The sequence below is a fragment of the Protopterus annectens genome, chromosome 2.part1, assembly GCF_019279795.1.
Source record: "Protopterus annectens isolate FY-2018-M chromosome 2.part1, PAN1.0, whole genome shotgun sequence".
Taxonomy (NCBI): Eukaryota; Metazoa; Chordata; order Ceratodontiformes; family Protopteridae; genus Protopterus; species Protopterus annectens.
In genome coordinates this window covers 1,164,536,012-1,164,608,100 of record NC_056729.1, presented here as the reverse complement: position 1 = coordinate 1,164,608,100, position 72,089 = coordinate 1,164,536,012, and positions in this window count along the sequence as shown.

Sequence of the window (72,089 nt, the reverse complement as noted above, 5' to 3'; positions counted from 1 at the left end):
ATTTAATACTGGGATACTGTATCTACCCTGTTATTGATCATTGTTAAAACTCTGATACTTTATATACTCTGACATTTTATTTTCTAAATTCTCTTAACCTCTGTATCAGTATCTAGTAGATTCACAGTTATACTCTGTGTAACTTAGAATTATTTTTAATATTTTTGCAATACTGTTATTATAACTAGTTGCATTTTTTGTAATACTGTTATTATAACTAGTTGTATCTTTGGAGCTTTTCTCCCCAGGACTCCATTGAAAACGGGCTCCTCAAGGCCCAATGGACCACCCTGGTAAACAAACTGCAAATAAATAAATAGATAAATTTCGAGTGTGTGCACACATATGCTTCCAGTGTTTGTTGAGGTATGTATTCCCCATATTTGGTGTCTTAACATAGGATTCCATATTACACATTCATTGCTCATGTTAGGATCACATTACAGGTTGTAAAAGGTGTCAAATGTGGTATTGCGATTTGCTGTTGTTTAGATCAGGAACAGTTGCCATTATAACAGTGTTGTATACACTGTTGTAGCCACTGTATAAGGGTAATGTTTCAGACATGTCCCTACTGTAGGCCATTTGTCCCACCATTATGTTTATCTCTGTCCACACATCTTGCACTGACAGATTGTTAGGTATATTGCAGGACTCTTACATATCCTTCAGATATGCCACCATGGTGACCACTGTAATGCAGTGCAGTTAACAGCAACAATAACTGAACATGTACAGCATGCATTATGGGCAGGTGTGTTAAATGTGTGCATGGCAAATACCATGGCCATAACATGGCCTGAGTATTGGCAAACCTGAACAAAACAACTCCATACTCACCAGCTACAGGCTGCTGCCCCAGCTATATACCAGAGGGACCTACATAGTTGTGTGAGAGTTGTAATGTCAGTAGCCACACCTGTGGTATTGGTACAGGGTGGGAGCAGCATTTCAGTACATCTACAGTACAAACCTACAATACTAGAGATTATGCACATCTGTTCATTACTACACTGCAGCAACAGACTATGCTATCTGGTATATGCATGAAGATACTTTACAGATGAAGACAGATAAGCAACAGTGGTCTACTAATGTGCCCTGAGGCCTTACCTGCATGCTCCTCATCCATTGTGTGGGTGGCACCCACCTCCACAATGCTATCTTCAGGTTCTTGGCTTGGATGGTGGGTTGGTGCCCCAAGGTTGGCGAGGAGCTCCTCAGCATGTGTCATTGGGGGCAGGATGGCATGACCCCCACCTGTGGCTAGCTGGTCCTCCCTAACTGCAGCAGCACACTGACAGGCGTGAGCTGATGATATCAGTGCAACGATGTCGCACCTGCTCATAACTGCGGTTATGCAGGTTGACATAATTTACCCTGTGGACGAGCTTGTTCCACAGGGTGGTCATCTCCTGCAGAGCATAAGCCCTGCATCCAAATAGGGTTCCATGATCTAGTACAATGAAGTTTATGATGACATCATTTTCCTGGGGTGTATATGCATGGAGCCGTTCATGGGACATTGCACCTGGAAGACATAAACAGGAAAAAAGGTCAGAGGACCTAATACTGCAAGGATATAATAGTTGTTAATTGACATCCCCCCCACCATATCTGCAACAATAATCTAAACACACAAATCAATGGGTATGTTTACACCAATCCTACTGTTGGGGCATAGATCCTATTGTTCAACAAATATTGAAATGTATTTCTATTCATGTTCCATGTTGAAACACTATCATTGGTGGCCTGTTGCTATCAATGCAACCTGCATGCCATTGTAATGACCACTGTGGTTACATATATGCATGTGTTCTGTTTGCTATGCAACTGTTCCAAATCTGGTGTTTTGGGTTAATGGGAATATCTATGCATGCTGTTATAACTAATCCTGGATTGTGTTGACTACTAACCCACATATGTTCTAAAACTGCAACACAATAGCATGTTTGGGAAGGCCGTTCCCAGTGGACCCACCTCTCCCACCTCATCTGGCCATGGCACTGGGCCCCAGCATGTCTGGGACCCACCCTGGGACCTCCTCATCCTCTGGTCCTGCACTACCTTCAGGTGGAATTACCTCAGGGGATGGGGCTCACCCCCCCCTGGGAGCAGTCACAGACAGGATCCTGTCACCTGAAGTCAGGTCCAGGGTATCATGCGTAGGGAGCTCTGCAGAGAATTGGGAGATCTGCTATGCCAGCTTGAGGGCCTCATGATGCAATTAGAGGGTCAGCTTGCCCCTTCTGGTCAGCCCCCAGCACAGCCACCTTCAGGGCCTTGAAGGTGCAGTGGCCACTGCCCATGGGTGGGGACCTCAGTCCCACTGTTTCCATTTGGGGGGTCATGGGCTTCTGATTTCCAAACACCCATCTCCGTCCACGGTGTTTACCCCCCACGTGTCATATACCACCCCTGTATGCTGTCTTGTCTGTCTTCCGACCCAACCCACCTCCCCAAATATACCTATCCTTCCCCAACATCCCACTCTTACCTTAAAAAAGAAAAAGGCAATCTGTTCCCAAAAAGAATTTCACACCATACATAACTGTCCATTTTGCATCCGCTTACAACTTCTTAAAAGTGCCTTAATCACTCTGTATCCAACAGCCCTTGTTCTGCCCAGCAAAAAAAAAATATCAGCCCTTGCAAGTGTCTAACCCAGGACCCTGCACACCATAGCCACAGCAATTTACCACTAAACCATCTGAGCTGCAGATATGTGTGATGTTTTCTCAAACATATCATACAGCACAGTCATTCAACAGTAGGGAAAATGTATATATATATATATATATATATATATATATATGTGTGTGTGTGTGTGTGTGTGTGTGTGTGTGTGTGTGTGTGTGTGTGTGTATGTAGACATACATGTCTACATATATATATATATATATATATATAGAGAGAGAGAGAGAGAGAGAGTGAGAGAGAGTGCATTCAGACATCTGATCCACACTCTGAACCTCCTTCCTCCACAGCTGAACTGATCTGCATTGCTACAAAACAATGCATCACATGTGGACAAAGCCTAAAATGGGGGGGGGTATAGGGACAGATTGTACATATGCCTATTACAAACCTGTAAAGTTTGTGCATGATACATTTCACATTACCATGACTGTTTTGAAGGTGGTGAGGTCTGAAACTCGTGTCTGTCATGACTTCATTACTTCCACTTTCAGCTAATTGCCAGACTAATATATATGTTTGGAGGCACAGAACAGACACTATGATGGCTTAAATCTTGACATTCTTCGCAGATATGTACAGTTGACAGGTATGGCCCACTGATCACAGGGCCAGATGCTATGTCCGTAGCAGTTGTTCAACAGGACATCATTACAGCAAGTCTTGATGGCACATATAAATCTTTCAACATCATCTATCCCATTATTAGAGACCAAGTACTTCATTCAATTACATGCTGACATGTTTCACATACCTGTTTTATTATTGTGCTCTCTTCTGTGTACCAGTTGGATGTCTTTCTTGTTTGTTTTTTTTTTTTTTGTTTTTTTTAGTATTATTTTTGCTTTTGCATTTTTTTCTCTCTCCCTCCACCACAGTGATCGAGCTGGTTTGAATAGATTGCAGCATGGCTTTTGTAGGTGATGCTCATGATCAGGTGATGGCCTCTGCACCAGTTGGTGTTCCCCACTTGTTAATTGCATGCAGCCAGCTGTGTAGTTCTTGCAGTAGCCAGTCATAACAACCCACTACTATAAATAACTACATCGTGTGGGCATTGTCCCTTTACCTTTCCTGTATGGAAGACATCCTTCCTGTGTGTGGGGAGCAGTGTTACAGACAGCAGGTAGCAATACCTCTTACAACAGGACTTGTGGACACAGGCCAACTACATGCTTGTATAAGGTTCCAGACCTAGGGACAGTGTGTGAGTATTGCTGTTATGTGCATTGAATACTGCTAGTTTTACAGGGTTTGTGTGTACATGCTAGTTTTGCATGGAATGCAGTCTGCATATCTCTCAACTGTGGGCCTATCCACATGATGGCCAGAGGATTGGCTGTTATGTTTTATCTGTTCCCCACACAGGTCTTGTCCCTGAAATATCAGTGGCATTCTCTCCTTTGATTGCTATCAGTACATGGTAACATCCATTTGTGTTTCTGACTTCATATTCCTGAATCAGGGTATGTTGCAACCAATCCTGTAACACCAGCAACTTTCACTGTGTATAACAGCAAAACTTCAAATATGGTCCTGAGTTTCAGCCTCTGTCCTACACTTATATACCAGGCTTTGTCCAGATGTCATGCAGTAAGAGGTTGATAGGTAAGTTCGCTGATGACTGCAAACTGGAAGTGGTCATAGAATCTCCAAATGATGTCAACATCCAACAAGAGGGTCTTAGACAAACAAATGATTCATGCCAAAGTCATGGCCTCAAACTCAATGCAAAAAATGCATTATCATCCCTTTTGGAAAGAGTGATGTACCTGCAAATTACCACATCAATGGCAATACCCTAAGTACACACTCGGTGGTGAGAGATCTGGGCACTCAGGTTGACAGCAACCATTTCTTTGATCACTGCCTCAAGAAAGAGAGACGTTATCACCCCTCTGTACTCTTCACTCATTAGGCCAATAGTTGTGTACAACTCCCCTTCTGGTATGTACCGTTCAAAGCACCTGTGGTAACTGGAGGGACCGCAAAGGTTAATCACAAGGAAAATGCAAGGTCTTCAGCAGCTATCTTATGTGGATCAGCTGAAGTCACTGTCGGTTTACTACTTCATACAGACTACTCAGAGGTGATCTCTGCCTTGCATATAAGGTGATCTCTGACCCTGCTTTATTGTAAATGCTTCACATCTCCAAGTCAAATGGCACATGGGTTACTTGCTCTAAAGACCTAAACCTGTTGTGAGACATCAATAGAAGCTGATGTAGAGACAGATTTGTCTCCCAGAGGTCACCACACCTTTGGAATAGACTCCCATTTCATGTCAAACAGAGCACCTCATTGGTCCTCTTCAAACACAGTCAGAATGATTGGATGGGTAACCATAAATTCACCCTGGGGGTTCCACCTGTGGCCCTCTTGGACAGGGGCAATATGTGCCAATCATGGCAACAAGGGTAAAATTTTAGCTAGGCTTGTAAGGGCCCTTGGGGCATTAGCCTAGTAACTTCCTATGATCCAAATGGCCTATCATTATTTAGTGCTGACATTCCTGCTATCATTCCAGTGATGTTGTGGACTCCCACACAAATTGTGGGGTAGGGTCCATATATATGAGGGCTACAGCTGGAAAAAATGTGTGACCCTGTACAGTCCGGAGGTCAGTGTATGAAGAACACTGTTATATGCCCTTGTATGACATTTTATGGGCGAGGGGTATTAAATGTAGGTATATGGCTGTACATTTTCATGCGCTTCACCATGGGAACAGTGGTGGGCTAGAGCTTACTGTCTTACACACAGTTCTGTTTGTCAGTGTGATAATAATGTCTTAAGTTAAGCATTGTTATGTAACAGATACAGTTACATTGTGACAACTAATACTTTTCCCCCTAAGGGTTAAGTACAGAATGTAATTGGAGTTTGTAGAACTACATCTGTAATTAAGTGTTGATTGAGTCTTATCTTCAAGGAAAGTGTGTTTTTACTGTTGTACTACTTGAAGGCTTTAGCCTAGACAGCAAAGTATGTTATGTTTTGCAGATTACTGTATCATATGCTTTGTTTGAGAGTTGCATTAATCAGTTATGTATTTCAAACACCTAACTGCTATACAAGATGGCATAAACAACTGAAATAGTACACAAATAAATATTTCTATGTATGCAAACTTGTGTGTGGTGTCCTGTCCTTTGCATTGTGTGTGGGTATATGTTTCATGCAATAATTCTCATTTGTAGGAAAGAATCAGACACTGGCCATTTGAAAAGGTGGCAACTGTAGGAATCATGGCTGTTTGATGTGCTGTGCACCCTCTATGTATACTCTTTTTATATATATATCTATAACTATTTATATATTTATATGTGTATGTATGTATATCTGTATATATATATATATATATATATATATATATATATATATATGTGTGTGTGTGTGTGTGTGTGTGTGTATCATTGGAATGTTTTAGTGCTTCCACATTGTACATTCCCTATGGCAGACTGTTCTGCATGATATACTAGAGAAATCATCCCAACATTTTACAGCAGAGATGGCTTACTGGTAACCTGTTGTGGCTATGTTGTGCAGAGTCCCGGGTTCAAGACTTGCAAGTACTGGTTATTGTGTTACAAGGCAGATCTGTTCAGCTGTGAAGAAAAGGATAATGGCAATAATTACAAGAGATCCCTATTTTGAGCCCCTTCACCCCCATTAACATTGCCTTTGGTCAGATGTTTTGCAGTGAGAGGTTCAGAGTGTTGATCCAATATGCAAATGCAACACGCACACACACACACACACACACACACATATATATATATATATATATATATATATATATATATATATATATATATATATATATATATATATATGCATATATATATATGTATATATATAGACATGTATGTCTATATATATATATATATATATATATATATATGTGTGTGTGTGTGTATATATATATATATATATATATATATATATATATATATATATATATATATATAGACTTGCAAGGGCTGATTATTTTGACATATATAGACATGTATGTCTACATATACATATATATATATATATATATATATATATATATATATATATAGACTTACAAGGGCTGATTATTTTGTTGCTGGGCAGAACAAGGGCTGTTGGATTCAAAGTGATTAAGGCACTTTTAAGCAGTTGTAAGTGGATTTGCATGGCGGTAAGCATTGCTAACTTCCGGTTAAATAAGCTTACAGACAATTAGCCTGAAAGTGCTTAATCTGTGTAGGCACTGATTTGTGCCATGCAAACAGGCTTAAACCTGCTTACTACTGCTTAAAAGTGCTTACTCCCGCTTACCCTGTGCTAATTTCTTTAAAAGAAAAGAAAAAAGGGATGATAGGAAAGTGGTAAAAAAGGAGGCACACAGAGGGAAAGACAATAGGGAAAGTAGCTAAGGATGTGCAGGATGGGTGTAGGGAAGGTCCATAGCTGTCCATTTCTTCTACAGCAACAGCTCTGCATATATACTGAATTTGGAGGTATATTTGGACACTCAAACCCCTGAGAGAGGGGTGAGGACAACAATAATTTGTTGTGAAGCCAATTACACCACATTACATATGTCCAGTGGACACGTTTGCAAAATGGACAGCTATGTATGGGGCGAAATTTGTTTTTGGGAACAGATTGCCCTTTTTTTAAGGTGAGAGTGGGATGTTGGGGAAGGATAGTAGGTATATTTGGGGAGGTAGGTTGGGTAGGAAGACAGACAAGACAGCATACAGGGGCGGTATATGACACATGTGGGGGGTAAACACCTTGGATGAGGAGGGGTGTTTGGAAATCAGAAGCCCATGAGCCCCCAGTGGAAACACTGGAACTGAGGTCCCCACCCATGGACAGTCACCACTGCACCTTCACGGCCCCAAAGGTGGTTCTGCTGGGGGCTGAGCAGGAGGGGCAGGCTGATCCTCTAAATGCACCACGCAGCTCTCAAGCTGGTGTAGCAGATCTCCAAACTCCCTTCAGAGCTCGCTACGCAGCAATCCCCAGACCTGACTTCGGGTGACAGGATCCTGTCCGCACCCACTCCCAGGGGGGCGGACAAGCTCCATCCTCTGAGGTGGTTCCACCTGAAGGTGGTGCAGGACCAGCAGACGAGGAGGTCCCAGGGTGGGTCCCAGACATTCTGGGGCCCGGTGCCATGGCCGGATGAGGTGGGAGAGGTGGGTCCACTGGGACCGGCCTTCCCAAATGTACTATGGTGTTGCAGTTTTAAAACATATGTGGGTTAGTAATAGTCAACACAATCCAGGATTAGATATAACAGCATGCATAGATATTCCCATTAGCCCAAAACACCAGATTTGGAACAGTTGCACAGCAAACAGAACACATGCATATATGGAACCACAGTGGCCATTACAATGGCATGCAGGTTACATTGATAGCAACAGGCCACCAATGATAGTATTTCAACATGGAACATTAATAGAAACACATTTCAATATTTGTTGAACAATAGGACATATGTCCCAACAGTAGGTTTGGTGTGAACATGCCCATTGATTTGTGTGTTTAGATTATTGTTGCAGATATGGTGGGGGGGGAGATGTCAATTAACAACTTATATATCCTTGTAGTACTCACAACTTTAATGATCATTGCTCTAATCATTACTGTACATATATTATTACAGTACCCTATGGCCTTGGTTTGGACAGTGGTATGTTTGTACACAGTGTATACTACAACTGTCTTATAGCTAAATTCTACATCTCTTACCTGGTAGACCTGTGGATGGAATGTTTGATAACACTACCTGACTGTTTCTACATATATTCCCAGAGTTTGAGTTAATATTATGCACATACCTCTCAGTCTCTTAATGCACACACTCTGGACAAAGCTTGACAACACGGGGGTACAGAGACATATTTTGAATATTGCTCTCATAAACTTGGAGAGTTGCTAGAGTGACAGGATTTCTTTTAATATACATTTTCTGAAGGTTTTGAGGTCTGAATATCAAATGTATGTCATTATTTGGTGACTACAATTCTGAGATCATCCCACTGATTTGCCAGGGGGACACAGGAACAGGCAGAAAATATGAGCCAATTATCTGGACATTCTGAAAAAATGTGCATAGTTGAGAGGTATGATTATGCATACAGCTTACTACCACTCCCAGGATTCGAACCATGGCTGTGTCTGCTAAAAATACAACAGGTTAAGTTTCATCAGAGTGTGCTTTTTGGATATTGGTGTCTATTCCTTTGGCATTTTTTTTAAGTCTATCTTGGTTGTACAATCTGACCTTGTAATCACAACAGGCTTATAAAGACATTCCTAGACATATTTTTATGTAGCACAGTGTGATAAACAGTGGTTGACACAATAGTACTATTCTGATATCAGATGTTACTGAATGCTACATGTCAGGCCATACACTACCAGAGTAAACACTAACAGTCCAGGATTTAAATCTCTATTGGCAGGCAGTTACAGTTTTCTTATCGTACAGACCTGTGGGGGAATGTTTAACACTACCTGACTGTTTCTACACATATTCCCAGATTCCTAGTTAATATTATTATGCATACAGCTTACTACCACTCCCAGGATTCGAACAATGGCTGTGTCTGCTAAAAATACAATTTAAGTTTCATCAGAATGTGCTACTTGGATATTGCTGTCTATCTCTTCAGTGTTTTCTGTCTAAGTCTCTCTTGGTTGTACAATCTGATTTTGTACTTATAACAGTATTATACAGACATTCCTAGAGATTTTTTATGTAGCACCGTGTGGGTAACAGTGGTTAACACATTACTATTCAGAGAATGCAACAATAAATGCCATACATTACCAGAGTAAACACAACCAGTCCAGGATTTAGAGCTTTATTGCCACATAGTTACAGTTTTATTTAAATATGATCTATATGGCACTATTACTGTCATATTGTCTGGTTTATTCAGTACAACCCATACACAGTTTTTATACTGCCGAGTGACTTTCTACTACTTTATATTTATTTGGTATGACCATCCATCTGGAGCATTTCTCCCCGGGCCTCCGCTGAAAACAGGCTCTGTGGAACCTAGTCGGACATTCCCGGTCAACAAATGTTAAATAAATAAATAAATAATAAATTGTTACTCACCAGCCTCGTGACACAGCCTTTGCAACCTACTAACATGGGATTCCTGATTCACAGCCTGCTTAGCTGCAGCTGTAAGGGAAATAGAGACATATTTAGGCATACATATCCACCATATAAACAGGCAGGAGATTAGTAAACAGTTATTGTCATGAGTACTTACACACCTCTGTGACATCACCCCTCTGCCTTGCTTCTTGGACCCACTCATCCAAGAGCTCCTTCTTTCTCCGCTTCAAGTCGGCATAGTCGTGCCGGACCTGCTCACCAGTCCGAGGGATACCAGTGGCACTGGTGAGATCACAGGTGAGATGGTCCAGGCTTCTACTATATATTGGGAGCCCTGGTACTAGCGCTGCAGCAGTCTCGCATTGTGGTTTTGTACCAGGAATCCTACCATGACCTTGGACTCCTGTATGCCGCAGCACTGCGCACGGAAGCACATGCCCTCACCAACTCCTGTCATACTGCCTACAGTGGGAAGCTGCAACCAGTTAAGAGATGCATTCCTACCTGTGGGGTTTAAATATGGCCGATTTCCCACCCTTTGCCATGATTGGATGGTTTTGAATATGCTAAGCTAAGCTATGGGCAAATCTGCTTAGCTAAGGTTGGCAGTGCTTAAATGGGCAGGTTCAGCACTGCTTACCAATGGGCAAATTCACTTAGCTGGGCTACTGATTGCTTAGCAGTCATATTTACACAATGCTTACACCTGGTAAGCAGAGCTGTGCAATGCTTAGCATTGCTTATTTTTCATTTTATAGACTATGTGCTGTATGGCATTGATTCATCATTCATTACATATTATAAATTTGTTTACTGTCCCTGACATCCCTCAGTGTGCTTTCATTACATTTATTCATGTGTGACTATACTGTAATGGGCACTTGTGTTAATATGGGGGTTTTACAACTTTATTAAACTGACACCTCACATCTGGACATAATACAGTACTCTGGTTAACAAATATATGTTATTTAGTAGCTAATTATAAAAATAAATGTTTATGTACTGCTTTCACATGTAAAATGCAATTTGGTTATAGTGGGGATCAAACCAGGAATGGTTGCTTGCAAAGCATACGCTCTAACCACTGGAACCATGTCCATTTTAAAGCACAGCAGTGCGCCTTCATACATATGCATGGCATGCTGCCGTGCCGAACAGGAATGGTCCATGCCATGCAGGAATAAGTTATTCCTGCACGGCTGCTTGCTGAATCCCAGGGACTGTCTCACACAAATACCCTCCAGTCTTTTCCTGCCCCACCCCATCTTGGGCTCCCCATACCATGCACATTACTTTTTTCTTCCTTTTTCTCACATTTTGCCCTACTTTTCAGTTTTTCAAAAGGCCACAGCTTCCTAAATGTTTTGAAGTGCATTTTAAAGTTTTTTTCTTCTTTTTACACAACCTTTTCATCCAATGATAGCTTGAACAGAAATTATGATTAAAGAAAGAAATTGTGTTTCTGTTCAGCTTGAGTTTTCCTTGCATCCTTTCAACACACCTTTCATGACCAAGACAGAACAGTAATATCCATTTAGGAAATAACTCAGGTAAGCCAGGGCCAAAGAAGCAATAGGGTTATATATTTTCTAGGATACATTTTAGAGCATTTCCCTGGCTTTTAATCCAATGGTGACCTAAACAAAAAAAAAACATGAGTAAGAAAAACATTTCAGTCTTGTTTATTTTTTCCTTTCAAAGAAGACATGAGTTGTACCCAAGGCTTAATGTTCAATAGTGAAAAAATAGCTCATAATAAGCTAACAAGCCAGTTGTCTGTATACACAGGTCCTATCTGGGAACTGCCTGCCTCCCTAATCCCTAAAAAAAAGACTGACTATGCATCCTTCTGGTGTTGGACTGGGATGAAAGCAGAGGTTCAAACTGCTACAGTCATCTATTTCAAGTGACTGTTGATATACATATGCATAGTATGCCTCCTCACTTTTCAACCCAAACTGTTAAAGGCAGTTACTTGTATACATGCCTGAAATGTGATGGTGAGGAAAGTGAAAAATGATGATTAAGGTAATGTAGTCTACTTTGTTGTTCTTAGTGCCCCTCCATAAGCTATGGTAACCTTCTTCGTACACCTCTGAGGCATACCTCTCAGCTGTCCAGATTTTCACAGACTGTGTCCAGATTTTTGCACCATATATTTGGTCTGTTTCTCATGAAATTGTTGTTTTCTGGCAAATCAATGGCAAATCATTGAGGACTGATGTCAGAAAATAATGGCACACATTTAAGATTCAGACCTCACAGCCTTCAGAAAATTCATACTAATGCAAAACCTGCTATTCTATCATCTTTTTAAGTTTGTAAGAGTAATATTTAAAAAGTGTCCCTATTTTTTCGCCTTTGTCCATATTTCTTGCTCTAAGAGGTTGAGGGGTATGCTCTGAGATCTGTGAAAAAATAAAAGAAACAATGATCATACTGTCCTCAGCCCAAACACAAGCTATAATAACCTTGTGCACACTTCTAAGGTTTGACTGTGATGGACACATCCTCCCTCATCAATCATTACTTTATTGATAATATCCATAAACTGACCAACAGTGACCAGAACTCAAACACTACTATCCCTCTCCAAAGACCTTCTAATTGAACCCTGTTCTCTCTCTTAAACCAATCCAGCCTCATTCATTCTAAACCCCTTTTCACTATTTTTGCACATGGGATCAGGGTGTCACTTCTGTAGTGACAATCATCTTGAGCCAAGGTTTACACTACCAGGTGGCTAGCCATGCCACAACAGTTCATTCATACCACTCACTGGTGCACACACTGTCACCTACAGCCAATTTAGAGTGTTCAATCCACCTAATGCATGTCATTGGAATGTGGAAGGAAACCAGAGCACCCAGAGGAAACATGCAGACTCCACATAAAAGGCACCCCAGCTGAGAATCAAACCGGAGAACCTCTTGCTATGAGGTGACAACGCTAACTGCTGCACCACCACAGCCACCATCTTAAACCAATACCCACCACATATGTAAAATCTCTCCTCCAAAAACTAAAACCATGTTCTGTTTTTCTGATAATCTACTCACCCACTTTCTCAAACTTGCAGCTGATTCTATAGCCTACCTAGTTTCAATAGTTATCAATAGATCCAATTTGTGAAGCCACTGTACCAGATTTCTAGAAATCTTTCTATGTAATACCCTACACAAAGGAGGCAACTCCACTGTTCCATCTGACTTCAGACCCATATCTATACTCTCCCCTTTTCAAAAATCCTGGGAAAATGCATACACACTCACCTTCTCAAATTTCTTATCCAAGAAAACCTTCTGACACCTACTGTAGAACAGAGCGTGTGTGCTGTAACTTTAAGAATTATTATAAGGACTGAACATGCATATAAATAGCAAGCACATGCTAGCATCAGTGCCATTTTGAGAGTACAACCAGAGAGTGAGCATGTATTAGTGTAATTGCTAGTTTGTATATGTTTACCTAAGTCAGTTATTAAGCCTCAATCCTGACGTGTTTGTACATAATAAAGCTGCTTGAACAGAACCCATGACGTCTTATTACATCCTGACTAGGCAAGCAACATGGTGTCAGAACCGGGATTCAAGAGACTGCTTTCCAGAGCTACGAGGTGCAAAGTTAACAGTGAACATAAACTAAGAGAAATGAGCATGAAAAAGAGCCAGAAATGAACCAAAGGTAATGAAAACTTGCACAAAGGTTTCTTTTATAAAAAAGATAAAATGGAGCATTACAAGGGCACAAACCGCATTATTAAACAAGCGAGAAGTACAAAAGGTTTATTTATTAAACAAAATGTTTAAAATTAAGAGTTGATAAAATGAGCATCAGAAAAGTACATAAGGGGTTTGGAATTACCTCAGAATTACAAAATGGGCATGTTTAAGGCAAAACAAGCATATTTAAAGCAAAAAGAGTATGTTTAGAGTAAAACAAGCACAGGAAATGTATAATGGGCATGAAAAGAGATTAAACAAGCAAATCAAATATATTAAGGGCAAATGGGGCACATTAAGTATAAATAAAGCAAGGTGACTGCATGTTTTTTGGCAAAGTGCTGTGTTTTGGCATAACTACTACTTCGTATTGTGTTCAGGGCACAGCTAAATTTATTTGAAGTATCTCCAAGTGTGTAAAAGTGCTTACAGTGTGTTTGTATTACTGTACATGTATTCCAAAGAGTTTATTTATGTGCAAACTGCAGCTATTTTGTGAATTACAGTCAAAGTACAGCCATTTCGAAAAGTTTCTTGTGCTGGGTGTGTCTATTCGCAAAATTTCGCCATTACAGAGTGTTTCTTGCAGTGTTAAGAATTATCTAGCAAAGTACCACCATTCTGGAGAAGTTTCAGGTGCTGTGTACTGTTTATTTGCAAAGTGCAGTTCAAACATTTTCTTACTCTGAGTTTCTTCTGCCCAGTTCATTCACACAGTGCAATTATTTTGAAATGTTTCCTACACTGAAAAGAGGTGATTTCTTGCACTACAGTAATTTCAAGAGTATTACAGTGCCCAAGAGACTTATTTCACAAAATTCAGTTATTCAGAGGCTTGTTGTGCTATTGGGCATAGTTATGAATACTGGTGTAAATTTCTGGCATCTCTATGTGTATGTTCATGCATATTTGCAAAACTCTTCACTGGTACGTGTTAATATGACAGATGGATTTTGAAAGCCATTTGATCAGAATATTGCAGAGAATTGGAGAATATTTGAGCAAGGGTATGATATTTTTATACAAGCAGCTTATTCTGACAAAGATGCACGCACCAGGGCAATCATTTTGTTAAACCTAGCTGGGTCAGAGACCATTGAAAGAGAGCGTTCATTTGTATATGCACCAGCAGTATATGAGGGAGAAGGTGAAAACTGCCATATTGTTGTACAGGCTAAATCAAGGGAAGACCCTGAATGTCTGAAGTGCAAATTCAGAGAAATGTGTAACCCTCAAGGAAATATTACATCAGAGAGGCAATTTCTTTTACACAAGAGATCAGAAACCAGGGGAAACTTTTGCTGCTTATATTACTGACCTGAGGAACAAAGCTAAAATGTGTCAGTTTGGTGACTTAAAAGAAGAGTTAATGAAGGGCAGACTTGTATGTGGCATTAATAGTGCTGCTATGAGAAAGATTTTGCTTTGTGACAGTGATTTAATGCTAACCAAACCTAGTGACATTTGTCAAATCCATGAATTTACAAAAAGGCACACAAGCATGTTTGCAAGTGATAAGAGCATGGTTTCGGCATGCTCCAGAGCCAATGTAGACAGCATGCAACACGTGGCAAACAGAAGCAGGCCTAAGCACATGGCACCCTCAGCCCCTGCAGACTCTCTGGGGAAACCACCTAGTTTTCCAGCAAGGTCTAAGAAAGGAGCATGCTCAGTGCAGTACAAGCGTGAATCAGCAAAACCCAAATCTAGCTTTATAGTTAACTGTCACAACTGTGGTGCCAATCATGAGTGTAAAGGAGAGAAATGCTTGGCATGTGGTCAGCAATGCCACAAGTGTAAAAAATGGAACCACTTTCAAAAGTTTTGCAAATCAAGTATACCTCATATAGTTATAAAGAACGATCAGTCAAAAAAGTAAGCTGATCATACAGAGAACTGCAATTCTACTTTCTATGTAGATGGTGTATCAGTAATTGGTGAAAAAGTTGATGCAGTGAATTTGTTGGCAAAGAGTGAAATATTTTGTACTGTCTAGATCAATGGCAAATCCACCGAGCTCAAAGTAGACACTGGTTCAAAGTGTCATGTTATGTCAGCAGACACATTTGCTAAAGTGAGAGCTGGTGAACATCTCAACGTGGCTAGTAGTGCAAAACTTGTTGCTTATGGAGATGAAGAAATCCAAACTGAAGGCTCAGTAGTGCTTTCATGTTATTTGGCTAGCAACCATTACAGCTGGTTATTCTATGTAGTCCAAAGACCTGTACAGTCACTACTGGGTCTTAGAGACAGTTTAAGAATGAATCTGCTTTCTTTTACCAAAGAAGTTCATCATATAAGCACATATCCTAGTTCCAATTTTTCTGACGCCATTTTCTCAGAGTATGCTAATATTTTCACTGACAAGTTAGGCAAACTTCCAGTTGTGTACTCTATGAAGTTAGACCCAAAGGTCAGTCCAGTGGTCAGACCAGCAAAAAAAGTTCTGATAGCTATGCAGGATAAAGTTAAAGCTCAGTTGGAGAAAATGGTGCAGCAAGGTGTAATTTGTCCAGTTACAGAACCAACTGAAAGGGTGTCGTCCATGGTAGCAGCCACAAGAACGGCTCAGATGAAATCAGAATATGTATTGACCCAAGAGATTTGAACAAAGCAGTAAAGAGACTGCATCATCCAATGCGTACAGTTAAGTCACAGCCCTAATACCGAATGCTATTGTTTTTTCTGTCTTGGATGCAAAAAGTTCATTTTGGCAAGTGATGCTTGATCACAAATTCTCATTACTGACTACTTTCAGTACCCTGTTTGGCAGATACAGATTCCTAAGGATGCCATTTGGAATAAATTCTGCAAGCGAAATCTTTCAGTGTGCAATGGAGCAATTTTTTTCAGGTTATCCTTGTGCCATAATAATAGATGATTTGTTGGATGAAGACAATGGTGAAGCATAGCATGACAGAAACCTTAAGAGAGTTCTAGAAAGAGCATGTGAAGTGAACTTAAAACTCAATCCTCTAAAGTGCAAATTTAGACTACCAGAAGTTATATATATAGGTAATTTATTTACCAGCACTGGCTTGAGACCAGACCCCTCCACACAAGCAGGTATTCTTGAGATGCCAGCACCTGATAATGTTCAAGCTCTACAGCATTTTCTTGGCATTGTCAACTATTTAGGCAAGGAAATGGGCAGCAGCCACAAATGCAGAAGTAGTGGAGTAAATACAGTAAAAAAATAAACAGGCAAACCAACGTGTACTTCCACAAGAAGCAGTCACTTTAATACAATAAAATCACCAGAGACTCTGGTGATTTTATTGTATTAAAGTGACTGCTTCTTGTGCAAGTACATGTTGGTACAACTATTTAGGCAAGTTTATGCCATAGTTCACTGAATTGAAAGCACATTTGAGAGAGCTGACGTGCAATAATCATACATGGTCATGGTTGGAACAGCACCAGAGGGCATTTGAAGATCTTAAGTGAAAAATTACCACCCCACCTACATTAAGATACTATGATGTTAATAAACCAGGAACTCTTTCCTGTGATGCTTCAAAATTTGGTCTTGGTGCAGTTATTCTTCAAGAAGGCAGACCAGTAGCCTAGGCATCCAGAATCCTTACCCAAACTGAAATGCAGTATGATCAGATTGAGAAAGAAATTTTGGCAGTAGTATTTGCATGTTTAAAGTTTCATGATTGTGCGTCATTATTTATGGTCAAGCTATTCAGATTGAAAGTGACCACCAACCTCTAGTTACTATTCTAAAAAAGGCCTATGCATTCATCTCCAATGAGATTACAAAGAATGATGCTCAAATTGCAAAAGGACAGCATCAACATAGTCTATACAAAAGCAAACTTCTTTATCTGGCTGATACCTTATCCAGATCACCCAGAAATACAACAGAACAGCTTGAGGGAGAGAATTTTGACTTTGACGTAATGGAAGTGCATAATTTTTCTACCACGAGACTTGATGAGCTGAGAGATCATACAAAGACTGATCCAATTTTGCAAAAGCTCAACCACTACATTAATGTTGGATGGCCATCAAAGCAATCTAGTGTACCACCTGAAGTGCAAACTTATTTTCCTTACAGAGATGAGATGTTGACGGAAGATGGCATTATTTTCAAAGGCCCTAGAATTGTTGTTCTTGTTTCCTTACAACATGAATATATCTAGATTTTGCATTGTGGTCACCCAGATTCTGAATCTATCAAAAGAAGGGCAAGAGAAAAATAAGTTATGTACTCACCATAACATTCCATGTTTGTTGTCCATCTCACCCTTCATTCTTACACTTGGGTTCAGAGCCAAACCTCGGCTCCGACATGGCCATTCTCTACCTCAAAGTCTTCTGGTTGGCTTGTGGCAAAGAGGTATACCATCATGCATCACTGACATATCCCAGATCTTGTTTGCTGCAAGTAGAACTATAGAGAAAGAACAAACCATGCAGAAAGGTCTCAAACATAGAGAAAAAGTAATTGTAACAATTCCCCTAGGTCCTCAAAGGAGGGGGCAGAAGGGTGGGATAGTAAGAATGAAGGACAAGATGGACTACAAACATGGAACGTTATGGTGCGTACATAACTTCTTTATGTTCCGTAGTCCTATCTCGCCTTCAGTCTTACACTTGGGACAGCGTCCCTAGCACCTTTATCTTGGGTGGCTCATGGGAAAATACTTCTGAGTACTATGGAACCAAAGGAAGATCTGTTCCTGGAAGCCAAGTCCAATTTGTAGTGAGTTATGAATGTATGAGATGTAGCCCATGTTGCTGCTGCACAACTGTTATCCATGGTAATTTTTGATTGAAAAGCAACTGATGTAGAAACAGATCTGGTAGAGTGGGCTTTCACCTTAAAAGGGAGCTCTTTGCCACTGGACGTATAAATGAATGAAATGCAGCTTGAAATCCAGTGTGATAAAGTAGGTTTTGAGACTGGTAAACCCTTTCTTGAATCTGAAAAGGAAATAAACAATTGGTCTGACCTTCTGAAGCTCTTGATTCTATGAAGATAAAATCGCAGTTGTCTATGAACGTCAAGCTGGTGGAATTTGTACTCTGTTTTGTCAGAAAAAATTGGGAAAAAGACAGGCAATCAATGGATTGATTAATATAAGCCTGAGAAGAGACCTTAGGAACAAATGAAGGGTTGGTCCATAGAGAAACCCTGTCTCTGTGAAATACCAAATAAGGAGACCTAATAGAGAGGGTTTGTAGTTCTGAGACCCTCCTTGCAGATGTAATGGCCACTAAAAATATGGTTTTCCATGAGAGGAATTTGAGCTCACAAGTTGCTGACAGTTCAAAGGGAGGCAAAGTAAGTTTCTGGAGAACAAAATTCAGATCCCAGGGTGCCACAGGGTTCATAACGGGGGGGGGGCATCTCAATAATGTGGCCCATTTAAGAAAAGCTCTGCATAATGTGTGTGCCATAAGATTAGGATCATTAGCCAAATGGAAGGTAGAGATAGTTGCCATTTGAACCTTAATAGTGGCAACAGCTGAACCTTGATGGAACAGTTGTGTAAGAAACTCCAAAATCACAGAGATGGGGGTTGTATAAGGGTCAGGATTCCTATCATGAGCCCAGAAGGAAAATCTTTTCCACTTACTGGCATTAATCTTTCTAGTTGAAGGTTTGTGAGAAGATGTCAAAATGTGTACAACCTCAGGAGAAAAGTTGTGGAATCGGAGTAGCCACGCTGTCAAATTGAGGGTGTGGAGAGAGAGATGGAGCACCCCTGACATGTGTGTCAGTAGATCTGGCACTGGGTCCAGAGTCCAAGCTTCATCCATTAGGTGAGGTCTGAGAAAGGGGAACCAAATCTGACAAGACCAGTAAGGAGCAATGAGGGTCATCTTGCTTCACAAGGATTTTGCTTTCTGAATTACCTTTGATATCAGAGGGAAAGGTGGGAAGGGATATAGAAGTCCCGAGAGACAATCGTGAACGAGTTCATCTCTGGGTATCTCCCACTTCGGGGGGATCAGGGTGAAGTAGTTGCTGCATTTGGCATTCAGACGGGTGGCAAAGAGATCGCAGCAAGGCTGACCCCATCTGCAAAAAATCTGTTCTGCAATGTGTGGATTCAGAGACCACTAGTGAGGCTTAAGAATCTCCCTGCTGAGCCTGTCAGCTATCACGTTGTTTTTCCCCAGAATGTGCATTGCGACCAGAAAATGTTGGGAAGACACTGCCCACTCCCACACTCGAAGGGCCTCTCTGCATACGGGGTAAGATTTGGTCCCTCCTTGTTTGTTTATGTACCATACCACTGACATATTGTCTGAGTGGATCACAATCGTCCCTAGAGGAAGAAAGCTGTGAAGTGCTTGCAACACCAGAAGCACTGCTGTCATCTCCAAGCCGTTGATATGCAAGTGAGTCTTGTGTTCCTGCCAAGTGCATTGGACTGTTCTCCCTAGATAATGCCCCCCACCCTATTTGAGAGGCATCCGTGGTCACGGTGGCGACAGGGGGAGATGGAACAAATGGTCTGCCTGTGGACAGATGGCTGGACTGAGTCCACCAGCGAAGATCCTGTTTGCACGATTCTGTTATTAGGATGGGGTGAAAAAGAGGTAGTTGCTGCAGAGACCACTGGGTGAAAAGTAACCACTGCAGAACCCTCATGTGCAGTCTGGCTAATGTGACTAATGTTACCGTAGATGCCATTGTCCCTAGCAATTTGAGAACCGTCTTTGCTTTTGCTTTTCACTGTGGAAGACGACTCCAAGTTTGTTGCTTGAGATTCTGAACTCTCTCTATGGGGAGGTAAGCGCCAATGAAATGCACATGCTGAGAGGGCGGCAATGCAGATTTTTGCCAGTTTATTGTAAATCCTAGTCACAAGCAAGTCATAATAGTGGCGTCCCTGGCCTGTAATAGTAGATGCCTGGTGGTGGCAGTCAGGAGCCAGTCGTCCAGGTACGGAAATGCTTGGAATCCCAGACATCTCAAGTGAGACATTACCACTACCATGCATTTGGTGAACACCCTGGGGGCTGTGGTGAGACCAAAGGGCAGGGCACAAAACTGGTAATGACTGGCCTCCAGCCGGAAGCGTAAGTGACTCCTTGATGCTCTGTCCATTTTGATGTGATAGTACGCATCCTGGAGATCTATGGAGCACATCCAAATGTCTTTCCCTAACAACAGGAGTATCGACTGTAATGTGACCATTCGGAACTTGGACTTCTTTACAGATTCGTTCAACTTGCTGAGATCCAGTATGGGTCTCAGGTCCCCTGTTCATTTTGGCACCAAAAAGAATCTGGAGTAAGTCCCTAATCCTACTTGGTCTGTGGGGACGGGTTGGATGACTCTCTTTTTGAGCAACTTTCGGATTTCTACAGTTGCTGAATCCCTGTGAATGGGTGGAACATCCGGGATTCTTCTGGTTCGAGGAAGAGGGAAAGAGAAGGGAATACAGTATCCTCTGGTAATTATCCTTTGCACCCACTTGTCTTGTGTGATGTTGCACCAGGCTTCTGGGTACAAGGATATATGTCCCCCGACTGGCACCAGAGATGCACAGTCAGGCCTCCTTTCAGGAGCGCTGGTAGGGACAACCACAAAAGGAATCATGGTCTCCCTGATTTTTCGGACCACACCTGCCTCTAGGGTGATGTCTACCATTATTTCCTCCTCCTCTGCCCCTGGAGAAGGAATCACCCTGAGCGCCCTGGAAAACCCTCTGCAACTTCTTGAACCACATCTTTCTGCCCCTCTGCCCTTTGGGATAGGGCCTAGAAGGAATGGAAAAATGGACTCCCATAGCAGACAGGGTTTTCCCTTCCTGTTCACACCTGGTGAGTGTGTCCTTTACCTTGGGTCCAAACAACAAGGATCCATCATCAAAGGGGGCATTGGTAAATGTAGACTTAAAGGCCTCTGCAAAATTGCACAAGTGCATCCAGGTGTGTCTTCTAAGAGAAACTCCTGAACCCATTGCCCTACTCGCTCCATGCACTGCATAAGATATCAGCCTCATGGAGGAGTTGACAATAGAATTTAAGGTAGACATCTGTGCATTAAGCTTATCAGATTCCACCTCAGATATGCCACCTTGGACAGTATCTCCCAGCTCTTTCAGGAGATCTCTCTGGAGCCTAGTGAAATGAGACAGGTAGTTCAGCAATCTGAGTGTAAAAGCCGCTGAAGAAAAGACATGCTTCCTGTACCTGTCCATCGTTTGAGACTCCTTGTTCAGTGGATGGACAGTGGAGGAAGTTTCAGCAAGTTCCTTTTTGGTGGCTGCTGCCACCACCATGGCATCTACTGGCACTCCTTTGATGAGAAAACCTTTGTCCTGAGGTGCTGATAAGAATTTATTAGGTATTCTAGGAACTGGTTCCACAGTATCAGGAGATCCCCACACCTTTCGACTCACTAGATTCAAGATTTCATTGAAAGGTGGAGATACCCAAGAGGTGGAAGGTTGAGACCTGAAAGCCTTCAGGTACACTGACTCCTCATCAGAAGGGGAAGTGGTGGGCCAGCTGCCTCTCTGTTTCAGGACCTCAAGGATATCTGCGAATGAGATATCATCAGAGGACGACTTGGGGGACCCTTCTGACTCCTTGACTTCAGTTTCTGATGTAATGGACTCATCAGGGGAGTCAACATGCTTCCTCTTACAAGTTTTCTTCTGAGGAGGTGCCTCAGAAGGATATTCTGGGGGAGGTCTTGGAAGACTGGGGACCACTCATGGAAGGCTCCTGAGGCTGCGAGTCTCCACTGTGTTGGATGAGAGAAGGTGCTGAGACTGATGTTGGCACTTTAGGGGGAAGAGTGTCGGTGCCCCTAGTTGGAACTGAAGACTTGGACAGAACACTCATCAGCTTGAAGATCGACCCCCTAGGCTCTGAGGACATCCCCCGCTCTGAAGGAGTAGAGGCAGTTCTTAGCGCTGAGGAGATAGGCTCCGAGACAGACGTGTGGTCTGAACTCACCCGAGCCAAAGCACCAAGAGGTAAGCTCAGAACCGAGGATGTTCAGGTCCAAGCATCCCCCTCTGGCCCGACCGGAGAGTTTTGAACCCTAGACCCCATGGACGGTACCGTCGGAGTGGATACCGGAACCGAGAGACCAACCGAGGTAGCTGGAACCGATCTTTCCAGAGCAAGTGGCACTGACATCTCTGGCTCCGAAGTGCCGGAGTGGCTCGGAGGAGGAACAGTAATAGGGTGTACAGGCTCAGTAGGCTCCAGGGCTGACTGGGATGGAGCCGAAAGTAAATTAGCCAGCGCCGATGTCTTGAAGAGTCTGCGCACCACTGTCTCAATGTCCTTATCAGAAAGGCTCCTTGAGGACCTGGAGGATAAAGTGGGGGACCTACACCATTGAAAGATTGGTGATCTGAGTGTTGGAGAAACTGGACAAAGTTCAGCTGACCAGCTCCAAGACACAGATTCAGTTATCGGCTCCGTAAACTCTGGAACCAAAACTGATTGCTCCACATCAATAAACTCTGTTGGCACTGAAACCAGTGGAGGAAGTAGTCACTTTAGCAATTTTCTCTGGTGGCTCTGATGACACCGAGTGAGTGGGAGACTGCCTTTTTGTAGGTTTAACTTTGCCTGTTTTAGACGATGGAGGCTTAGAACTAGAGGAGGAAGAAGAAGCCAATTCTTCCTTAAAAGAATGCTTTAAGAGGCCTTTCAAAATGAGTTTGTTCTTTCTCTCTTGAAGGACTTGAGGACTAAAAGCATGGCAAAAGGAGCAAGATTCTTGAAGGTGAATAGCACCTAAGCAGTATATGCAAATAGTATGCCCATCTCTCAGGGACATTTTTTGGGCGCACTTGGAACATTTTTTAAAACCAGAAAGCTTGTGGTCCTTCGAATCTTTAGACACATCTGAAACCAAATCACAGATACCAATGCCAGAAAGAGAAAGGAAAAACAGGAACTATCTCTAAATTAAACGGTTAGCCCTGAGGAAACAACAAAAGTCAGACAGAGGAGTAGGTCCTCTAACTTAAACGGGCCTAGCCCTAGAAGAAGAAAAACAGACAACAGACAGAGGATTAGGTCCTCTAACTTAAACATGCCTAGCCCTGGAAAAGATGAACATGAGCGACAGACCGAGGACTACATCCTCTAACTTAAATGGGCCTAGCGCTTGGTGAAAATAGCTTAGAAAAGGAAAAAACATTTAGGCAAAGCCCAAATAGCAAGCAAAACCAACAGCGATGCAGGGATACACAACAACAGGCCTGTGTCAGAATGGCCAATCAAATAACAGCAGAAACAGAGCAACAATACCACACAAAGTCTTAAACAGACACCAGAGTAGAAACGAATAATACATAAACTGAATACAACTTTTTAAAAAGTTATAAATTGGATAACAAGAAGAAAAATATTTCACTTAGCCACAACCAAGAAGAAGCACATCTGAGCTCAACGAGCATCAAACGAGATCTGGGATATGTCAGTGATGCATGATGGGATACCTACTTGCCATGAGCCAACCAGAAAAATTTGAGCTAGAGAATTGCTGAGTCGGAGCCGAGGTTCGGCTCTGAACCCAAGTGTAAGAATGAAGGCGAGATAGGACTACAGAACATCTAGTATTTTGGCCTTCTCTAGTAAAAGACATTGATAAAGTCCTTTCTTCTTGTTCAGTACACAATAGCACTAAACCGCATTTGCAAAGATAACCACTTCAGCTAAGTCAAGTTCCTGAACTACCTTGGTCAACAGCAGCCACTGATATATTCAAGTGGATCTATTATTCAAACTGGTCTGAGATCAATTTACTACATAACCTAACGTCGACTGCTGTTATCACTAAGTTGAAACGCCATTTCTCAGTCCATGGTAGTCCACACAAAGTTGTTTCTAACAATGGTACTCAATTTGCTAGTCAGTTTTTTCAGAAATTTGCAAGAGAATGGGACTTCATACATGTTACTAGTAGTCCAGAATATCCACAGTGAAATGGACTAGCTGAACATGCAGTACAGAGTGTAAAGCAATTACTTGAAAGGTCAACGCGTGACAGTACTAATGTCTTTTTGAATTTACTCAATCTCAGAAACATACCCCATGATGCTATACTTGGCTCACTTGCTCAGAGACTTCTTTCCAGGCAAACCAAAACAACATTGCCTATTAGTTCCTGTTTGTTGAGGTCTAAAGCTAAGAACAATAGAACCATTAGAGCCCAATTATTCAGGGAGTGTTCTTTTCACAAGTCCAGCTGTGACAAATTGAGCAGATTTCTTCCATTGAAAGAAGGAGAGACAGTGAGGATACAAATGGCAAAAAGTTTCGATCAGATTGGTCAAGTAACAGGTATATGTACCAAGCCGTGATCCTACTTTGTAGAATCTGAGGGTGTGGAGTACAGGAGAAATCGCAAACATCTGCTTCCTGTACCAGAATCGATATCGCAGCATTGTTCCTGTGATAACGGCTCTAGCTCTCAGAGCAATCCAGACAATGTTCCTATTGCAGAACGTCTTAACTTCTACTTCCATTCGTGATGATGTTTCTGATGTTGCTAAATCTGAAATCTAAATTTTATGCCACACGTTTTGGTCATATTTCTAGACCTAGTTTGAAATACACAGTAACCTGGACTTGATTGTATATATGTGTATCTAGTTCTGTATAACTGCATGACAAAGAATTAGTTGTGTTGATTGCATGTCAACTGATATTGTCAATATTGTATAACCTTTTTCTCAAAGAGGGAGGATATAGAACAGAGCATGTGTGCTGTATCTTTAAAAAGCATTTCAAGGACTGAACATGCATATAAACAGCAAGCATGTGCTAGTTTCAGTGCCATTTTGAGAGTGCAGCCAGAGAGTGAGCATGTATGAGTGTAATAGCTAGTTTGTATGTACGTTTGCCTAAGTCAAAGTTATTAATCCTCAATCCTGATGTGTTTGTACATAATAAAGCTGCTTGAAGAGAACCCACAAAGTCTCATCTATTACATCCTGACTAGATGAGCGATGCCTACCCAACATGGTTTCCATCCGAACCATAGTACTACTTCAACCCTTTTATCTTTCACTCATACAATAGCTGAAGATTATTTTGTAGGGCCCCAGACTCTTTTAAAGTTGTCAACAATCATAGATGACCACTGGAGAGGAATGTGGCCTGAAGGTTTAGAAAATTGATGTCAGAAAGTACAGTGACCAACATTTGATCCCTGTGGTACCCCACTGGTAATTTTATTTTGCTTTCAGAAGTGGCATCTGCAACTCTTAACTAAATGGGTTCTGTCAGACAACCAGTTATTTATCTACTGCACAGCAGAAGGGTTTACTTTCAGAGTTTGAAGTCTGTCAGTAATGCCTACATGGGAAATAGTGTCAAAGGCCTTGGCCAGATCCAGATATGTTTTATGTGCTAGATAACTGCTATCTGCTGCTTAGCTGACCTTTGTAAAAGAAGTTAATGAGTTTAAAGTATCAGGACCTTCCTTTGACACAGCAAAATTGATAAGGATTCAGGGTTAACAGATTCTCAATGCCCAGATTAATGAGGTCTGAGATAATTACTTTCCATATGAGTCTAATGGGTCTACATTTCCCAGGGTCTGTGTTTGGACCACCCTTGTATAATGATAGTACAGTGGCTGTTTCCAAGGTGTCATGAATGTAACCAGTGGAGACCTTTTCATTAAAGGTGTTAAATAAGGGTTCATATAGGCCATATTTGGCACTGATAATCAGGCAAACAGGTATGTTATCTGGGCCCATGGATCAGGTAGTGGTAGCTGTTGAGAGGGCTGACAAAACTTGTTCCAGTTTACTTAAAGGGGTAGCTGTGACTATGGAGCCTGTGGAATAGCTGTAATTGTGGGTGGTGTAAAATTGGCACTACATTTTTCATCTAGGACAGTAGCTATTTCCTTTGGGTCAGAGTTGATAGTATTATTGTTGACTAGCTGTGAACATAGTTTGGTAATAGTTTTTATCTTCCTGATATAGTTAAAGAAAGATTAGTTTAAAAAAGATTTCTAATTATTTTAATTTAGTTGCTATTTTAAGCTCATTTTCAGCTTTCAGCTTCCTAATGGTTCCCTTAAGCTCCTCACAAGTTTGCTTAAGTGTGCTCTTAAGCAGAATGTGGCTTATACCCATTAAATAATTTCATTCTCTTGTTGTATAGTTTATTTATTTATAAAGGGTGTTCCATCATAGTTTTTTTTTTAATTTTCATATTTGGTGCAGACAAGGACTAACTTTTCAATACAATTATTTAAGTGGGAGTAGAAGTCAGAGGTATAGGGCAACGGCTTTAGCAATGGGATCCAGCAGAAGACAATTACAGTGGAATGCATTTAGCTCATAGTGTAACTGGCAAAGGTTTGCTTTTGAGAAATTCCTAAACACAGAAGCATCTGCATGGGAAGTGCCACCAGTTTTAAAAGAAAGGTTACTGATTTATGATCAGATTTAAAAAGAAAGATGATACATATGGAGATGTGCAAGAAGTGACTAAATGGTCAAGTACTTTTTACCAAATATCTGTGGTCTCATCACAGAAGGGAGTCTCTACAAAGGTCACCTATGTGTCCTCAACAAAATATGTTATCTGAGCCATGCTTACCAATGAACAGCTATACCAGATCCCACAGTCTGGTAACCCCATTTACAACATTACAAACACAACTAAGAGGGTTGCCTATACTGGAGTTTGTTGGGGATTGGATAAGTTTATCCAGAAATGCCTCAAATGTATGGTGCATTTCAAGCCAGTCCTTGGCATAGAGAGATAAAGCCCTAACTACACTGCAGGTGACCCAAATTTGTATAGTTGCTCAGGCACCTGCAGGACCAGGGGAGGATAGGAGTGAGTGGCTTCTGCTGGCTTACCCATCCTAGTTGTGAAGTCCACTCTGGCTTGTCTCAGGAATGACACTTGGTGGGAACACTACGTGTCTACCATCTAAAGCCCAAGCCTATCAAGCTCATGCTGCTGCTTGCAGTCTCACTGTGAACCGGGGGGGGGGGTCACTGTGTGTGTAGGCAGATGCCCCCTTGGAGGATCACTATTGTAGTGCTTGGAAGAACCACTCCATGAAAAAGGGATGCTCTGCAGCAGCAGCCACTTGACTGTTACCATAAGTGGACACGTTCATGGATGATTCTCAAGCAATAACATATGGGCTCTAAGGCTCCTGCCTGCCTGGGAAACCCCAGTTGCCTCTACCCCCGAACAAGTGAGAAGATTGGATGCAGGCAGAGGAGACATTGGGCTTAGTCCTGCCAGGGATGCAAAAAGAAGTGTATAATGTGCAGCCCAGCTTTGTGGTGTAGAGGGAAAAAGCCCTGTCTACAACCAGTATCACCCAGTTTCAGTTAGCAGCTCAGGCAATGGAACTTATAGACAGAGGAGAGTGGCAGTTAGTGGCTTATGCCTGGGAAGAGAGAGCTTGTAGTCCTGGTTGGTCACGTACTGCTGTGCAAGCAAAGTGCTTGAATGATTCCCGTGGCCGTATGACCAGGCGACATGGGCATGATGATCGTGTGTGTGTGTGTGTGTGTGTGTGTGTGTGTCCCACATTACCCACCAAGGTGTGAAGGTACGGCAGTACTAGGAAACGTCCTCATGTCTGCCTGTTTGACACCAAACCACTGATCGGTGTTATCTGGTGACTGGAACAAATGGTCAGTGGTGACAGCACAGTGATTAGCAAGTACAGACATACACATATATATAAGAGATAAAGCATATACAGTCCATAGTCTCGCATCTGTATATATGATGTGATGGATGCATAAATAGGTCTCTCAGTTCTATCTCTCAGAATTCCTTTTCTGGCAGATGGAGAACAGGACTCTGGTAAGTGAGAATTTATTTTAGGGCCGCTGTGAAGCCACACTGTCAAGCTTCAAAACCTTTGCCCAAATGGTCCATTCCCTACATGGCCAAAAATGCAATCATCATCTTCAGGTACAAGCGGGGAACACACTGGACATTTCCAGTGCAATTGTGAAGGGAAATGTTTAAAGAAGGGAAAATGCTTGTTGATTTTCTATTTTGGAAAACATTTTATGTCAAGATGGATTCTGATAGTCTTAGTCTGTTTTTTATGACCTAGTTCCTGCCAGCATGGATTGCACCACTATAGAAAGTCCCATTGTGGAACTCTGAACTTCTGCCCAATACAGAAAACCACATATAAAGGATCACCAGATTCTTAGCAAAAATAATCCAAAGGTGTTCAGTTTTAATTGGTCAGTGGATGTAGTTTAACAGATACAGTATATTCTGCTTAGAGTCAAAAATAATATAAAATAATGAAGTTTCTTGTGTTCTGAGAGACAAGACCTTAAGTTTTTTTAAAAACATCTTTATTGAACTATCACTTGTGACAGGAAAATGTACATTTATACAAAAGTAATCAAACTGTATTAACACATTAACAAACATTATACTTTACATATAGTGCTATATATCATATAAGCTATGCAACATTACATAAATTATTCAATTCCTGCCCTTTTTTTAAACAAGGAATACCTTTATTAAACCATCACTTATGACATAAGCAATCATACATTTCTATAAATGAAAACAAACCACATGGACAGAATCCTAGTTGCAAGCATTTTATATCACAGATCATATATATCACTTATAATCAACCCAATAATTTTCAGTCAAACATTATATAATTCCTTTAAGTCCTGCCTTCTTTTAAACCTAATTCCTCCCCTGTATGTATTATTTATTTTATTTTATTTATTTATTTATTTTGTTTGTTTGTTTACCGGGTAATGTCAGACTGGGCATGAGGCCCATTTTCAGCGGAGGCCTGGGGAGAAAAGCTCCATACATACAAATAGACAGTATTAAACAATCAAATTGAACATATATTAATCAACAATCTACAAAGTAAGTCATTAAAGAAATTAGTTATATAACAATAATTAGCAAATAATTAACAAATTTAACAAAAAATGGCACAGTTAGTGATAAAAACTGGCTGCTTGAGTTAATAGTGAGAACAGTGTGAAACGGTAATTGCAAGATAGAGAAATGCAGTCTACATAACAGTTAAAAACAAAGCAGTATATGTGTATACATTGCTAACTGAAACTTTGAGTGTAGACTCAAGATAGCCTTCAGCAATTAATAGTTGTAGCTGTGAGAATGAGCTAGTTTAGGGTAATGTAAGGGAGTAGTAGGTAGCATTAACCAGGAGTATGGCAGGAGCAGAGCCAGTGTTTTGCTAGATGTTCCTTAAGGAAGTTTTTAAACTCATGAATGCTGGGGGTTTTAGCCGTAGGTTGAGGAAGAGTGTTCCACAGTTTGGCAATTGTGTGTTGTGGGCTTGGGTAATCTTTAACAATAATTTATTTGAGGATCTTAGAGCGCTAGGATTGCTGTTGGATTGGACTAGATTGGTGAGTGCCGGGCAATTGTTAGGTTTGCAAATTATATTGTGGACTATGGACAGTTGATTGAATGTTAAAAGGTTTGGTAGTTCTAACCATTTAAGTTGTATTTATTTTTAGTATTGTTTCCACAATTCACATTTTTCATGTGTAGTATGCTCCTACCCTTTTCTAAAGATCTCAATTCCAGCTGTTTTATCTCTGTTACTATATTCAATACTTCTAATGGAGTTGGTTTAGAATTTGATTTCCATTTTCTAGTAATTGCTTTTTTTTTGGCAGCCAACATAATTAGACACAGCAAGGCTTTACCATGTCTAGGCAATTCCGATTCTGTATAATAGCTCAGAAAAATCATCTACCTCATCATACCAATCCGCCCACCCAGTATCTCTGACAGTGCATCCTGCAGGGAATCTTTAAAGTTTGCCAACTGACCATACTCCCAGAAAATATGTTCCCAAGTACCTCTTTCTTCACTGTCACACCTTCAACATTTGCTGTCTACCTGAGGAAAAATTCTCTGGAGTCTACTTGAGGTATAAAAATATCTATGTAAACATTTCCAAGCAAAAATCCTAAATCATTTAGATTTTGTTGCATATTTGGGAGAAATACATATATATCCTCCCACTGTTTTTTGGTGAATTGCAAATCCAGTCTTGCTTCCCAATCCTTTTTAACCTCCTCTGATTGATTCTTATAGTTATCATACAATATGTTATATGCTCTACTAATTATTCCTTTTTTAATGGCAGCTTCTGTTCTAGATTTTACTAAAAACTCGTAACAGTGCTGATCTTTCATTTAGGACCCCCTGTTTCTTTCTCTTTGCCTATACTCTGATATCGATCCTTGATAGGGAAGGTACTCTCTAACCTGCAGTCCAGATAAATTCTTGGCATCTTCCCATTCTATCATCTTTCCCTCTCTAGTTATTTGCTCCCAGTACCTTGGTTCCTTTGCCAGTTTTCTCCAATACATTCCAGCTCCCACTTGCTTATTGTCTAAATCCCTAATTATAGTCATCCCTATCAGCAGAATCTCCTTTTTCCATTCCCATGTTGGCTTAGTTCTTAGAATACTTTCTGCTACTTTATAGATATAATATTCTGTATAATTACTGTTATTCTCCTTAAAGGCCTACATCCAAAATCCCAATATCTCCTTGTTTCTTGAGCTTCCTCCCATTTCAACATTGTCCCTTTCCACTTTGAATTATAGTTTTCTGCTTGTGCTATGTATAGGAGCCTTTACTGTGTAGCTCTGAAATGCCCCTTCAAATCGGGTAATCATAAACTACCCTGTCCTATGGGAAAAATCAGCTTATCCTACATGACTCTTGCCATCTTCCCCTCCCAGATAAAGTCTTTCAGCTCTTTATTAATTGCTATCCACAACTTCTCCTCTGGTTGATAAAAATATGCCTGATCTGTGTATAAGACTAAAGGGACTAAAAACATTTTGATTGCTTGTATCTTAACTATCCATATCCATATAACAAAGCTTCCATTTTCTCAGTTTTTGTATTATCTTTTGTTTAGTCTCTTGCTGCATATCCTTGGTTGCCACACCAGAATCATTTTTAATCTATACTCCTAAATACTTCATTTTATCATGTTCCCATAAGTATGGATATTGCTGAACCAATTCATTGGTTCGTGGGTACATAATTTACTGCTATTGCCTTTGTCTAATCTTCATTAATTTTGTATTCTGAAAAGATTTGAAACTCTCTCAAAATGTTCCACAATACTGTAATGTCGCTCTCTGGTTTTGTCAGGTATAAAATAATATATGCAAATAAAGTCAGCTTTTCATGACTACCATACGAAATATATTATTGAATTTCTGAGTCCTTTATTTTCTTTGCCAGTGGTTCTAAATATAATGCAGATAAAGGATAAAGAGGACAACCCTGATTGGTTTCTCTGCTCAAGCAGAAATTATCAGAGAGGACCTCACCCACTTTAATTTTTGCCTCCAATCCCTCATTAATCCTTCTAATCAACCTCATAATTTTTTCAGGAAATGCAAATGCTTCTATTGCCCTGCTCATAATGTCCAAACATACTCTGTACCCCTCTTTTTTTACATGTTTTTATACCTTTTAGTATTTATTGTATATGTATATTTACCCTCCACTATGATACAGCTAGCTCCTTAATGGGCTAAATAGTAGTGAATTCTTATTTGATGTTTTATTAATTGCTATTGAGTTCTGATTGGCTCACATGTATTTTTAAACTGATGAGTGGAATGAAGAATTTGTCTGATGAAGCAGTTTTTTACTGTGAAAGTGCTCACCATTTGTATTTCCCGGAATAAAACTTGGCTTGATTTTATTAGCTGTGGTCTGGTCGATCTTTGTTTTTTACTGGATTTCCTATATTTTGATTGACCAGTTTGCACACACCATGTTTCTGTTTTGGATTATTATACTCTGTCAAATGCTTTCTCTGCATCAAGACCCACCAACAACAATGGTATCTTTTTACATTTTGCTTCCCTCTGAATCATCAGTGTTCTGTTAATGTGAAATATTTGCCTCCCCTCCACATAACCACACTGATCCATATCTATCAATTTTTGCATTACTTTTGTCATTCTTTTAGCCATTATAGACATAAACACTTTATAATCATGGTTTAGTATTGAAATGAGCCTGTATTAAGCTGGGGTCTGATAGAGCTTTACCCTCTTTAGGTATTACAGCTACCAGGATGTTGGTACCTCTCCTCTTAAAATACTGTTAAACAAAACCTTCCAGAACTCTTATCAGTTTTTTTCTCTCCTAGCTTCCAAACTTTCACAGGAATACCATCTATTCCTGGAGACTTTCCTGTAGATTGGTTATACATCACAATTTTTATCTCATCTCCTCCTATCCTAACTGTTAATAATTCAGCCTCATCTACCATCTAACATAGGCATATTAATTCTTCAATAAACTTTCCATTTGTAGCTCTTCTTAATGTCCATAGTTCTCTGCTTTATACAGACTCATAGAATTTCTGAAATATTTCTAATACCTTTACAGGATCTCTTGTTACCTTCCTTGTTATAGCCTCCCTAAGTTTGGTGGTAGCCCTTTCTACTTTCTGTTGCCTAAGTTGTTGTGCTAAAATATTTTGTGCTCTAGTGTTATCAAAAAACAGTTGTGTAACAGAAATCTTTCTAAGCTCGTGCATATTATCCAGGTAACCCTTATTTTCTGCCAAGCATTTTGCAGTGGATCCTCCTCTTTTTCTGTGAAATTCCCCCTGTTCTACAATATTTTAACATTTGTCAGTCTCTCTAAATAATTCTTGTTACTTCTTAACCATAACTCTCTATTATTTCCATCCTATTTTTAAACTCCAACTTAATTTTATTCTACTCCCTAACTATATTTTCACAAGAAATTTCTATCCTCTCTAACAGCTCCTAAATAATCTCCAATACCCATTCCTTAAATTCCTCTCTTTTCAACAGATAGGTGGGAAAGCGCCAATGTTTCATTTTTATTTCATTACCCGGTGCTTTTATTTTAGATATTATTGGCATGATCTGAGATAGTCATTAGGTGAGTATCAAGACCTTCAATTAAATGCACATGTTCCTGTGAATGTAAATTCTGTCTAGCCTAGCCCAGTTTTTATATCTTGGGGAATAATATATAAATTCACTCTGAACTCCTATTACTGAATTCATAACTTCCATGCCTAATATTTTCATAAACGTACCCTCCTTTGTTATATTTTCCCTTCTTGGCCCTCCCCCGACACATCTTCACTGCTGCAAATTAAATTCCAGTCCCCACTTATAAGTAATATTCCTTGCTGAAAACTGCGTATTCTATGCGAGAGATCTGTTTTTTAGATGTTAAAGTACAGAGATCTGCTTTGGATGTTTTTAAAACAGGTCTTTGTAGAAAGGAAGTCAGAAAGAATACTTTGCTGCATAGACAGGGTATGCACCCTCGTCACATCCCCAGGAATGTCCTTACTGGGCAGTTCCTGAGGATGATGAGGCTTCACAATGATGACAAAGGGTTAGTCGATGCTTTTAGCAAGCTTAAGGTTGACTTCTTGAAGAGAGGCTATAAATAGAAAGAAATTGATGAGTGCATGTCAGTCTGTCCTTAAAGAGAGAGAGAGAGACACAAGATGTTGACCGTTTTTTTCTGAAGCCCTGATTCCTGTACAGACCCATGTCTCAATATGCAGCCATCTTGGAAGTCTGGGAGGGTGGACATATTTCATTAAATTTCAGCTTGGGCTGCTGCTGCTGCTGTGTGAAGTTCTTGGGGCTTGCTTGCTTGTGCTGCTACTGCTTCTGTTTTCACTCTGACTGCACGGAATCTGTTGTACCAGGAAGCCACAGCAGAAAGACTGTTTTTTTTTTAAACACTCCTTCCACAGAAGTAGTCACTGGGAGGTAAGTGAAACTGTGCAGACTGTCCTCATTTTTGCCTCATATTTTGTTTATTACTTCATAGTTTTCTCCTGGCTCACATACATCTCAATGGTCCAGATTTTTGCAGAAGGTCCAGATAATTGCTTGATATTTTTGGTCTGTTTCTCAAAACATCTGCATTTTTCTGGCAAATCAGAGGAGTGAATTCTGTAAATAACTATTTGAATTTCAGACTTCATAAACCTCAGAAAAATGTATTGTATTGCAAAGCCTTTTATTCTAGCAAATTTTAAATGTAAGATCAATATTTAGCATTTGCCCCCTATTCCTTGACATTGTGCTAAGACCCAGGTATGCTGGCAGGTAATTGGAGGGTTGGAGAGTTTTAAACATTATATCCTTCAGAAATTATATTCTATGTTATTCTAGCAACTTTTGATTTGGGGTCTGTTTGCATATTTCTTGTGCTAAGAAGTTTGCCCATATTTTTGCCTCACAAAATAATCTGTTTCTATAGAATTTTTGGTGGCAAATCACTGACATACATGTGCTTATAAGAGCAATATTTTAAATTTGTCAGTTATTTTAAGTTTTGTTCCAGTTTCATGCTAAAAGGTTAAGGTATGGTTGAGAAGTTTAACTCTTTAATTTGTGTTAGACATATCTTTGAGGAAATGCATTACATAGAAAAAACTGTTATTCTAGCTACTTTCTAAGATCATATGTAGTAATTCTGTCTCACTTCTGGTGAGTGCTCTCCACATATCTTCTGCTAAGGGATTGAGAGGTACCGAGATGCTGTCTAGAACAAAATGTACAGATTATTGCCTCATATTTTTTGCTGTTTCTCATAATACTGTGAGGATTTCTAGCAAATTATCAAAGGGGTTGAAGTCACTAAATAATGACTATTTGTGTGTAAAACCATATCATTAGGGAAATGCACAACAGTGCAAATGCTGTTATTCTAGCTACTAAGATTATAAGTAGTACTGTTGTCCCCCTTCTGATTAGTGCTGTCCAGATGTCTTGTGCTAAGAGGTTGAGCGGTATCGTGATGGTGTCTAGAACAGAATATACAGATTTTTGCCTCATATTTTTTGTTTTGTTTCTAATATACTGTATGGATATCTAACAAGTCATCCTGGATCAGTCACTAAATAATGACAGATATTTCTGTGTTAGACTTCATTTCTTTAAGGAAATGCACACTAGAGCAAAAACTGTTATTCTAGCTACTTTCTAAGATTATAAATAGTAATTCTATCCCATTTGTGATAAGTTCTGTGTAGATTTCTTATGCTAAGAGGTTGAGAGATGTGATGCTATCTAGAACAGAATGTACAGACTTTTGCCTACTATGTTTTATTCTTTATCTCATATACTGTGTGGTTTTCTAGCAAATCATTGAGGGCTGAAGTCATTAAATGAAAGATTTGTGTTTTACAGTACGTATCCTTAAGAAAATGCATCATAAAGCAAACTATTCTACCAACTTTCCAAGACTGCAAAAGCAATATTTAAAATGTGTCTCCTGATTTATTTTTCAGCCTTTGTCCTGCATTTTATTTTTTGCCTTTGCTGTAATTTAATCAAATCAAACCATCATTCGAGTACTTACATGTCTAGTTTGTCTCTATATAAGTTGTTACCGTAGCAGAGGGTATTATGATTGCTGAGCTACCATGTATTTCATCTTTATCATCTGTCAGATGACAGTATGCCTCTAAATGTCTGACCTTCACTGTCATGCTCTGTGTCTAGGCTTTATTCTCAGCTGGATACCTTTGCATCAGGTTCATGTGTGTAACAGTTGAGGGTCTCGACTTGGCACAGTAGTTACTGTTGCTGCTTCAGTATCTGATCTACAGATTTTAATCTCAGCTGAATGCCTTCTATGTTGGAGCTGTATATCCTCTTGCTTGTGCCAGGTTCATGTGTGTAACAGCTGCAGAATGTCACTCTGGCACAGGAGTTACTGTTACTGCCTTACATTGCTTGACCTCCACTGTTAATTTTCCAGGTGGAGTCTGTATGTTCTCTTACACCCACATGCTGTGTTTCTTCTTTATGGATAGCTATATATCAAGGAGTGCTACTAGTCTGGAGAGTTTCGTGTTACAGAACATTAGCAAGTATCTCTGACTAGTGACTATGGCACAGGCCCCTGAGGCACTGTTGTTGATGGTCACCTAATCATATTGTCTGGATTGGTATTAATAGCTATTTTGGGTTATTGTAGTGATGTTGAGGAAGGATCCTGCAAGAATCATGTTCAGGAAAAGGTCAAAGGATCCGCAAGAGGCTGGAAGCAGCAGAATGTCTCCTAAGAAGTTAAAAGCATTCTGCACTTGCAATAAGTCATAAGAGCAAAATTACTTATGTGTGTGATCTGTTCCAAATGCAGATGCTATGGCCAAGTGCACATCCTGTAGAACAACTTTCACAATTAGGTGGGATGGAGAACAGGCACTTTAAAGTCAGAAAAATATTAGTAAAGCCTTCAGCTCCAGAAGCAGAACTTTGTAATTACAGTTTGTTCAGCCATATAGTGCAACCAGTGAAGCTTCCAAAGTGACTGTAGCTGAAGTGACAGCAGTTTAGTGAAACACAATCACCTGTATGTATCCATGGACTGTGGGGGTAAGTCAGCAAAGAGAATTTTTCCTGACAAAATTCAGCTGTGGGGGTGCAAAATCTGAAAACCTTGTAATGAATGTACCTGCATCTCATTCAGAGGAACTCCTTCTGCAGGAACTTGGCACTTCCTATTTCTCAATGGGATCAGATGCATCCAATAAAGGCAAGAGAAAAATGTTCACCATGGTTATTAAGTACTTCAACAAAACGCGATATTTATTGAAACGCTCAGTAAACACGTTTTTCGTCTAACACAAATGTTCAGACTTCATCAGAAATATTACGAACCTAACAGTCAGTTAAAATTCAAAACCTCTATATATAAATTCCCCGCCAACTCATCTACTGATGTTATTCATTCTTAAAGCCATAGTTCCTTAAAAAAGCTTTAACCATACATGTTTAAATAAATGGCATGAACCTTACTTTAAGTAAGTTGATACATAACCGCAACTACGTTTCTATGATTCAGGACAATAATAATCAAGCCAACTATAATGTGAACTATGTACATCATAATATAAAACTAAATACATTATAAAAAATACATTAAATAAATATATTGACATATTGTATGAACATCTACTAATCAACACCATATTGCTAAAGTATTAAAAAAGTATTAACAAAATGTATATGAACCCTATACAATGCAACAGATTTGCTATGCATAATCAACTGAATATACGCATTCGCTAAAATGAAAAATACTAACTGAATGCATTAAATCAATTTTTAAAAATTAAACGTATTACATGTTTTAAAAAACTCAACTAAATGTAAATTCACAGGCCAGCAAAACAATAGCTTGTATACCTTCCAATACATGTTATTAAAGTTAATCATAAATGTAGCCCTTAAGGTAAGTCATCTGTCAAGGCTTTTCAGCTTCAATAAGCACATTAAAGAACACTTCTCATTTAAACCTGGGTTTGAATATGCATTGAGTTTAATTTGCCACAATAACTCCATTTTTTCTAATAACAAACCAGACCCCCTCTCACATCCTGCCTAATTTGGTCAATCACTTTGAATCGAAAAGTATGGTTAGGATAAGCCAAAATATGTCTTGCAAGGGCATTTTCTTCTTTATGCAAGTTGATACTTCTAAGGTGTTCATAAACCCTCTCTCTTAACCTACGCTCCGTCTTCCCTACGTAAAAGGATGAACACCCTTGACACACTGCTACATATACAACTCCTTTCGGGTTGCAATTAAATTTGCCTTTGATGTGTAACTTAACCCCAAAGCTCCTCCCTCCCCTCTTTTATTGCTATTGCATGTCGCATAACCTGTTCAAGTCCTTTCTCACCCATTATTTTCCATATGTCCATAATACTAAGTGCCTACCCTGCACACCAGTATTGTACGTGAGTAAACATCCCCTTACTAGCGGCAGCACAGTGGTGCAGTGGTTAGTGTTGTTGCCTTACAGCAAGATGTTCTCTAATTCAATTCTTGGCTGGGGTGTCTTCTGTGTGGAGTCTGCATGTCCTCCCTGCATTCACATGGGTTTCCTCTGGGTGCTGCAGTTTCCTCCCACATTCCAAAAGATTTGTCTGAAATGTTTCTCCCTGGGTCTCCACTAAAAATGGGCTCTATCCCAGTTGGACTTTCCCAGTAAACAAATGTTAAATAAATAAAAAGTAAAATAAAATACTACAAACTGTCTCTTGCTCATTTTCCTAGAACTCCCATCTGCTTGGTCCCTTACCACAGTCTGAGGAGGTCCTGAGTTAATCCTACTCCATTTTTATCAGATAAGAGATTTATTTTATTGCTCTTCTCTTCACTTAACTGTTTAGAGTGCTACTGCTTTATTTTTGATTTAATTATTGATTTTGCTGTTAAATCATTCTAAAAGGTCCTTAATGCCTTATTTTTGTTGTAGCATTAAATTCGCAAGCAATCCTTCTTGGTGTTTTTACATCAACAGGTTAGCAGTGCCCTGTACATACACAAATGCCCAGAAAGTAAATTTTATTTACAAAACTACCCTTACAACTGAAATCTGTAATTCAGTGTGCAAACAGAAGCTTAGAGCAGCTAGTTTGCACAATAAACAGCACTACTCTAAAATCTTAGCACAACCTAACCTAGTCTAGTGCTAAACCCCTGAGAACACCCAAAGAGGCCTATATATATCCCAGTCCACAACCTACAATAGCCCACCTAAATACAGATCTGAACAACATGGATATGCAATTTCCAAATATCTCTTTAGCCAGATTGCTAGATATGGGCATCCTGAGACAATGTAGCAATTGTCTCGTGTTCACAAATAACCATTTAATCCTTAAAGAAACACATTATGCAAGATGCATATACACAATTTCACTGGATGCAAAAATCTTGCATACAAACAAGATTAAGAACCCATACTACATCCACCACACACACAGACAAGCTTATGCCTAGGCACTCTTCCCAAACCTCAAAGACCTCCTAAGCCTATAAAAGGCAATGCCTATACTCAGCAATCTCTAAAGCACTCAGCAAAAGCAACACTAAACACAACACACATCCCTACATCCAGTGTAGTCCCAACAGCAAAGCACATAAGGCAAGTAAATGCATTACTAAGGACTCTTGTCATACAGGACTCCACTGTATAGGTTCATAGGTTCATACTAGGCTATCTGCCCTAGGGCATTTATAAGCCTAGCCAGAGTATGTTTGGCTTTTGCCACCCATTTTAAATTAATTTTGCTATGCCCTTTTTCGAGGTTAGTATACTGTGCCTCTGTCTAACAATGACACAGAAGTGATACCTGGGGTAAACCTACGATCTCCCATCCACTCATCAAGACTCCTCTTGAAGAGAGTCAATGAGGGACTCTGCCTAACCTGGACTGGGATTTTATTCCATAGTGAAGGGAGCCTCTGGGTTATGAATCTGTCCCTCCAGCATGTCCTATTTATTTCAGTGCTGAGGTTCAAGTCTCGAGCGTGTAGCTCGATGGGATTTGGATTTTCTGAGGTGCAGCATGTCCATTAATTCCGGGTTGGACATGGCCTTATACGTCAGGCACAGGTCACCTCTGAGCAGGCGGTATGCCACTGAGTAGAGCTGGAGTTTCTTTAACCGGGCAGCATATGGCATCTGTTTGAGCCCTTTGATCCTCTAGGTGAGGTACTTTTGGGGTCTTTCCAGTTGCTGCAGGTGTTTGGTAAGGTACATCCCAAAAGGGGCATTGTACTCGATTATGGGCCTGATAAGGGATGAGTAAAGAGGCACGATGACCTCCCCTAATCTAGATGTGAATCCCTTCATGATTAGGTGGGCTATATAAAATGTTTTTCTAACCACTTTGGCCACGTGGTTGTCAAATGAGAGATTGCTATCAACTTGGGTCCCCAGGTCCCTAATTACTTCTTCTGTACTTAATGGATTACCACCTATGTGGTAATTTGTGGGCACTTTGTTTTTGCCAAACAGGATGACTATACACTTTTTGGCGTTTAGCTTGAGGCCATGGCTCTGGCACCAATTGTCTGTTTCTATGAGGCCCTTTTGGAGGATGCTTGTGTCGGCTGGAGAGTCGATTATGGCGCCCAGTTTGCAGTCATCTGCGAACTTGGTCAGCCACAGTCCTTCCATGTTGGCTTGTACCTCCGAGAAATATATACCAAACAAGAGAGGTCCCAGGACTGAGCCTTGTGGGACGCCACTTGTAACTGGTTTGGAGTCTGACATGGCTCCAGCTATTCTAACCATGTGGGTTCTGTCCTTGAGCCAGTTTGCAACCCATCTAGTGACATAGGGGTTTATATTTAAGCTGGTGAGCTTATCTATAATGCCCGAGTGGGGTATTGTATCGAAGGCTTTTGCGAGGTCCAGATAGGCTGTGTGGGCCACCTTCCCTTTGTCAATGGCCTTGGTGACTGTTTCAAAGAAGTCAACCAGGTTTAAGAGGCAGGATCTGCCCTTAACAAAGCCGAACTGGGTAGGATCCAGTGTCTGTAGGTCCCCAATATCTTTATTTATGAGGTCCATGATGATCCTTTCCATAGCTTTGCAGACCAAGCTAGTCAGGCTTATGGGGCGATAGTTTCCAGGGTCAGTTGAGGCACCACCTTTGTGGAGAGGGACCACTGTTGCTGTACGCCACTCTTTGGGTACATATCCTGTAGTAAGGCTGAGATTGAACAGTAGTTTTATGTTTGGGTTTAGTGACACACAGATGCTCCACTCACCAGACTGTACAAGAGGATGATAACGATTAGTTGCTTATTGGAAACCAAGATCTGCCAAGTTATACATACACTCAAGTCACTTCAACACAGGTACAAATATGATTATTTCATAGTCCATGTGGGTGTTAATGAACTGAGATGTACTTCCCTAGAGTATTTGAAGAGATACACTATGTCTCTGAATATGTGTCTCAGTCAGGTATGTGTCTTGCATTTTTTTCCCAACAAATATTGGAGCTTTTCTCCCCGGGCCTCTACTGAAAATGGATATGTATCCAGCTAGACTAGCCCGGTCAACAAATATAAAATAAATAAATAAATAAAATATCTTTATTAAATTTTCACAAATTACATAGGTAATCTTACATTTATACAAATGAAAAACAACATGACACCACTTTAGTTGCAAACAGTATTCATCACAGACAGCATTGAAACAAATGTACCTGTAAACATTATACATCACTTATAATCTATATGGCTCATTCAAATCCTGCCTCAAACCTCATTCCTGCTCTGCATATAGTGTTCCCACAATTCCCATTTTTTCCTATGTAGTTTGCTCCCTCCCTTTACTAAAGATACCAATTCCAGTAGTTTTATCTCTGTTAACATATTCGCTAGTTCTAGTAAAGTTGGTCTAGACTTTGATTTCCATTTTCTAGTAAGTGCTTTTATGGCAGCCAGAACAATTAGACTCAGCAAGGCTTTACTATGTCTAGGCAATTCCAATTCTGTCTCATAACTCAAAAGAAAAATCATCTCCCAAGTCAGTCCAGTATTCTAACCTAGCATATCTGACGGTGGTTTGCAGGGAATCCCTAAAGTCTGCCAGCTCATTACACTCCCAGAAAAATATGTTTCCAGCCACCTCTTTCTTGCCCATCACACCTCCAACATTTGCTATCCACCTGAGGAAAAAAATTTTGGAGTCTACTTGGGGTATAAAAATACCTATGTAAACACTTCCAGGCAAAGATCCTAAATCTTCTAGACTTTGATGCATATTTGGGAGATATACATATATCCTCCCATTGTCTCTTTGTGAATTGCTTAGCCAATCTCTCTTCCCAATCCTTTCTAAGCTCCTCTGATTGAGTCTTATAATTATCATGCAGTATTTTATATGCTTTACTAATTATTCCTTTTTTAAAGGGTAGCTTCTGTTCTAGATTCTGTTAAAAACTCCACCAGTGCTGGTCTTTTATTCAGGAGCCCCCTACTTCTTTCTCTTTGCCTATACTCTGATATCAATCCTTGATACGGAAGGCAATCGCTAACCTGTAGTCCAAATAAATTATTGACCTCTTTCCATTCTATTACCTTTCTAGTTATTTGCTCCCAATACCTTGGTTTATTTGCCAGTTTTCTCCAATAAATTTCAACCCCTCTTGCCTATTATCTGTATCTCAGACCACAGTCATCCGTATTGACAAAATCTCTTTTCTCCATTCTTGTGCTGGTTTGGTTCTTAGAATACTCCCTGCTACTTTATGAATATAATCCTCTGCATGACTTTTGTTTTTCTCCTTAAGAGTCTGCATCCCAAATCCCAATCTCTCCTTATTTCTTGAGCTTCCTCTCTGTATCAGCATCATCCTTTCCACTTTGAATTATAGTTTTCTGCTTGTGCTATGTACAAGAACCTTAAAGTGTTGCTCTAAAATGCCCCTTCAAATTGGGTAATCCTAGTCTGCCTTGTTCTATTGGAAGAATCAACTTATCCCACTTGACCCTTGCTGTCTTACCTTCCCAGATAAAATCCTTCAACTCTGTTTCAATTGCTATCCACAGCTTCTCCTTTGGTTGATAAAAATATGCCTGACCAGTATATAAGACTAAAGGGACTAAAAACATTTTAATGGCTTGCATCTTGGTATCCATATCCATATCCATGTAACAAAGCTTCCAGTTTCTCAATGTTTGTATTATCTTCTGTTTAGTCTCTTCCCACATATCCTTAGCTGCCACAACAGAGTCACTTCTAATCCATACTCCTAAACACTTAATTTTATCATATCCCCATAAATATGGATATTGTTGGACCAATTAGTGTGTGGAAAAATTAAATTGCAGTTTTTCACTACTGCCTTTGTTTTAGCTTCATTAATTTTGTATCCCAAGCAGATCTGAAACTGTCTTAAAATGTTCCACAACACTATAATGTCTCTTTCTGTTTTGTTTTTTTCATGTCTAAAATAATATCATCTACAAATACTGACAGCTTTTCCTGACTACCATACCAATTATATCCTTGAATTTCTGAATCGCTTATTTTATTTGCTAGTGGTTCTAAATATAATGTAAACAACAAAGGGGAAAGCAGACAACCTGGTTCCTCTACTCAAGTAGAAATTATTGGTGAGGACCCCATCTATCTTAATTTGTTCCTTAGATCCCTCATGTATTCTTCTAATCAACCTTATAATTGTATTAGGGAAAACAAATGCTTCCATTGCCCTGCTTATGAAGTCCCAGTCTACTCTGTGAAATGCTTTCTCTGCATCAAGACCCACCAATAAAAGTGGTATTTTCTTACATTCTGCTTCCCTCTGGATCATCAGTGTTGTGTTAATGTTGTCAAATGTTTGCTTCCCCTCCACAAAACCACACTGATCCATATCTATCAATGTTGGTATTACTTTTGCCATTCTTTTAGCCATTATAGACGTAAACACTTTATAATCATGGTTTAGTATTAAAATGGGCCTGTATGAAGCTGGATCTGATGGATCTTTACCCTGTTTAGGTATTACCGTTACCACCACCTTCTTCCGGGATGCTGGTATTTCTCCTCCTCTTAAAATACTGTTAAATAAAACCTTCCAGATCTTTATCAGTTTTTTCCCTCCTAACTTCGACACTTCCACAGGAATACCATCTATTCCTGGGGACTTTCATGTAGATTGGTTATACATAACCATTTTTATCTCATCCCTTCCTATCCTGTTAGTAATTGAGCCTCATCTACCTCTAACCTGGGCATATTTAATTCTTTCATAAACATTTCCACTTGTACCTTTTCTTGATTTCCATATTTCTCTGCTTTATAAAACTTTCATACAATTTCTGAAATATTTCTAATACTTCTACAAGGTCTGTTGTTATCTTCCATGCTATAAGCTCCCTTTTGTGGAGCCATTTCCACTTTCTGTTGCCTGAGTTGTTGTGCTAAATATTTTTGTGCTCCAGAATTATTATCAAGAAACAGTTGCTTAACAACAATCTTTCTAAACGTGTATATTGTCTAAATTATCCCTTATTTTCTGTTTAGTAATCTGCAGTTGCTCCTTTTCTTGTTCTGAGAGATCCCCCTCATTTTGCAGTACTTTAATATTTGTCAATCCCTCTAAATAATTCTTGTTACTGTTTAACCATCCCATTTTCTTTTATTTCCACCCTAGTTTTAAACTCCACCTTAATTTTATCCCACTCCCTAGCCATGTTTTCAGAAGATAATTATATCTTCTCTAGTAGCTCCTGAATTAATTCCAAAACCCATTCCTTGATTTCCTCTCTTTTTAACCAATAGGTGGGAAAGTGCCAGTCTCTCATTTTTATTTCATTACCTTGCATTTTTATTTTAGTTATTATTGGCACATGATCTGAAATGGTTATTGAGTACATTTCAAGACCTTCAATTAAGTGCACATGTTCCTGTGAGATATAAAAAAAGTTATATACAATATGTAAATCCATTCCGAACTCATAGTACTGAATTCACATCTTCCATGCCAAACATTTTCATAAATTTCTTCAAAAATGTACCCTCATTTGTTATATTTCTCTTCTAGGCCCCCCAGACACATCTTCACTGTTGCAAACCAAATTCCAGTCTCTACCTATAAATAATATTCCTTGCTGAAAGCTGATTATTTCTCCCAGAAATTTGTTAAACTCCATTATAGCAGTTTTGGGGGGGGGGTGTAAATGCATGCCAGTGTAATCTCCTCCACCCTAGCCAGTAGCCCCTTGGTAGTATGTATCTTCCATTTTATCTTTTTTTTTTCATCTTGTATCAATACTGGAGCTCCTCTTGCAATTAATATAAGTATTCCTCTTTTTCTTTGCCCCAGATATTCAGTTGAATAACCATCCTGAAAACCTTTCTTTACCAAATTCACCCGTTCAATTCTTTACATGTGTGTCTCCTGTAGCATAGCTATTTGCACTCTACATTTTAAATATAATTCACTACTCTTTCTTTTTTATGTTTATCTATAAGACCATTCAGATTGAAAGACATTACAGAAAGCATAATTTTTCTTTATAGTTATTATTACCACCTTTTACGTATAACTGATTTTTTGTTAAATGTCTAGTTCCATCTTTTATGTTACATGTATATACTGTTTGACAGGTTTGTCTTTTATACAGTTGTTTCTTATCATATCCACTTGTGCCTATGCCACATCTTACATAACTTTTCATTTTTTTTAAAGCCCTCAAACAGAACAAACAAACCTCCAAAAAACCCTCCTAAAACCTATTAACTTAATAATAACACACAAAATTATGTACATTTTCAAATATTGAAGTTTTTGCTTCCTAATAAGAATAAAAGTTTTAAGTTGATAGCTACACAGACAGGGTAAATTTTACCAAAAAGAAAGGTTTGTCATGTTAAGATGCATGGTACAGCCTGTGCTACTAGTAAGGGCTATTTGATTTTGTATGTCTTTATAGCTTTCCCAGTTGAGGGTATGTGTCTTGCATTGAGCAGCACTCTACATTCACCAAGGATGATGCCACTGTACCACTATATAAACAAAACAAGATTGACTTCAATAATTGGCTTAGTTTCTGGTGTCTTTCTTCTTTCTAGGGGGATTTAATATTTTTCAGCATGGGGGAACATGATTAACAATCTACACTGCTTTGCAAATGATGGTCTGCACATGTCTAACCTAGGCTTCCAAATATTGGCTAAAACTTTATCCACACCAATATAGCATTTTTTTAGGCAATATAAAATTTACAAACCTACCCATCCATCCATCCATCCATCCATCCATCCATCCATCCATCCATCCATCCACAGCTCCTTTTTCCAATTTCTGCACATGGGGTCAGGTTGCCACTTCAAAAGAGACAATCATCTAGAGTCAAAGTTTACACAGATGTGTGGCTAGCCCTGCTGAGGTTGTTCTTCCACACCACGCACTCACACCTATACCTACTGCATGTCTTTGGAATGTGGGAGGAAACCGGAGCACCCAGAAGAAACCTATGTGAACACAAGGAGGACATGCAGACTCTGCAGAGAAGGCACCTCACCTGAGAATCAAATTGGGGAACCTCTCACTGTGAGGAAACAACTCTATCCACTGCATCACTGTGGCAAACCTACATAGCAAATAAAATGCAGAAAAACCTAAAAGTGTTACTGCTCAATGCTAGCAGCCTAAACAAGAAACTCCCCTCACTCTGGAGAATATAGACAGTTGTGCCTTTACAGAGACATGATTTTAAACTGCAGAAAGTAATTACGCAGTGCAAGACTTCAATTCCTTCCACACATTTAGACCATCAGCTGCACGGACAGGGACAAACAGTGAAAGAGTCTCAATCTGTATTAGCAACAAGCATAACTCTAGGTTGGTTAAACAGGATGATGCCATGGAATTTATCCATGTGCAAAAAAAAAAAAAACATAGACAAAGTCCCATACCATATTCTTGCAGCCTCACAGGCTAAAGACAGCCACAAGGCTTTTGACAGCTATGTTTGAAGACTCAAAGGTAGCACACAATCGTGTGCCAAACTGGTGTTCAATGGTACCACTGTTACTGAGCATAGCAACATAGAAAATTTGCTGTCTGACAAATTTATCTCAAACTTCACCCACCACTCTCCCTGCCTCCACCTTGAAATATACACTAGCATTATTCCCAAGCTATTAACAGTCATGGTGGCACCTGATAAGGCCAAAAACACAGCTTCAATGAGCTCAGAAAATATCCTGGGATGCCTTCTAAATAGATTGAAACATGAACTATCAGGACCACTTTAGTTACTTTTCAACTAGAGACTCAAAACAGGCTTTGTACCATGAAGACAGATGACTACAACAGTTATCCTACTTCACAAGGATGGGCCATCAATTAACTGTGGAAGCTACAGACCTATTATTCTGACTATAATATGCAAAGCCATGGAACTAATTATCATGGGATTGATAAACAAAGACAAAAACAACCTTCAGACACTGGAAACAACCCAGTTTGGCTTTGCCAAGGGAAGTTCATGCATACTAAACCTGGTGGACTTCTTACAAAAGTTCACCAATGCAATGGATGAGGGGAAAATGGTTATACCACCTACCTGGACATGGCTAAGGCATTCAGTACAATATCACACTTGGGTATAGTTTACAAACTCACTGAAGTGGGCATAAGCTTCTACATAACTCGCTGAATTTCCAGCTGGTTCACAGACAGTATCCATGAAGTCAGGATTGGTGAGACCACCTCCACTATGAGACCGGTCACCAGTGAGGTACCTCAAGGTTCTGTGCAAGGACTGCTCCCTATTTGGCATCTACTTCTCAGAGGTAAAGGCTAATATCAAGGCTCTTTGGGTCTTGGGAGCAAAGTGGGAGCTGAAACACACACCAGCCTGACCAAAAGGACCTGCCAAACAAAATAAATGATTTCACAAATGGCCAAACTCCCCAAAAGGAAACATAGTGTTATAAAACACAGAGTTTATTGACTTTAAATATAAACAATCTAAGCACTTTAATCCCTGCAACAATAACAGGACTTCATCAGAGATAAGAACGTTCGGACCCACTATACATGTATACATAAAAAACCCTCCCTATTCTTACATAATCATTAATAAATATAAAAAAATCAATAACAAATACATACCAATATACAATAAAAATTTAATTCACCATTCCTACAACATATAAAAACTAAAATTACATTTATATACATTTTCAAGGTTAAAAGGAATCAATAGATTTAATTTTCAATGCACTAGTTAGTGAAACCATATCATTTACAACATGAGGTCCTGAAGCATGCATCCTAATTGTCACTGGAATTCCTTAGTTTCCAATTTTATTTTCCATGATCCACCCCCCCATATCTTGTTCAACAACATCCAGTACAAAAAAAATAAATTTGTGTTCTTCATGTTGTTGTCTCCACAAAGCATTATGTTGAGTTTTAACTTTAATTCCATATAAATGTTCAGAAATTCTGTCTTTGAGGAATCTCTCAGTTTTATCTATATAAAAACATGAACAGTTTCTGCACAAGGCTGCATAAACCACTCTTTTGGTACAACAATTACAATAATAACTATATACTCTACCATACCCTGCAATATTGACATCTTAATCTTCCTTGATGAAAGGGCAATATTTGCACCTCCGCATTTAAATGTTCCTGGTTTATCCAGTGCATTCCCAGGAACACTCCACAATCTTTCCATATAGTTCTTAATACACTAGTCCTTTCTGTAAATTACACATGGTGTGATGCCCATGACTGACCCAATAATCAAGGAGCCTCAATCCTCACCACTAGCACCAGTGAGGGGCGTCCACATTGGGAGGATAACAAATACAAACACAGTAAAGTACAGTTTCTCTTAAGGGCACACAGAGATCACAGTCAGTCTGGGGCTGGTTTGTCCCTTTCTCTCCAGATCCCCAAATAAGACTCCCCACTGGCACAGCTATAGGGTTCAGATCTCAGCTGAGTGGTCAAGCCAAAACCTCCAGCACCCTCTCTGTCCAACCAGTGCTTCGTGTCCTTGCCCAAGTAAATGACACACACACTTTGAGATTTGATTTATATACAAACATACAGACACTCCTGGGGAAGGCTGGCACAGGTTCTCAAGCTATGCCCCCTTCTGCCCAGACTATAAGGTAGAAATCACTGCCACCAACCACTACTTATCAGCTACTAATAAGGCCCTTCCCAAAGGGTGACCAATTCTACTGTGTAATGTTACTGTTATCCAAATAGCAAGTGTGACCCAGGGCTAAGGCTATTTAAGTGGCTTGTACAGTATCACCAAATACATGCAAGTACTCTAAGAGCTTAAATTATCTCTACACAAAACAGACACAGTTAAAAGGTTTACAATATTTAATAATAAATAATAAAAACACAAGACAATACTCAATTCAACACAGTGACAATAGAGAGTTCAGAAATTACAAGAAAATACTTTAAAACAACATTGTAGGACAGTCTCACATAATATAGAAAACATCTACACTAATCTCGCTATATTCCTATCTATCCCTAAGAGAAACTATGTTCTAAATAACTTTACTTACAGAGCAAGGCACAGTGCTGGTGAGTTAACATGTCTGAAGACAAATGCAAAATGCACTTCTTTCTCTCTGAGATAGTCCTTAAATTGATAATATGCATTACTGTTGACTCATCTCAGATTACATCATTCTTGTCACTTCTGATTTAGTTCCCAGGCTAACAGAGACTTAAAATTTTACATTTCTTTGTGATCTGCAGCTGCCAGGAAGTCACACAGCAATAAAATACACTTTACATGTGAAACCTAATACAAGCGAAAGAAACTCCTAGCCCAGACATCCTCTCTCTTAGCTCACACACAATTGTAAAATTCTTTACTTATTTTCTCAGAGTTTGCAAGTTAACTCGTTATGTTCCAATTGTTACTATGAAACCATACATTTGCATTGGTATATTGCTTATACACACCTCTGCTCCCTTCCAGCAGGGTGCAATGTGGTTACATTTTTGAAGCTCAGCACATAACATAGTTTAATCATAACATATAGTTCTCTTACATTAGTAAAACAAGCCTGTGGATCATATTAATATTTACAAATGACAGAATTATATACAAAATTTTAGCTAGCTGAGCTGGCAGTGTCACATTTCTATATAAATCATATTAATATTTTCAAGTGACATATAATTATTGACAAAATTCCAGTTAGCTGAGCTGGCAGCATCTTGGTTTATCACACATGGGACTTCTCTGTCCACCTGTTTATCAATCCCACTTACTTGAAAAATCTTCCTGTTTATTTCCACTATCTGCCTAATCATTGCTACATCACCACTCTAGATTAACACAAACACTTTGTATGCCTTAATTTCCATGGTATTAGTCTCATTATTGTGATGCATCTCCCCTTCATCAACAGCTAAAAGGGGTGAATAAAATCCAGTAGATCTTATGGTGTGCACCTGTAATAAAATACAATTAAGAAAACTTTTTTGCATAGTGCCTAGTAATAAACATGCATCTTATTTTTTTCACTTTTGTTATAAAACAAGTCAGAATTTGAAATTATTCATGCTAACCTAACTGATCTTTTACTAGGCCTCTTTTTTGATGGTTAGGGTGACAACTATTAAAATGAAATAGTGTATTAGAATAGATGGGCTTTACATAAATATTACATATAAACTCCTTTTTAAAAAGATCCTTTTGGATTGAAGCATCTAGATACTTTAAAATACTATGAATTTTCAATAGTAAACCTTAAAAAAACTAGTTGCATTGTTAATTGGAAAAAAGTCCATCTGTCTTTCCATTGTGTCATCCAAAAATGACCATACCGGACCCAACAATTCTCAAACCCCAAATAACAAGGCCATAACATTAGCAAAAAAAAGAATCACATACTGATTCCATAGCTATCCCCATTCTTTGTTTAAAAAATACTACTTTCAAAAAATTATAATTTCTCCAAGACTACCTCCATAAGGGTCCTTAGACCATTTATGGTAGTGTTGTCAAAACCCTCTAATTTGTTTAAATATTCAAAAAACAACTTACTCCAAACTCATGGGGAGAACTGAAAAAAGATCTTAAACATCAACAGTAGCAAACTGGAGGTCATCTGTGAACAAGTTCTTTGTGATACTTCTAAAAAATCCCAAGAAGCCTTATAATTCCAAAAATACACAAAAACATTTATGATTCACATTTGTAAACTATTGTTGATGCTAAGGGCTCTAAAACTGACGGCATGGCAAAAAACATGCACTGAGACATGAAAAACATTTTTATTAGGATTCTGTTTTTTTGAATATTTAAACAAATTAGACAGTTTGTACAAGAATACCATAAATGTTCTAAGGACTCTTATGGAGGTAGTCTTGGAAAACATTTATATATTTTTTGAAGGCAGTATATACATGTATGTACATGGTACCTAAAATCTTAAAATTCGTATAGTCGACCATATGATCAAGTTTTTGAAAACTCAAAACTTTTGAATGGAGATCACGGTACTGTGCGGATTGGGAAATTTAGCTGCTTCCTCACACTAGTGTGATCTCAGAGTTGGCATATTTAATTTGCAGGGGGTGTGGGGGGTGCAGGGGGCCTTGCCCCACTTCACAAATGTAAAAAAAGTAGATTTTCATGTTTTTTTTTTTTGATGTTCGAGTTTTCAGAAACTTGATCATATGGTCTTGAATGTATGAATTCCGAGTCAAACAATAAGAAAAGTAATGTAGTTCACGGTACCTAAAGAACAGCACTGTAGAAAGTAGATACAAGTCCCAAAATATACCAGTGCAGTCACCATGGCTGTAGTCATAAAACAATTTTATTGAAGAATATAAAAGAAGACTGAATGTTTTCGGGTGGCTTCCACCCTTCTTCAGATTCAAAAATGTCTGAACAAGCAAGAAATATTTATATAAATGCTGTCCAATCACATTTGTCTCTTGTAATTATCAACCAATAAATACATATTAAAATTCTAACCAATAAAAGTGCTAGAATGAAATACTTAACCAACTAAAAATAGTCATGTAACCTGTAGTATTATGTATACAGATGAAATACTCCAATTCAGAACTTATCATTGTTACTTAGAAAAATGTGTCCAAAACATATATAAAAAGAGATAAATAGCTATATGTTTTCTATAATAACCTCTAAATCACAAAAAAATGAGTAAAAATAATCATTAAGAGTAACAAATGTGAAGAACATTCACAGACCAATTATCAGGCTATTACCAGCCAAAAAGCCAATAAGAAAACAGCATTGTAACAAACAACGAACAATGGTAAAAACTAGGTATAATCTGAATAAGTATGACATAGAATGCAAACTACCAATCACGTTGTTCAAATCCAAGAATAGACCAATGGGGTATACAGCCAATGTCATAAGTTATATCAAAGTCTCTAGACCTAGTTTTTACCATTTTGCTCTTAATGATTATTTGTTTTGTGATTTAGAGGTTATTATAGGAAACATAGCTATTTATCCATTCTATATATGTTTTGGACACACATTTAGCATATGGTCGACAGGTGTGCAAGACTGCAGGAATTCCCAGGAATGGGAAATACACCCTTTCCTGCTGCTAGAATATGTCTAGACTCCATCCCTTTCCAAAAGTCATAGATGAAGCCGAGGCTGAAGAATAAGCCTTGACTCTGCCTGAATTTGCCTTGCTTGGGGGTATAACAAAAGCTAATGGCATGAAAGAACCATTTGATAATAGACTGCTTTAACATGGATTGTCCTCTTTTCTTACCTTCACTAGAAATGAACTGATCAAAGTTCCTAAAAGATTTTATGTCAATACAGTACCACAGTTGTCTGTGGACATCCTAGGTTTGGAGTATCATTTCTCCTTCAGTTTTAGATTCTGAAAGGAAGACAGGGAGATGAATAGTTTGGCTCAAAGTAAACATGGATACCAACTTAAGTAGAGATAAAGAATTAGTTCTCAAGGAAACACTGTCTTTGGAAAATGACCCACCATAATTGCTTGCAACTCATATAATATTTTTGCAGAGGTCGGAACAATCAATAGCACTGTTTCCACATGAAAAATCTCAAGTTAGCTTGATAAACTAGTTCAAATGGACTAAGAGTTAGTTTTTCCAATGCAAAATTAAGATCCCAAGAAGGAGCTACCAGTTTTCTAGGAGGTTTGGTATGAAGCACTGTTTATAAAAATATTTTCAGATAAGATTGCATTGAAAGAGAGAATCCATAGTCAGACATGCTGAAATGGCCAAAAAACAAGCCTTGATGGAATAATATGTCAGGCCAGAGGATACTAACTCACACAAGTAATGTAGAAGAGAAACACTAGCCTTGAAAGGGTACTGGTTCCTGTCTTGGCACCGTTTAGAAAATGTTATCTATTTACTAATATAGAATTTTCTAGTAGGAGGATTTCTTGTCTCTTTTATACTTACTGCATGTCCTCAGAAATTAGGTGCCTAAAAGGCATTACAATTCTATCATCCAGGCAGTTAGTTGCAATTGTCTGGGGTCAGGATGTATCAAACATCCCTTGTCCTCTGTGACTTGGACCAGTTTGTGAGGAAGCTTGTGGTAATTGCCCCTGGCCAATTCTGAAAGCAGGGAGAACCACTGTTATCTGGGTCAGAAGGGAGTCACCACAGTGATCTTTGGAGAGTCCTTTTGAATCTTCAGAATGACCCTGGATATTAGTCGAAAGGCAAAAGGAACATTTCTGTCCAAGGGAAAAAAAAGCAATTGCCTTCCAGGCCTTGTTGCATGGTTTCCTGCAGCAGAATTTTGCCAACTGATTGCTTTAAGTGGAGGCAATAATCTATTTAATCAATTTCTGGAAAACCCCTAATACAGTTTTCATTTGTGAGGGTATGTCCTGGTCCTGCACAGCATGTCTGCCGCACACAGTATGCAAGATGCATGTAGATTGAGATTGTGCTGAAAGGCTATTTCCCAGGCTAGCCTCCACAGAGGGGAAGATCTGGTCATCCCTGTCTGTTTACGTACCATGTGACTGTAAACATGTATTATGGCCCAGGGGTCCATAGATGATTGAAAGAGGTGACAGCATTTATAAGTGCCAACATTTCTTTTACTTTTACATGTTTTGATTTGTCCTTTTTGTTCCAAAGACCATGCACTTTCATCCCCACGGACACTGCACCACAGCAATGTCTGAGGTGTCTGTTGTTACAGACTGTTCTAGAGGTGGGGAGGATAGGTGGCCTGTATTTTAAAACATTTGGTCTCTCCTTCAAAAACTCTCCTTTTTTACTACCCTTAAAACTAGTATTTGGAATATCAGGGGACATTGATATTGGGACCATACAGATTTCAGGTGCCACTGACTTTTTGTCATGTGGAGTTTCACTAGAAGAATCATAGAAGCCATGAGACCTAGAATTCTGAGAAATTCACTAGCTGAGACAGAAGCCCGCGTGGAAAAACACAGGAATAGATGTAGATAAAATCTATTTTTCCTGTGGAAGAAAATCTTTTTGAGTTGAGGTATCTAGGAGAAAACACAGGAAAATAATCTTGTGAGGAGGAGTCAAACAAAAGTTTTATTATTTTCATGGAACCCTAGTCTGTATAGGAAGTCCCTCACCCAAATAAAATATTCCAAACTCTTTGAAAAAGACTCTTCAAAGGTGAGCAAGTTTTCTAAATAAGAAAAAAACGTGAATACCTTGCAGTCTTCAGTAGGCTATCACAAGCGCTAGACACTAAATACCCTTGGAGCAGTGGATAGATCAAAGGGTAATGCAAAGAACTGATAATATGATCTAGAGAAAGAAAAACTTAGGAAACATCTGAAATCTATATCTATGAGAATGCATCTTTGAAATCTAAGATCACAAGAAAACTGAAATGAGAAATGCGGAGTAACAAGTCATAAATCATAAAGGGAAAACATTTTTAACTTAGGCATGATCACAGACAGGTTTAGAAAAGTACAGTTGTGTACACTTACCATAAATGTAGATGTAGAAGTGTATTCACGGTTGCAGTCATCACACTTGGGTTATCTGCCTGCAGGTAGCCCTCAGTCAGCCCGAATACCAGAGACTTAACATTTCTGCATCGCTTGCTGTCACTCTAGGACTGACATCAGGTCGTCAGGGGTATAAAAACAGGCAGCCGACACCATTACATCAGTTTTTCTTGCCCCAAATGCCAGGAGCCCCCCAATAGGGAACTAAGCTATGGTGGAGGAAAACACCACCGGCAAAAAGTAAATACCAATACCAATACCCCAGAAAGGGGGAGTAAAAGGCATAGAAAGATTATAGAGAGGGAGAGAAAGAGAAAACCAAGGGGTTGGAGGGAGGGAAACCAGGACTGCAACAGTGAATACACTCGAAAATCTACATTTATAGTAAGTGTACACAACTGTACTATGTTCTTCATCTTTCACTGTTGCAGTCATCACACTTGGGTGGATTCCCAAAGCTGAAGAAGGGTGGAGGCAGTCAAGAAAAATTAGGGCTGGCTAGAATGCCCTGCAGGACTACTGTTGCAAAACCTGCCCTGGATTTGGAGAAGATAGGCAAATGGTAGTGCTTGGTGAAAGTGTGTACTGAACTCCAGGAAGCAGCTTCTGGGATGTCTCTGGTAGGGAGTCCCCTGAGAAATGCTGTAGAGGTAGATGTTGCCCTAGTGGAATGTGTTCTGACCCCCTGTGGGGTTGATTTACCATGGTGCTTCTAGAAGAAATGGATGCAATGTGCTATGCATTTAGAGATTGTTTGCTTTGAAATGGCCTTGCCCTCTGCCCCTGTTGCAAAGCTGACTAATAACTGGTCTGATTTTCTGAAGGGTTTAGTCCTATCCAGGTAAAATATGAGCTGTCTGTGCATGTCCAAGGAGTGCAGGATCCTTTCCCCTTTATTTTGAGGATTAGAGAAAAAAGTTGGCAAATGTGTGGATTGGTTGAGAGCCACACTGGACTCCACTTTAGGCATAAAGGAAGGGTTTGTCCTGAGGGAGACCCTGTCAGCATGGAAAATAATGAAGGGTTCCACAGCCATAAGTGCTTGTAGTTCAGACACTCTTCTAGCTGAAGTGATGGCCAGAAGCAATGCTGTTTTCCAAGAGAGGAACTTTAAGTCTGCTGACACCGCAGGCTCAAAGGGTGGAAGTGTGAGCTTTTCCAATACAAAGTTAAGATCCCAAGCAGGAGTGGGTGCTCTCCTTGGTGGCCTTAAGTTGTTTGCCCCTCTCATGAACTGTTTGATAAGAAAGTGCGAGAAGAGAGGTAGCTCAGTGTTGTAATGAGCCGAAATGGCTGAGGCCTGTATCTTAAATGAAGAGAAGGACAGGCCTTTGTGGAGTAGATCTGCTAAGTAATCCAGGATTAAAGGCAGGGAGGGCAGAGTTGTGTCCTCTCCTTTAGATAGACTCCAGGAGCAGTACCTTGTCCACTTATCTGCATAGGATTTCCTTGTACTGGGTCTTCTGGCTTCAAGAATGATGTCCAGCACCTGCTTTCTTAAGAGTTGCTGGGGTAGGATTCAATGGATAAGCTAGGCTGCAAGATTTAGGGTTTTAGAGTTGCGGATGCAAAATCTGCCTCTCCTGCTTAGAGAGCAGGGTAGGGTTCTGGTGTAGGTGCCATGATGGCACTGATGTCAGGCTGCACAGGAGTGGGTACCAGTGCTGGTGTGGCCAGTCCGGGACAATCAGAATTGTCTTCAGTCTGTCCTGTCTTATTTTGATTAATACTCTTGTGAGAAGGGGCAGAGGTGGGAATGCATAAATTGAGAGATTTACTCACTGAATAAATAGGGCATCCACTTTCCAGGGCTTGCTGTGAGGGTTCCTGGGCAGTATTTGCTGAGCTGGTGGTTGTAGGGGGGAAGCAAAGAGGTCCACCTCTGGGTCCCCCATTTCTGAATCAGAAGGTTGAAGGTGCTGGGCTCTAACTGCCACTCGTGGGTCTAGGAGATTTCTGCTTAAGTCATCTGCCAGTGAATTTTGTTTGCCTGGCAGGAATTGAGCTTGCAGATGAACTTGCATGTCCAAGGCCGTGTTCCACAGGGCCATGGCTAACCTGCAGAGTGGGTAGAAATGAGTTCCCCCCTGCTTGTTAATGTACCACATAACTGTGATGTTATCTGTTTTTATTAGCAGTTGCCCTAGAAAGAGTAGGGATCTGAAAGCTGTCAGGGCATTCTGCACAGCTAGCATCTCTTTTTGGTTGATGTGCAGATGAATTTGACTTGGGCTCCAGTGGCCCAGAATGCATTTGTCGTCCATGTGTGCTCCCCAGGCATAGTCTGATGAGTCTGTGGTTAGGGTCTGGGTGGCATGGGGTGGAGTAAAGGGCAGTCCCTTGTTGTGTTTGCGTGCTTCTGCCCACCAAAGAAACTCTGTCTGTAGACAGGGTATGATAGGAATGACTGTTTTCAGGTCCTGAGAATGTTGGCACCAAAGACTTTTTAAGTACCATTGAAGTTTCCTCATATGCAGTCTTGCATATGGAATTAGCAGTATACATGAGGCCATGAACCCCTGGGGCCTGCAGTATTTTCCTTGCGGATAGCTGGGTTCTGGTGGCCATTTGTTTGAAGTAGGCTGTCAGATAGACTTGTTTTTCTGAAGTGAGGAATGCCATTTGGGATGCTGTGTTCAAGCTTGCTCCCAGGAATACAATCTTTTGACTGGACACCAGTTTTGATTTCTTTTCGTTGATGGTGTACCCAGGGAAGTGAGAAGGTTTTTCACAAATGTCAGGTGCTGCAACAGTAATTCCTGACTGTCTGCCTGAATCAGGCAGTCGTTCAAGTACGCAGTATGCAATGGCCGGAGCCAGGCATTTTGTAAATACTCTGGGCGCAGTGGATAAGCCAAAGGGAAGTGAAGAGAACTGATAATGCATAGATCTGGCCCTGAAATGTAGATATTTCCTGCATGACTCCCTTATAGGGATGTGCAGATAGGCCTCTTTCAAGTTTAGGGTGACTAACCAGGCATCCTTGGCTAGCATAGGTAGAAGCCATTGCAGGGTAAGCATTTTGAATTTTAGTACCACCAGAAAGGTGTTGAGAATTGAAAGATCCAGGATTAGGCACCAAGAGCCCTCATTTCTGGGTACCAGGAAAAGTCTGGAATAGAATCCTTGACCTATCTGTTCCACTGGAACCGGGATAGGACTTAGTTTTGTGCCACTGCCCATTGGTTTGGAGGAAGGTCTGGGAACCCTTTTGGGTCTGGCAGAGAATGGAAACAGAATTTGTACCCCTGGGATACAATGTTGAGGACCCATCAGTCTTTTGTGATGGACATCCAGTTTTTTGCATGAAGGGCAAGTTTTCCTCCTAGGGGCACAAGCAATTAGGCAGAAGCAGGGAGTAGGGAAGTCATTGTGAGTTTTTTTTCCATAAGGAGGTAGCTTACCACTCCCTGTTTTGGGGGTGGGGGCACTCCATTGCTTAGATCTCTGCATACCCTGAGACTGTGGTCTGGGTGGTCTGTTTCCCCTGGGTCTTGCTTGAGATGGCCTGGAGGGGGCTGGAAAGGACCAGTGTTTTGAGGGGCAATGCCTACTGAATCTAGGAGGTGTCACTTGTAAGAATTCTTTAACTGTCTGCATAGATTTAGCTTTTTCTTCCATTTTTCTAAGAACCTCTTCTGCTTTGGTGCTAAACAAATTGTCCTTGTTCAAAGGAGCATCTAGTAGCTTTGATTTAACATGGTCTGGCACGGTCTGCTCCTTAAGCCAAGCATGCCTTCTCAGTACAGAACCAGTGACTGCTGCCCTGCAAGATGCTTCTAGGGCATCAAAGCCACACTGCAAAGTATGCTTGCTGAAGTGGCTTGTAGAGTGCATAAGCTCCTGCAATTCTTTATTTTCTGCACAATCTGTAAAGGCTGCTACTTTCTGTTTAATACTTTCCATAATATGTTGCTGGTACTTCAGCATGTAAAACTGACAATCCAATGCCCTAATAGCAAGAGTTGCAGAGGTATATACTTTCTTACCCCATCTGTCCAAAGCTCTGGAATCCCTGTGCGAAGGGATGGGATTCTTGGCTGTAGTTGCCTTTATACCTTTAGGCCCCTGGGAAATGATCTCTGGGTCAGCAGTAGGATTCTTGAAAAGAAATTTGTGAGTGTCAGGTACTCTGTAGTACTTCTGTGGTTTCCTAGGGGCAGGGGGTAAATTATCAGGAGTAAGACTGGATTCCATAAAGACATAATCAACAACTTCCAGGACTGGGGGTATTGCTAAAGGCCTGTGCTGTGGAAAATCTAGAAATTCTCTGAGTCTCTTTTTGGACTGAGGATAGTCTTGGCATTCCCAGTGAAAATGCTCTCTTAAAGTATGTAAGGTTTCACCAAAAGAAAAATCCACTGGAGGAGAGGCAGAGGGAATGGATTCCTCTGCTTCTGAGTCATCATAAGCAGATACGGGCATGTCTTCATAATCAGTTACCTCAGAGTCATTGGACTCCTGGTCTGTTGAAGCTGCAGGGCACTGGTCTGTTTTTCTCTTAGCAGGGGAAGGCTGACTTCCCCTAATCAGCATAATAAGGCCATTCTAAGCATTTGTCGTTGTGGCAAAGGAGCAGGTGCATACGCTTTGGTCGTCGATATTCTAGGTGTAGTGTGCACTCTTGGCCTTAGAAACTCGTTACTTTTAGATAAAAAATAAGTCTTCGGTTTGAGTCGAACATCGGTAGTCTGAAGAACTGCCTCAGAAGCCGGTGCCTGCTTATCGGCTCCGGACCCATCCAAGGTAGAGACATCCTCAGGTTCCATAGTAGAAGAAGAGTCTCACTGCATACCGGACTCCGAACGGGTCTCAGTAGAGGCTTGCAAATCCAGTGAAGCGGGCATCAGGGGCTGCAAAAGCACCTCACTAAGTACCAGCGAACTGGTGACTAGCTTAATGGAAGCATCATCGGCAGCTTTGGACCTCTGCGGTCTGTCTCTGTCTTTATCATTATGTTTTTTCAGAATATCGGTAGTTGGATGCCTTACAGAAGCCATTTCGGAATACGGAGATCGAGAAAGTACAGTTTTGTACCTACCATAAATGTAGATGTTCGAGTGCTAATACAGCTGCAGTCATAACAGATGGGTTCTCCTGCCGTCAGGTGGGTCCTCGGTCGGCCGAATTCCAAAGTCTAGGTCCGGTGTCGGTTGTCGTCGCTTCTTCCCTGACGTCAGTGCGACAGGGGTATAAAAGAACCAGCCAACGCAATTTTCTTCAGTTTTTCTTGCCCCGGATGTCAGGTGCCCCCAGAAGGAAGGCAATACATAAAATTATGTAATAATGCAATGCAATATAATCAAAGACCAGTAGTTGCAAGCAAATACACCATAAAAGAACACCCCTAGAGGGGAAGGAGGGAGGGAAACCTGGACTGCAGCTGTATTAGCACTCGAACATCTACATTTATGGTAGGTACAAAACTGTACTATGTTCACCGTGCATACAGCTGCAGTCATAACAGATGGGTAGAATCCCAAAGCTAAGAAAGGGGTGGTAGGCACTAGGTGGAGCTTGGAGGAGCCAAAATGCCCTGCAAGACTGCAGTGGCAAAGCCTGCTCAAGATTTGGAGTATAATGGTAGGTTGTAGTGCTTGGAGAAGGTATGCACAGAACTCCAAGTGGCTGCTTCTAAAATATCCTTGGTAGGAACTCCTCTGAGGAAGGCTGCAGAGGTGGCTGTGGCCCTGGTTGAATGAGTTCTAATGCCTGTAGGTACAGTTTTGCCATGAAAGGAATAGCAAAAACGTATGCAGTGGGCTATCCATTTTGAGATTGTCTGTTTGGATATTGACTTTCCTTTAGCTCCTACTGCATAGGCCACAAAAAGCTGTTCTGATTTTCTGAAAGGTTTTGTTCTGTCCAGATAATAACGCAGTTGTCTGTGGATGTCCAAGGAATGCAGTAATCTCTCCCCTTTGTTTTGAGGATTAGGATAAAAAGTAGGTAAATGTATGGCCTGATTTAAGGCTACCCTGGATACCACTTTAGGCATAAAGGACGGGTTGGTACGTAATGAAACTCTGTCCTGATGGAAGATGATAAAAGGCTGGACAGCCATAAGAGCCTGTAGTTCTGAAACTCTCCGAGCTGAAGTGATAGCCAGAAGGAAAGCTGTTTTCCAGGACAAATATTGTAAATCTGATGAGGCAGCTGGCTCAAAAGGAGGCAAAGTCAGTTTTTCCAGAATGAAATTAAGATCCCAAGCAGGTATTGGTTGTTTTCTTGGAGGTCTTAAATTCTTAGCCCCTCTGAGGAACTGTCTTAATAGAGGGTGAGAGAATAAAGGTGGATCAGTGTTGTATTCTGCAGAAATGGCTGAGGCATGGATTTTGATGGAGGAGAACGAAAGTCCACTGCTTAGCAGTTCAACCAAATATTGTAGTATTTGAGGTAAATTCAGTTTTCCAGGGCACTGGCCCTTTTTCTCATTCCAAACACAAAAACGTTTCCATTTTGCAGAGTAAGCTTTTCTAGTTGATGGCCTTCTGGCCTCCAAAATGACATCCTGCACCTCCTTGGAGAGCAGGACCTGCTGCGATGCTAAGGAATCTTCCATGCAGTTAGATTGAGTGTTTTCAGCTGACTGTGAAGAGTTTTGAAGCTGTGCTGAGTCAGAAGAAGAGGCATTAGAGGCAGGGTCCATGGCACGGAATGCGTCAGGCTCCTCAGGAGTGGGTACCAGTGTTGCCTTGGCCAGTCCGGAGCAATGAGGATCATCTTTGGTCTGTCTGCTCTGGTCTTTAATAGGACTTTGGGCAGCAGAGGAAGAGGTGGGAAGGCATAAACTGTCATTGATGTCCAACTGAAAGAGAGAGCGTCCACTCTCCAGGCCTTTGGATGGAAGAGCCTTGAGCAGAATTTTGTCAATTGATAATTTTTGTGAGAGGCAAAGAGATCTATGTCTGGCCTTCCCCATTCTTGGATTATTTCTGTAAAAACTTTTAGATGCAACTTCCATTCGTGTGGATCTGTCATATTCCTGCTTAGGTTGTCTGCCAGCGTGTTTTCCTTGCCTGGCAAGTACTGTGCTTGTAGTTCCATTTGTAAGTCCATGGCCATGTTCCAAAGTGACATGGCCAGTCTGCATAGGGGATAAGAATGTGTTCCTCCCTGCTTGTTTATGTACCACATAACTGTGGTGTTGTCTGTTCTTATCAATAGCCGACCTGGTTGTAGAAGGTCCTTGAAAGCTATAATAGCATTTATCACTGCTAGTATTTCTTTTTGATTGATGTGAAGGTGCTTTTCTTTTTGGGTCCATTTGCCCAGAATGCACCGGTCTGTCATGTGCGCCCCCCAGGCGTAGTCCGAGGCGTCTGTTGTGATGACTTGATTTGCTTGAGGCTTGCTGAATGGAAGACCTGTGTTTGGCATGCTTGAGCCCACCACAGAAATTCCTTTTGCAGACATGGAATTAATGGTATTATTGTTTCCAAACTGTGGCTGTGTTGAGACCATATGTTTTTTAGGTACCATTGTAGTTTTCTCATATGCAGCTTTGCACATGGGATTAGTAAGATGCAAGATGCCATGAATCCCAGAGCCTGCAGGATTTTCCTTGCAGTCAGCCTGGTGCAATTTGCCAGTGTTCTGAAATATTGAATTAGTTGCCCCTGCTTCTCTGGCGTGAGGTAGGCCATCTGGGTGTTTGTGTCCAAATTGGCACCCTGGAAAATTATCTTCCGAGAGGGTATTAGTCTTGATTTCTCTTTGTTGACTGTGTATCCTAGAGAGTTTAATAATATTATTACATAAGCCAGATGTTTCAGAAGAATGTGCTTGCTGTCCGCTTGGATCAGGCAGTCGTCCAAATAAGGGTATATTTGTATCCCTTGTAGTCTGCAGTAGGCAATTACTGATGCCAGGCATTTTGTGAATACTCTGGGCGCAGTAGATAATCCAAAGGGCAATGCAGAGAATTGATAATGTGTTGAACCTGCAAGAAATCTGAGGTATCTTCTGTAATTTTGTCTGATTGGGACATGCAGGTATGCCTCCTTGAGGTCCAATGTTACCAGCCAAGACTCCTTGCCCAGCATGGGAAGAAGTTGCTGTAGAGTGAGCATCTTGAATTTTGGTACGAGTAGGAATGTGTTTAGGATGGAAAGATCCAAAATCGGTCTCCAATCTTTTCCCTTCCTTGGCACCAGAAATAGCCTGGAATAAAAACCTTGACCTTGTTCGTGTGTAGGTACCTCTTGAATAGCTTTCAAGTTTATAAGACCTGAAATTTGCTTTTGTGCCTCTGCCCTTTGATTGTGTGGCAGGTTTGGCATGCCTTTCATTTTTGGAAGGGTATGAAAATGGAATTTGTAGCCTCTGTTTATAATGTCCAGGATCCATTTGTCCTTTGTGACAATATGCCAATTTTTTGAGAATAGTGCCAGCTTTCCTCCTAAGGGGGCTGCCATTTGAGACCTGGTTGGCATGCAAAGGGGAAAGTCATTGGTTTTGCTTTCTGAAAGATTGCGAGTTGTCCTCACCACCTCTGTGCAGGAGCTTGCCATTGTCTGCCTCTGTACGAGCCTTGTGTTTGTCCTCTGCCCCTCGGGCACCTGTATCTGCCTCTTTGGGGTCTGTCTGTGGCAGGAAAGGACCAGTTTTTGGAAGGCCAATTTCTACTAAAACGTGGGGGTTGGACCTGCAGAAATTCTTTCACAGTTTGCATTGATTTAGCCTTTTCCTCCATTTTCCGTAATACTTCCTCAGCATTTGCCCCAAATAGTACATCCTTTTGAAGAGGGGCGTCTAGTAATTTAGCTTTGACATGATCAGGCAAGGCTTGTTCCTTGAGCCAGTCATGCCTACATATGACTGAGCCTGTAACAGCAGCTCTACATGAGGCCTCTAGAGCAGGGGTGGGCAAACTTTTTGATTCGTGGGCCACATTGAGTTCTAACATTTGATAAAGGGGCCAGAACAGGAGCAGATAGATGGCATGCTTTGAAAACATCACCTCATTGGGGGAAAAATACACATCTTGGGATATGGAGAAAACATGTGCTTTAATTTCCAATGAAAATGAAGAAAAGCATTACAATAAAATCTCTGACTTTGAAATGAGTCTTTAAACACTGAAAATCAAATAAATGACCATTTTATTTTAAAGCACTGAAAGTTCTGTTATCCTTCAGGATATCACCATCACTCTCCTCCTGACTGCTTTTTTTTCAAAAACGGTAAGAGATGCAGATGTACTTGTCCTGTTCCTTTTATTCAATTTGTTTCCCCGGTGCCAAAAGTCAACAACAACCAGTGCAAGGACGAAACAGTTGCAGCAAGTCAGTCTGTGAAGTGTTATATTTGACCTGTGCGCACTGTTTATTTTAACAACGTGCGTATCACAGAGACACACACATTTTAATGGGAGCAGTGTTGTTGGTCTCCTTTTTTAGCCAGCGCATCAAAGTCTGGAGTTAGTTTTTTTGTGGCGATTCTCATGATGGATCTGAGGTGTAGGTCTGTTAACTTGGATCTGTGGCTGGCTTTGTTGATGTTCATGATGCTGAAGGTCTGTTCACACACGAAGGTAGAGCCGAACAAAGCCAACATCATCTGCGCTTTTCGCCTTAGATTTGGAAACGCGGCATCATTGAGTGAAGCATAGAAGTCATTTAGTTTCAGAGAGCTGAACTTTTCTTTTAAGGCAGGGTCGGACTGAAGGTCGATCAGTTCGAGCTGAAGCTCCTCTGGAGCTGTTTCGGGGTCTTGTGACAGAGGAAAGGCCACCAATTGAAGTGTGTTGTCAATTTTGTGGAAATCCAAAACCGACGGCAGAATTCTCCGTGCAGTGCATCCAGTGACTCACTGTATTTCTTTACTTTTGCTCCGGCCTCTTTCAGCGTGGCTAGTCTAGGAAAATGACTGAATGACTTGTTCAAAATCTGCCTGGAGAATAAAGCCAGCTTGGATTTGAAGGCTTTCACGTTTGTGTACATGTCATGCACAAACTGCTCCTTCCCCTGCAGTTTCACGTTGTGCTCATTCAAGTGTGAAAATACATCCGTAGCAAACGCAAAGTCACACATCCAGCTCTTGTTGCTCAGCTCAGGAAATTCATCAGTATTCCCCTGCCGCTCCAAAAACACGCCAATCTCCTCTTTGAGCTCCCACACTCGTTGAAACACTTTGCGCAAACTCAACCAGCGGACACGGGAGTGATAAAGCAGGTCCTGGTGGTCCGCATCAGTTTCCTCCAGGAACGCAATGAACTGACGGTGCTGAAGTCCCCGTGCGCGTATGAAGTTGACGAGTTTCACCACAGGATTCACAACATGATTCAGCTGTAACACCGATTTACATAGAGATTCCTGGTGGATGATGCATTTGAGGAAAATGACATCCTGATCAGGGTTTTCATGTTTCACTTTATTCTGGATTCTCCTCAGCAGGCCAACGTTTTTTCCCGTTAAATTCGGAGATCCATCTGTGGTGACGTTAACAAGCTTACTCCAGGGAAGCTTCATGTTTTCGATGGCAGCAGACACCCATTCAAACAAGTCCTCTCCCCGTGTTTGTCCTTGCAGAGACTCCATTGTCAAAAACTCCTCCGTTATTTCAAAAGTTTCGTTGATTCCTCGGATAAAAATGAGGAGCTGAGCAGTGTCTTTGACATCGTTGCTTTCATCCAGTGCTAAAGAATAAAAAGTGAATGACTTCGCCTTTTTGTTTAATCTGCTGGTGATATCTTCATCTATTAGTTCCACACGGTGAGTCACTGTCCGCCGTGATAAACTGGTTTTCTCAAATTTGTCTTTGGTCTCCGGGCACAAAATACCTGCTGTCTCTACCATACATTCTTTTAAAAACTCGCCCTCAGACAGTGGTTTGCTGGCCTTTGCTATTTTGAATGAAAGCATAAAACTGGCCTTGGTACTTGACTCTTGAATAGCAGTTTGACGGTGAAAAAAACTTTGCTGAGCCTTCAAATTAGCTGCCAACTTCTCAGCAGCAGCTTCCAGTTCTTTTGTTGAGAGCTTGCTAGCATAATTAGCGTGCTTTGTGGCAAAGTGACGGCTAATATTATACTCTTTAAAAACCGCCACAGTTTCTTGGCATATCAGGCAAACAGCAGATGATCGGTGTTCAGTGAAAAAATATTTAGTTGTCCACTCCTTATTGAACACTCGACATTCTCTGTCCACTTTCCTTTTCTTGGGTCCGCTCATCATACCTCTCAACCTGGAAACATCAAAAATCTGGACAAGGCCCATGAAAAATAGGTACAAATCTGTACGCTGTTTAACATAAAATTTGCATGCTTTACTTCTACAATGACTTGGATTTTATTTTTACACTTTATTGCACAATGCACAAACACCAATAGATCTCTGTTAAACAGAGCAAAACTGTCTCTCAATGAAAATAGAGTTGGCATTAAAACTTCTCTACATTCATTAAAATAGCATTGAAATCTACACCACATCCAAAGAAAATGCATCTGGCCAATGGTGGATAAAGATTACCTTTGTGCTGTTTTCAAATCATTATCCCCTTGCACACAACAAGAAAGATATATGTGTTCTTTGTTACACCTTCCTGACTTTAGTAAATTATATTCCTTGTATAATAAATAATAAATGAAATAAGCAGGGAAGCTAATACTGCAAATAAATATCATTAATATAAAAATATATAGTATATTAGTATATAATGCCTTTCAAGATTCTGAAATAAACTTCCTCTACTATACGACAAACTTAATAATTGACTTCCTTCAAAAAATAACCTTGATGCATTTGTTTGGGAAGTAGAAAATACTAACGTAAGATTATGGCAATCCTGCTTCTTGAAGACCAGTAGATCATAAGCTTGTCAGAGTAACCTTCTGATTGTAAATCTATAAAAAAGTAGTAAGAATATTTCCAATGCTAATTAATGGCTGTAGGCAACAATGAGTGCAACATGGACATTACAAGAGGCAGAAGAAAGGATTTCAGAACAAAACATGAATATCTACAAAATGATCAGCTTGAGTTGCAATAGATAAAGCAGTCAACTTGCTATCTGTAGCAAGATCACAGCTCTTATTGAGTTAAACAAGCACAAGTCCAGCAAGAAGTAAATCAGTCATCCCAGCCTAAGGCAGACCCTGATAACATTTTACAAGAGTGTGCCGATTCAGGGATGGATTGGGTTATTTATCGTGTGAAATCATATCCAGATTTCCCCAGAAGTGATTAATGTGCCACAGGGCAGAGTGCTACAGTGCTTAGTAGAAGAAAAGAATGAACTGGAACTGAAAATATGGTGTCTCTTGTTGTATTGTTAAGTAAGCTGAACCAATAGCGTGGCAAGAATAATAAATCTAGTCAAAAAAGATAGATACATTTAGTCATACAACTGGAAGAGATGCGTTTTAAAAAAGAACACTGCCTACTGCAGAAAAATAAAGAAGCGGTTTCAGGCATGCTTAAGTCTAAATATTTTTTTTTTCATTTGTAGATGAAAATCAAACCTTCTGGCAAATTAAGCTGGGTGAAAGCAGCATTCATTCACTTTCTCTCTCCGATCGCTCACACACACACACACACACACACACACACACACACACACACACACACACACACACACACACACACACTTCACCTTTCAAACCTGCATTCATTCACTTTCTCTCTCCGATCGCTCACACACACACACTCTTCACCTTTCAAACCTGCATTCACTCACTTTCTCTCTCCAATCGTTCACACACACACACACACACACACACACACACACACACACACACACACACACACACACACACACACACACTTCACCTTTCAAACCTGCATTCACTCACTTTCTCTCTCCAATCGTTCACACACACACACTCTTCACAATTCAAACCTGCATTCACTCACTTTCTCTCTCCGATCGCTCACACACACACACACACACACTTCACCTTTCAAACCTGCATTCACTCACTTTCTCTCTCCGATCATTCACACACACTCGTTCACACACACACACACACACTCTTCACAATTCAAACCTGCATTCACTCACTTTCTCTCTCCGATCGCTCACACACACACACACACACACACACACACACTTCACCTTTCAAACCTGCATTCACTCACTTTCTCTCTCCGATCATTCACACACACACACACACACACACACACACACACACACACACACACACACACACACACACACACACACACACATGCATTCAGTGATTCACTCACTTTCTCTTTCCTATCGCATACACACACACACACACACACACACACACACACACACACACTCTCTCTCTCTTACCCTGAGTAGTGCTCGGCGTCTTCTGTTCAGTCCATCCTCATGTTGCTGCTGCTGCCATTAATCCTGGGCCCGGCTCCGTTTCAGGGCTCCCTGAGTCAGCCTCTTCTGTTCCACATGTTGCATTCCCGCTGACTGTTAACTTAACCGCCAGCCAGCTGGAAATAATGATGCGAGCTCCTTGAGCTCAATTCCGACTGGCTGGTAGCCTGACGGTGCTGACATCATCGCGCACGTGATGACGTCAACCCCGACAGCGCGAAAATTAAAAAAAAAATATTAAAATGTATTAAATTTTTTAAAGTTTGGCGGGCCGAATCAAAACGTTTAACGGGCCGCATGTGGCCCCCGGGCCGTAGTTTGCCCATGCCTGCTCTAGAGCATCAAAACCACATTGTAAGGTATGTTTACCCACTTGTTCTGCACTATGCATCAAATCCTGCAACTCCTTCATGTCTGGTTGTTCAGGTTGTGACATTTTACTTTTCAATTGAGATAACAGAAACTGTTGGTATTTTAGCATATGAAACTGACAGTTTAAGGCCCTCATGGATAAGGTAGCCGAGGTATATACCTTTTTTCCCCACCTTTCTAAGGATCTGGAATCTCTCTCGGAAGGCAATGGGTTTTTGGTAATGGAGGCCTTAACTCCCTTGGGCCCCTGAGAGATGGTTTCTAGGTCAGCAGCATGGCTTTTGTATAGAAATTGGTGTGAGTCAGGAACCCTGTAGTACCTGTCAGGCTTAACTGGAGCTGGAGGAAGAGAATCCGGGTTAAGGCAGGCCTCCGAGTAAACATCATCTAGGATGCCCAGGACAGGAGGTATAACCAGAGGCCTGTGCTGGGGTAACAAAAGAAATTCCCTGAGCCTTTTCTTGGAATCTGAATAATCCTGGCCTTCCCAGTGGAAGTGTTCCCTTAATGTATGCAGAGTTTCACTAAATGAATAATCCTCAGGGGGGGATACAGAAGGAATAGATTCCTCTGCATCAGAGTCTTCAAAAGGGGAGTAAGACTGTTCCTGATCATCAGAGTGCTCTGAAATAATGGAGCCCTGATCAGAGGAGGGGGAATTTTCCTCCACTCTGGGTCTTTTGTCCGGAGGTGGCTGAGAACCTCTGATTAGAGTAATTAAATCCTCAGCCATTTTAAGCATCTGTTTCTTAGGCATGGGGCCTGGAGATGGGCCTTGTGTAGCTGGTCTCTTAGGGTGCATGGTAGCTTTAGACTTGGTGAAAGCCTTGATGGAGAAAGAAGAGGAAGGTCTGAAGACACCTTGAGTGGAGGTGGACCTGTCCACATTCTGTGTTTCAACGCCAAGTGTGGCTTCGGTATCTGTAGTCAGGGTGTGGGCCGAGGAGCCTGCAACCTCGGGTACAGGAGACACCGCCAAAGATGTGTCATCGGTAATCAGGGGCTGCGTAGGCACCTCGCTGCGAACCGGACCACATGTAGTCGGCTTAGGCGTGGTGTCGGTAGAGGCCGCGGACCACAAGTGTCGGTCCTTGTCTTTGCAATTTTTAGACAAAACCGGAGTCGGAGTATCCAACGACATAGTATAGTTAAATGCTTTTCCAAAATAATGCTGGGCAAACTCCACCCGACGCTTAATAGTGCGTTTGTTGAATGTAGCACAAAAGCGACAGACCGAGATGTCGTGGTCTGGGCCTAAGCAAGGTATACAGAGGGAATGGAAATCCTTATGCGGTATTTGCTTCCCACAAGAAATGCAATTATTAACTTTGTCTGACATCGGTCTGAGGCAAGAAAAAGTTTCCCCAACAGGGTACTTAGCTTTTAAGAAGACTTTGGTTCCAAATTTTTCGTAATCTCAGGAGCTGGCCGACCGGCACTTGCGAACTGCTTCTGCTTCAGGCACCGCGCAGCAAGAAAGACTGAAGAAAATGGCGTCGGCTGGTTCTTTTATACCCCTGTCGCACTGACGTCAGGGAAGAAGCGACGACAACCGATACCGGACCTAGACTTTGGAATTCGGCCGACCGAGGACCCGCCTGACGGCAGGAGAACCCATCTGTTATGACTGCAGCTGTATGCACGATGAACATCAAAAGAATTTAGCAACAATGACAGCCCGACGATGAATGGCTCAGGCGTTGAACAAGGCACAAAACCGACAGCTAGGTACGTCGTGGTCTGGGCCTAAACAGATGACACAGTAAGAATGAAAATCTCTATGTTGTATTTGCTTTCCACATGCAAGGGAATTGTTAACTTTTTCTGACATCGGTTAGAGCAAGAAAAAAGGATCCCCAATGGGGTACTTAGCTTTAGAAGACTTCAGGATTATTAAATTCATAAGCAAAAACTCAGGTAGCAGCTGACCGGCACTTGCAAACTGCTTCTGCTTCGGGCTCCTTGGCAAGAAAGACTGATGTAATGGCGTCGGCTGCCTGTTTTTATACCCCTGATGACCTGACGTCAGTCCTGGAGCAACAGCAACTGATGCAGATATACTTAGTCTCTGGTATTCATGCCGACTGAGGGCTACCTGCAGGCAAATAACCCAAGTGTGATGACTGCAACAGTGAAACACGAAGAACATGGAATGATCCAGAACCAGTGTCCGTAAATTTTTCTTTACCACCAGAAACATTCTTTAATAAAACCAATCTCCTTAGGAGGAATGACCACTTACATCACCCCCTGAGACAGCAGATGCTGAATGACTACAGTAACAAGAGCAGTCCTGGTCTGGTGGATGGGGGAAATCACTCAAAAAAAAAGAGGGACGGACCGCCACTACCATCTGTATTCTTGGTGAATTACTTTCAGAACCCATCTGTCTGCCATCTGTAACCTTAGTGGATTACTTACAGAAGCCATCTGTCAAACTGCTTGCTGTCAAGGAAGAGAGAAATGGAGGTTTGGTCTTTCTGGAATGATTAAAGTTTTTCTGGGAGTACAGTCTTTTAGATAGTCATTCAGACTTACTAGACAGGCCTTTGTTCTGGGGGCTTCCTGACACTGCTTTTTAAATGTTTGCTTTCCAGCAGATGGCTGTGTTTGTTTATTTTGCTTTTTGAAAAAAAAGGTTGTAGGGGTAAGCATTAAACCCTTTGGTAAGAGAAGGAAGGCTGAATATATGAGAAATTCCTTGAATCAGCTTACCTCTCTCATCACACTTTTTAAGGACTTCTGCAGCAGATGGTCCTAAAAACTAACACTCTGTCTACAGGATAATTGAAAATTTCAGCACTGACACCCTCTGGAAGGTTCTGAGAAAGCAAAACGCCTTGTGATGGTTCCAGATCCCTGAAAGTGGCATCAGCAGAATGAGCACATTTCAAACAGTAGGTTGTCATTTGAAACACGGAAGGAATAAGGCTACACACACAAAAAAATCCTTAGAAGGAGAAACAGATGCTATGAAATTCTTCAAGTTTTGAAAAGAGGTAAGCATAAACTTTAACATATGATCTTGGCAGCTGAGAATTCTAAAAAATGTTGCAGAAGAATTTATTTTTACCCAGGGCCAGCCTTAGCCGAAATGTCACCCAAGGCGAAGTAGTGCCCTGGTGCCCCTTAAGCCCCACCCACACCATTCTCATGAAACACCCCTAATTGAGCCACACCCACAGGTAGGTCACTCCCCAAGAAAGCTACTCCAGTCATTTCCTTCAAACAAAGTAATATAATTAAATAAATAAATACAAATTGCACCCTTTACTAGGGCTGGCCTGTATAGTGCCCCAAACAGTCACATAGTTCACCTATGCCTAAGACCAGTTGTGCTTTTACCTCAAATCAATGAAACATATCCCCATTCTTGTCAGGTGAGGGATTGGTATTAAACCAATATTTAGTAGCAGCTGGTTTCATTAGAACAATAGCTACTGGGTCTGATCCAGGGTTAGTATATAAAAAGTAAGACTGACAAACTAGATACAATGTTTCCTAGGGGGCAATAGGTTGGCTC